Consider the following 72,089-nt stretch of genomic DNA (forward strand, 5'->3'; position numbering starts at 1 on the left):
TCCTCTAACTCACTGTTGCATTGGATGAGAGCCAGTTGCTCCTCAAGGCCGCGAACCTTGACCATGAGCGAGTCCACTAGCTTACATCGCTCGCAGATGAAGTCCGACTGGACACTAACGTCCAGAAGGGCAAACATGTTGCAAACGCAACACTGAGCCGGCCCCATAATTAACTAACTCACTATGACCCCGTACTCCCAGCCCAGTAAATTTACATAGCGTATTTAACTTTAAAGATTAAAGTTATTATTGGCAAAACCCTAATCCTAACTATGACAACCTTAACCCCTACCCAGCCCTAACCTTAACCATAAGTAATACGGGACTTTTGGTATTTTAGTTCATCAATTGCATGGACAGACTTTTTATAACATTGAGTTTTCCATTGTGGGAACTGGAAAAATGTCCTCACAAGGTCAAAGTAACAGGTTTTCTCTCTCTCTCTCTCTCTCTCACACACACACACACACACACACACACACACACACACACACACACAGTCTACTTAAAAGCTGAACTTACCTGTTAAATTACATTGGGACAGCTGACAGAATATTGATATTCTCAGAAACAGCACCTTAATCATTCTAGTAAAATGTCAAACAGTTTGGTGTCTGGGTGCTATGTGACCCAGATCATAACTGTAATACTCCTGTGTCCTGACATGCAGACACTCACAGCACGGCATCTGTGCAGGGGGCTGATGACAGCCATTGGCAGCTGATGATGGACACACTGCAGGCTGCAGCGAGCAGCTCGCCCACACAGCGATGGACCCGAGCAGCAGCTGGTGGCGTGTGCGGTGCCCGATATGAACCGGCACATGCAGCAGACACTTTTACAACATGTGGTTAGAGGTGAGACAACACAGATCACAGGCGTATCAAACCTTTGCAGTTCGTCCAGTTTGTGCAGCAACTGAGCATTTTCAAGTGACAGGAGCGCCCCCTGTTGCTTGGAGGACTGGGTGCGGTTGAGTAATGCTCCCTTTTCCACTCTCTGGTGCATATGTTAAGTATTGGTTAGGGGTCTGGTCGCAGTAACACAGGTAGGAAACTGAGTCAACTTTTTTTTTTTTTGAACTAATAGGTGTTAGTGAAACGCATGACGTAATATGCTACTGGAAAAACATTGATAAAGCAGATAAAACAACAGCAGCAAATGGACACACTCACTGCAGTGTTCTGTTTTCTTGCATGACCTCCTGCAGCAAGAGGACCCCTCTGTCGGAGGGTCAGTTTCAACCTTCCCTAGCAGCTCACTGCTGCCATCTACAGGTGGGAAGAGTCTTTAATTAATTAATTTATATAACAATCAATTCAGCTGCACAGTTTCACAAAAAAAATAAAAAATTTAAACATACAGCAGGCAGAAACGGGTACAGAAGATCTTCTGGCCGATTTTTCCACTGAGGAAAGATGTTGTCGAAGCAGCATGTTCTCCCTGCGCAGCAAACAGCAGTAAATAGTGGCATTACTCGTGATTTGTGTATTCAGATACCATCCTTCACCCCAAAATCTGCCGATATTATACTTTGCCTTTTTTTTTTCGAGAGTGAATAACAAAATAAAATAAATCACATAAGCAGGTTCAGCTAAGCTCATAATGACCTATCCCAGGAACCAAACCTGAGCAGTTGCCAACACACCGCGGGGCCAATTTAGACTCACCAGGCAACCTATCCTGCACTCTTTTGGATTGTGGGAGGAAACTGGAGCGCCTGGCAAAAACCCCCACGCACATGGGGAGAGTGTACAAACACCACACAGAGAGGACCCAGGACCAAACCCAGAACCTTCTTGTTGTGAGGCAGAAGCACTAACCACCATACTGCCCACGATCATTACATTGCATGTACAGTAATAATGCTGAGAGTTGCTTCTCCTTAATTACACTGCAGAGACGTAAACTGTGCCTTATTTGCCCTTAAGCTCATAATCTCTCGATTTTCCTTTGAGAAGAGGCTTGGTCAGGCACCTGACAACTTGTTGCAACAGTCTCCTACAGTATGTATTCCATACCTATTATATCAGCCATTAATGCCACATACGAGTATAATTCTGCATACACTGTTATGGTCCATATAAATAACTAGATAATTTTCAATAATTAAAAATAAGAACCATATAGTATATAGTGTTGGCATGGTGGCCTCCCATTTCCAGGTATACAGGCCACTCGAACCCCAGCCATGTTCTGTGTGTGTGTGTGTGTGCCTCTGTGCCTGTCTGTATAGACATTGCATGTCATGAATACATCACATTAGTGATGGATTTATACCAAAATTTTGACTTTGATACTGATACCAGCTTTGGGATCTTGCTATTAAAACTAAATCAATAATGTAAAATATTCCCATTTAAAAGTTATGTTGCCTTGAACTAAACAGGTTGATTTATCAATTGGGGTGGCATGGTGGTGCAGTGGTTAGCACTCTTGCCTCACACCTCTGGGACCCGGGTTCGAGTCTCCGCCTGGGTCACATGTGTGTGGAGTTTGCATGTTTTACCCATGGTGTCGTGGGGTTTCCTCCGGGTACTCTGGTTTCCCCGCATGGTCCAAAAACATGCTGAGGCTAATTGGAGTTGCTAGATTGCCCGAAGGAATGCATGTGAGAGTGAGTGTGCCCTGCAATGGGCTGGCCCCCCATCCCGGGTTGTTACCTGCCTCGTGCCCATTGCTTACGGGATAGGCTCCGGATCCCCCGCAACCCAGTAGGATAAGTTTGGGAAATGGATGGATAGATGGATATACAGACAAATTAAGTAGGTTTTTACATATATAATGACAGCATACAGTTTTTAAAAGATAGCAAAATTCTTCTTGTGTACATCCATCCATCACTTTTGTTATTCACAATGTTCAGAGATCGCATTATGAGGGCAACTTATGCTCCTCCCTCCACTCAAAGTCAGCTATTTTTGAAATAAGAGACAGAACATTTGAATTCACAGCTTGTCTTTTTGCTCCTTTCTCCACCTTGAAGCCCCTTTCTGGGTTAATTTGGTGATTTACATATCTTTTCAAGCATGTAAATGCACTGTCACAGAAATGGCACTTAAATGCTGCAAACTTGACATCTCAAAATGTTGAAAGAACAGTTGCTCATTACAATGAACTTACTTTGACATTGAGACATTGACATTCATGATCATGAAATAAAAAGCTTGCTGTCAGAGGTAGGGGAAGAAGATGTGTAATTGTATTTCAGACAGCTGTACAATTTTAAAATAGTGTCTATAGCAATGTTTACATATTCTTTAGTGTCAGGTTCGCCGCGGATGCTGGGGAGCGGGTGATCGCTTAGGCAGGCAGAGGGAGCACCTGCTCGGGAGCCGCGGGCAGAGGGAGCGCCTGCTCGGGAGCGGCGGGCAGAGGGAGCGCCTGCTCGGGAGCCGCGGGCAGAGGGAGCGCCTGCTCGGGAGCGGCGGGCAGAGGGAGCGCCTGCTCGGGAGCCGCGGGCAGAGGGAGCGCCTGCTCGGGAGCCGCGGGCAGAGGGAGCGCCTGCTCGGGAGCGGCGGGCAGAGGGAGCGCCTGCTCGGGAGCCGCGGGCAGAGGGAGCGCCTGCTCGGGAGCCGCGGGCAGAGGGAGCGCCTGCTCGGGAGCGGCGGGCAGAGGGAGCGCCTGCTCGGGAGCCGCGGGCAGAGGGAGCGCCTGCTCGGGCTGCGCTGGAGCCGCGGGCACAGGAGGCGGCGGCTCGAGCTTCGTAGCAGGGGGCGGGGCTCTCCGGATCTGGATCAGCCTCCTGAGGCCCTCTACTAATCTCTCCAGATTCTCCTGCAGAGAGGCGGGAGGTGATGCAGCGAAGTCACGCTGTAGCTGCGCAGCGAGCTGGTCCTCCTCTGGGAGCCTTGTATGGCCGGCTCGTCCATTACCCTCCAATAAAGTCCCTGGAGGGTGAAGTATCGATTTGCGAGGGCCGCGTGCGTAACTGGAACCACCAGCGGAGGCGCAGCGGTTGCAGCTGGCAGAGGAGAAGGGAGTGCCTCGGGCTGGGCGGCTGCAGGCGGCGGGACCTCCAGGTCCCGCACAGGAGAGACGGGCGTGGCCCCTTTAAGGGTGCGGGGCACCCGCGGGATAGCGTCCCGCACCACTCTGGCCCCTCTATTAGCCAGCCGCTCGGGCCGGAAGTAATACCGCTCGAGGGGTGGCTGCAGCTCCTCGGTGACCGGCTCCCGTTCATGGAGCAGGAGGAGTTCCTCCTCCTACTTGCTCCCAAAGCCTGGCGAGAGAGGAAGCTCCCAGGCTGATCGTCGGCTCATCGGGTCTCCTTCTCCTCTGCTTTCTCTTCTTGTGGTCCGTCATTCTGTCAGGATCGCCGGTTAACGGGTGCGGCGAACAGGTAGACAGACGGGCAGGAAACAGGCAAGGCAGGCAGGCAGGATACGGGGAAAAACGGGGATTTATTTCGGTAACGGGGACTTGGAAACATCTGACGCAGACTAACATCAGTGACAGACCAGGAACCAATGCAAGACACGGACTGAAATACACAAGGCTGGGCAAACATAATCAGACACAGCTGGGTACGATCAGGAAAGCACACGTGCGTGGCACACACGAGAATCGTACGAGCTGGGCGTGACAATTTAGTAAGTCTTGTCAGTTCTCCTTATGAGATATTCAGCTCGTGCGTTTTTGAAAAGCTTGATATTATATTAATGTTTGGATGAAGAAATAATTCACTGTAAAAATAAATGTTTTCAATCCAATATCAGATTGTGGCTTCAGAGTTTAAGGAAAACCTGGACAAAGCTGTTAAAAGATGTGAGAACCTCCTGATACTAGCTGGATGTCTGCAAAGCATCACTGTCAGCAATAAAAACGAACTGGTGCAAGACATCATTAATTGGTTTGTCCTTCAGCACAAGGACACACTTTGAAAGGTGTGTTCATCATTATGTATTATCCATGTTCAAAGTTTTTAGGCCATTCAAAATTAGTGGTTTTTTTCCCTATTTTATAGGTTCCAGGATGGTCTTTGTTGCCGTGGACTACTGGATGCTATCCAGAGCCATCCAGGCGTATTCAGAACAGTATTTACAAAGATCAACGAAAAGCTTGAGAGTATTGAACAGCTGTTTACAGAACAAAGGTCTGAGCGAGGGAGCGACACATACGAAAATGAAGCCATCTGCCATTGGAGAGACTATCTCTTGGATGCTAAGAGTAAGTATTCCTCAACCACAATTAGAACCAAACTTAGAAGGATGTGGAATTCTAAAGAATGATAATTCTTCATAATATCAGCACTCTATCCATCCATCCATCCATTTTCCAAACCGCTTATCCTACTGGATCGCGGGGGGCCCGGAGCCTATCCCGGAAACAATGGGCACGAGGCAGGGAACAACCCAGGATGGGGGGCCAGCCCATCGCAGGGCACACTCACACACCATTCACTCACACATGCACACCTATGGGTAATTTAGCAACTCCAATTAGCCTCAGCATGTTTTTGGACTGTGGGGGGAAACCCCACGACGACATGGGGAGAACATGCAAACTCCACACACATGTGACCCAGGCGGGGACTCGAACCCGGGTCCTATGGAATATTATTTAGTACTATATAACGTAGAATACAAGTATTATGATATTATTAAAAAGTATGCCAAATATCCATGATGTAATCATTACAATATAAACATTATAATGTAATCAACACAATGTAATCAACTGAGTATGTATTTGCACCTTTTGTTAGTCTGAGATTCTGTTAGTTACTTTATGTTAGTCCTGAATCTATGAATATTCACTTTTATTAGCATATATTTTATCACTATATTAAAGGACAAATATATTATCAACCTTTTAGTTAGACAATGTGTAAAAGGCTGAAACTGCCTAGGTTTACTACTGAAGGAAGGGATTCGCCTGAGTTCACCAGAAGTTCACGGCTGAGCATTTTTAAAAAACCAAGTGGAGCTGCTCACGCCACCATTATGTTCAGCCGAGAGACCAAACGGTAAAAGAAATGATGGACAAACTTATCACCTAGGGGTGTGGATTTAAGGGAAAAAACAATTATTGTGAATGGCTGAAGGAATGATGATGCTTAAGTGACGAGATATTGTTAAATGATAAGAACTTATAAAAATTTGTGTAAAACAGTACTGGACACACTTTTACGTGTCTAGCCTTGGTTGTAACTTCATTGTTGCAATAAAGACTGAATTCTGGATACTGCACAAGCGGACCTCTGACTTCTGATTTGGCGGAGAAGGAGAAATAACCACGACAGTCCCAGAGGTGTGAGGCGACAGTGCTAACCACTGCACCACCATGCCGCCCCCTATCAGCACTCTAACCACATATATTTAAGTACCATTCAGCCTTATTTACTTTATACATGAAGCCTGGCAAAAGCAGCCAGCCTTTACGGACACTGGAGGACATCCTTATTTTTGCCACCGGAAGTGAAAGCATTCCAGCTCTTGGCTGTAACCCTGCACCTACACTTGATTTTCTTCATCATTCTTCAAGGTTCCCTCAAGCCAGCACTTGTTCAAACATCTTAAAAATATCATGCCATGCCTCATATGAAGATTTCAAATGCGACATGGACTTTGGAATTAAGAATTCGCCTGGTTTTGGAATGGCTTGTTTACGCGTAGTTGATGTTGCATTGTATGAAATTTTTACAGTTTAAAACCCAGCAGTATTCTTCACTAACACTACTGGTTCACAGATTCAAGAAAGTTTTTAATAACTGAGGCTTTGTTATTGGTGCCAGCTTTTAGATACATGATTTTTCTGCTGTATCCACCAATTCTGTCACGCCCGGCTCGTCCGCTCCTCGTGTGTGCCACGCCCCCTCATTATCCACGTGTGCTTCCCTGATCTTGCCCAGCTGTGTCGCCCAGTCCCGTCTATTTCAGTCCATGTCTTGTCCGTCATGGATGTTAGTCGATGTCAGATGTTTCCTGGTCCCTGTACCGTGAATAAATTCCCGTTTTTCCCCGTATTCCGTCTGCTTGCCTGCTTCCTGCCCGTCTGCCTGCCCGTGCGATCACCCCCTTCACCGGCGATCACAACAAATTCCTCCTTGGATTATAATCCTCCACCTATTAAAAAATAAAGAAATCATTTAATATTTATATATTTTATATTAATTTTGTAACTATATTAAGATGATCTGGTCAAATTGAAGCAACAGTTTGATTTTCAGTAATAGAAATGTTCATAATATTTATGTAAATTGTTTATTACTAACTTGATTAACTTGTGATTGCCATCAATGTGCCAGAGTGCCCATGGCGATGGTACACTATAGCCTCCTCACTTGATGGTGTTAATTGTCAGGCCCCTTAAGAAAACACCAATGGGATTGACAGCCCTCATAACTTCCCTTAGCCTCTTTTTCTGCACCCTAAATTTTGAAAGACATAAAAAAGATTAATTGGTAATTCAAATTACTACAGACAGTAGTGAATGTACAGTATGTGCTGCAGTTACCTGCATACGTTCTGAGGCAAGCAAATATATATATATTTATAAAAAACTAAATTTGTTGTTTGATTATAGACAAATATGGTTGATGCTTAAGATTTATCTAAAACTTACCTCACTCCCATACTGCAAAGAAACCCTGACACTTTATTGTAGCCTGAATCTGGAAACTCTGTGATCACATTTGTCACCAGGTTATGCAGGTCTTCCTCAGATATTGATAAGTGCCATGGATTGAAAGTCCATGTTCTTCCATTCTTCTGTGGACAGTTCTTGTACTAATACCCAACATTTCTTCTATCTGTGGAACTGTGAAGTTATGGTCCAGGAAAAACTCCAACTGATCTTTGGTGACATTAATTTTAGGTTGACCTCTAGTACCTGTATGACTTGGTGTTACAACAAAACCTATGCAGACATTTTTGGGTTCACACTTCAAGAGCAGCTTTGCTCTTGACAGGTTTTCTAAAACTAAATCAGTTTCACGTTTCAGAAAACATCTGATTAGAGTAGTTTCTATCTGTTCTATTCTATAGTAAATAAAATCACTGTCGTCAAGAATTGGATTCTCAAGGTAGCGGACTGTGTTTTTAAGGACATCTGCAATACTGTCCAAATAATCTTGAGGAAGCCCTTGGAATCTGTAACAATATAGAACATATTATTAATTAACACCAGTATACCCCCACACTGCTTAATTACTGAATTTACATCTCCGATCACTAAATGCTGCCAAATTATGCCAAATAGATTTTCCTGCTATTATTGGGAAACTATTCATTGATATAGCTTATACCAACATTCCAGATTAACGGTGTGAAATGAACTTAAGAATGCAAATCCTTTTCCCAGGAACAAAAAGTAGACTAGGCCAATGGGTGAAGAAAACAAAGACAAATATAAACCTAATGTCAGTGTATTGTCATTGAGGTTTTGTACTCAGGCACCTCGCTGTAGACAAAAACAGAGACAGAAGTAAACACTGAGGCTCAGAGAAATAATCCTTATTCTTAGATGGACATCAACAGAGTTTGCCTTTCAGCGGGTACAGATTTATTCATACTTTATCCAGCAATGTAAAATATCTGAGCTGTGTCTTCAGGTGCACATTCATCCAGCTTCTAGCCACTCAACAACACACAAACACAGAACTAATACAACCTGCTAACGCCAATGGACACTATGGACACTCTCATGCACATCTACACTCACATCTGACCTCACATGGTCATGTTTACATCTGGACCCTTGCACAAAGTCACTTTAATAAGGCATCTTAAGGCACTTTTTTCATGCATACTTGCACACCATACTTCCTCCACCTAATTTCAATGTGAAAGAATTTCTATTGTACAGCACATTTCTATTTTTATTTCTATTATGTACAGTACACTTCTATTTTTATGTAAAGAATTCTCTTTTAGGTCACTGGCGGTCGTGTAAGCATTTCACTTCATATCGTACTGTGTACGACTGTGTATGTGACAAATAAAATTTGAATTTGAATTTATGCTTGTCAGGGTTTTGAGGTGCTGGAGTCCATCCCAAGAGGCACAGCACTGGAGGACAGGATGCAGGTCCACTTCTAGGCTATTAAAGGTACCACGCAGCCTGTGTACATGTCATTGGACTGCCAGAGGAAACCCACGCCACGGTCAGCAGAGGTGGAATTTTACCCCTTTTAACTTGACTGGTGAGGCAACAGTGTTACTGTTGCCTAGTTTATATACAGACGAAGATAGAGATGCTTTATTGTCATTGTAAGTACAATGAGATTTAGTTTGGAACACGCCAGCAGATGCACAGTAAACTTACATTTAAATAGAATCCGAGGCATAAAACAGAATCAGAAAATAAATGATGTACAGACACTGTACATGTATACAATCACACACACACACAATAAGGTGCTGGTAAGTTGGTGGGTGAGCAATTCACAGAAGTTGAGCTTATCAAGTGTTTTAAATGCACATAAATATGGATATTGCACATGTGGGGTATTGCATCAGAATGTTTGAGATCAGTGCTGTGAGTTCAGAAGTGTGATGGATGTGAGGTAAAAACTGTTCCTCAGCCAGTTTGTGTCTGCGTACAGGGTTCTGCAGCATCTACCAGATGGCAGAGGTGTAACAAGTTTGTGTCCAGGGTGGGTTGGGTCGAAATTGTATTGATTTTCTCAACTTTGTGGTATTTATGAGAGCATCGAACAGGATAGTGAAACCCAGCTCTGTAGTTACTGTGATACCACCCTAGGGGGCACTGTTGCACTGTTACCACTGTTACTGTATACAGAAAATTAAACTGCACTTGGAAGGAATGTTTTTATGGTTTTATATACTGCCACATGTCATTGCTAGCGGATGGGACAAAGACCTGCCGAGGTCACCCTTGACAAATATAGTGGCCTTCTGTTTTACAGGTAGATGGAGGCTTTCTGTTTAATAAATTGGGGGCAGTTCTTTGTTTTAGAGGCATGCAGGTAAAGGTTCTGTTTTAGAGGTAGATGGAGGCTCTCTGATTTATAGGAAGGCGGAGGCTGTTTTATAAATGGATGGAGGCTCTCTGATTTATAGGAAGGCGGAGGCTCTGTTTTATAAATGGATGGAGGCTCCCCGTTTTAGACGCAGGTTGAGGCTCTCTGTCTCAGAACCTGACTCTCTTTTACCTGACAGTCACGCTGGCTTCCATCTCACCAGGAAGCAGAGTGACAGAGTGACACCCACTATATAAGTGACCCACAATCGGAGCCCGATGCCAGGGTGACACAGCCAAATAGGGATGTGTCAGTAGAGGCAGAAATCAAATTAAAAATGAGCAAATTGTGTGCCGTGCGACACAGTGCTGCCGGCAAGCTTATGTTTCCGGTTTCATAGGAATTTTCATTTCTATTTATAAGCTTCATAATTATTTTGTGCTAGTCTAATACATCATACATAGACAGGTGCAGTAAAAGATGGTCTTAGAAACTCGATTAAGTGACAAACTTCTGATATTTGTTGATAAAAAAGTTTGTGAGAGAAAGCATTTTTTGTGCTTCCGGATCAAGGCGTCACTTAACTGTAATAAATCAACAAATATTTTAACCAGTAAGGTATAATTTAAAGCCGTATACGTAAATGTTAGTGAACACCTTAGTAACTGTTAATTAGGTAATACTTGCTGTTATATGTGTACAGTAGCTTTGTAGCTTGTGTAGCTGTACTTAGCTGTCCCAGTAAGATTACACAGTAAGACATGAATGTTCATGCGATGTTCCAGTGAAGTAAAAGGGCATCTTAATTTACGTAGCAAATTATTTTATACAAAATAACAGCTTTTTCTGAGTTAGCAAGGGCAGCCCGTCCCTGAGCAGTATGGGGTTAAGGGTGAAGTCATTTTGCCAGCAGTGAGAGTTGAACCAGCAACCTTCTGATCACAGGCATAGCATCTTGACCCACTGAGGTGCACAGCAGCACACCCCTCGACGGTCACCTTTCACACCAAGAGTTTGTGCTGTGACTTCATATCACTGGAGGAAAATTGTCCCTCTGTTCTCCTCACTCTGAGATCTGAGATGTACGGTAATCACATGAAGCTCACTGCCGCTGTCCTCCTGACCCACCATTAATCAGCACACATAAGAAATTAGAAAAAAATGAGGATTTGCCTTTAAAAGGCTTGTGATGAGATACTATTTGACGGACAGATAATTGACAATAATGACTTTCAATGTCTTTTTTATTGATTTTGAAGACAAAAAAAATCTAGAATTTAATGTATTACCTCTTGCTCTATTTTCACACTGTACTCTCTCATATTGGCACATTAGTGATACACACACAAACACTGTTTCCCGTTCCTTTTGAAGGTTACTTGATGTCTTCCTACGATTCATGAGAACCTGTCGGATAAGTTGACGGTCATCTCTGCCATTAGAATGTCGCTTCCGCCCTTTACCTGGCTGGTTTCTGGTCGTTCCCAGTGTCTCCTCAAATTGTTCCTGGGTACTGCTGTCTCAGAAATTTTGAACCTGGAAGCAACCTACTGCTCAGCGTAGCCAAATCACACAGATGTTACAGCACGTTCTTCGCCACTGCAACAGAAAGGAAAGTCCACTCACCTCTCTCGTGGCCCTTCTTGCCTTCAGAGTCAGTATTGAGTGATATGTCTGCTGTCTGAGGTTGGCCTTTTTGGGTTGCTGAGTAGTAAATACTTTGGAGGGCAGGGGGTGGTTTTTGTGTGTGGGGGTGGGGGAGCATACACATGATTCTGCAGTTTGAGTATGCTTCCCATCACAACGCCAACACTGTAATAAAGCTTACTGCCGTTACACTGCATTGATGTGATTGAGGAGCAGGGCGCCAGTGGGCATGGGGGAATTTATTTTTATCTGGCATTATTTGAAAATGAACCGCTGGCTTTAACTCAAAGCCCAGGGTTCCCTCGGAAAGTTCACAGAAAGCACAGTGTCTTTGTTGAGAGTTCAAGTCTAAGACTGGGTCTGTTTTAAGGACTAGTAACTCAGGATTTTTTTGGCCATTGTACCATTTTGGGTATGAACTGCTTTCCAATCACAGCTTGCTTTATATATGTATTTAGAACCCTGTTAAAAGTAAGACACTGAATTTATCACTGTTAAGTACTTGCTTACCTTTCACCAGTGATGCACATTTCTATCAATTAAATGAATGTTAGATTTAACAGACAATTTCATAAAAAGCGACATTTTTGAGAAAGCAGGGCCAAACAGTGCCTGGAGTAACGGTGGGTTAAGGGCCTTACGGAGGGGCCCAGTAGTGACATTGAACAGGTGACCTTCCCATCATAGACATAGCATCCAAACTCAATGAGCCAAACAGCGCCCCCACTGGATTGCTATGTGTTTTGCAGCTCAGGTGATTTTTTTTCCTACATGTTGATTTAAATGTGGCTGGTATTACTACACCATGAAGCTTCTCCTCTTCCTCAACACCCTCTTCATGGCATCAGGATGCTGGTTACCCATGGAGACCCTAGAAGTTTGGATCAGGAAGGAGGCAAAGGGCCAAGCATCCTATGGCATATGCAAATCACTGCAAATCACTGCGTGCAGTGTGCAGAGGTTAGGTGACACATACCATCCTGTAGCTCAGAGATGGAGGAAGGGAGACAGCTGTTTGGTCCTGGAGAGGAAATACATAAAACCTCACAGGAAGCAGGAGTATTTATCAGGGTCGCACAGCCTCATTCTGCCCTCATAGACATGTCTATCTACCTGCCTGTCTGTCTGCCTGCCTGTCTATCTGCCTTCCTGTCTCTCTATTTCTCTACCTGCTTGCCTGCCTGCCTCTTCATCTGTCTGTCTATCTATCTGCTTGCCAGTCAGTCTGTCTGTGTACCTGCCTGCCTGTTACACTGTGGACACCTGCTGCATTCACAGCCAGAGCGCAAATACCAGAGTAAACGACTTTAATATCTAAGAATGTTCCTTGCTGATCATGACTATTGACACAACATTGGATAGTGAAGTTGACTGAAGGGTAACAGCTTCCCGCTGTTACCCTTCAGTTACCAATAAGGGTACACTCACTCAGTGTGGTCTTTTCCAGTGCAGACCTCCTCACGTCGACCTCCAAGAGACGAGCTCATGTCTTTACCACTGAATTAGCTTCAGCCCCCAGGCCTGTTTCATAAAACATTTACATTTTCACTTACAGCACATATGTCCCCGTTATATAATTTCCATTTTTCCATTTTCATTTAGTCTACATGTATATATCATTAATCATTACTCCATCCGGGAATTTTACATGTCATATACTAACATACACTGTACATATGCGCATCAAAATATTTTTTTCACCAGCTTCTGGGAAAAACAAAATATATAAAAAGATAGATTATCATAACTAAGACTGAAATAACAAAAAACCCATAAAATATTACAGTAAAACGAAAGTGATGACGATGATGATGATGATGAAAACCCTTTATTGCTGTTGCAATATACCATGTCACTAGTCACGAGTACCAGCGAAAAACAGGCCATCAACCGACCATACATGTACACAAACATCACAGTAGGGGGTAGACAGGTCGGGAGACAGGGGCAAACAGAGAGAAGAAAAGAAACAGAATAACCCATTGCTTCCGGGATAGGCTCCGGACCTCCCGCGACCCAGTAGGATAAGCGGTTTGGAAAATGGATGGATGGATGGATGGAATGTGTATACATAATATTTAGTGTAGTAACTGCTTCTGGCCAACAGGGGGCCACAGGCAAACGTGTGATTTGAGTGGTGACAAACGCTGCTGCTACAGGTCATGGTCGGGCTCCTGCAATCATCCATCCATCCATGCATGGAGGAGAGCACCAACTTTTATGGAGGAATAAGAATCATTTCCTCTCTGCCCGCTTGACTGGGCTTGATAACTGGTCACTAGAACTGGCATTGAGGAGGTACCACGGCTCATCTGACATGCCCCTGCACCCTTCTGTGCCATCTGTGCAAGGCTGCGTTTTTTTATAACCTCTATGCAATATTTCTGAAGCCTAACCAAACCCCACTTCTTCCTTCCTACCACGGAATACAGTGCAGCACTACAGACTGGACTAGAGTCTATCAGGTAACACAGGGCACAAAGCTGGGTTCACCCGGGACCATCATGGGGCAAACCACCCTCCAGGCACTTTGGAGATACCCATCAGCCTCACTGTATGTCTTTGGCCTGTAGGTGGAATCTAGAACTGCCAGATCCGTGCGTGAGAGAGAGAACATGCAAACTAGGAACACACAGGTCAGAAACAGGAACCAAGGTTCCTAAAATAAACTGGAGAAATGGCTCAGTGATTTCTTCCATCAGTAACTGGCATGCTGTATAGACAGTTCTCTGTATCGAAACTCAACCATAATCTGCGCCAAACATCCAGAAATATCCGCACTAATCACATCTCTTGTTTGCATCACTGACTGAGCTTGCAGAAGAGACCGTTGGAACGTACCAACTCCAATGAGGAACATAAAGTAAGCTTCAGTTGTTAGTATGGCTATGGACTAGCTTCAAGTAGTTGCAACTTTTCCTCCTTAAAAGTAATATTACTGGTCCTCACGCTGTGGGTGTCTTCAGGGAAGGATCTAAATCTATATTTTCTGGGGGTGCCACTGAATGTCCATAGCTGGACAAATAATCATGCAAAAGCATTTATTTCCTATTATGAAATTGCTCAGGTTTGTTTTATTAATGTATTTACGAAAATGAAATTGTGCAACTTTTAAAAGAATAAGGGCATCATACATACATGTGGTAGTAAATATTCAGTGATTCTCATTTAGCATTTTGAGTCCCAGCTGTGAGCCTCAGAGCCCCATGTGTCTCAGGGTAAAACAGATGCTATAAATCCTTTGGCTGTACAGCTGTCATGTTCTATTTGTGAGAATAATGTGTACAAAGAAGAGTGGAGTCAAAATCAACAAGCATGCAATGACATTAAACACCCAGATTACCTGCTAATCGCATACAGAAATGCCTCAAATTTAACCAAGGACGACATGTTCCAGGTCATTTTTCTGTCTGAGGAAATGCATGTAGACGCATACACAGTACTGAAGAAAAGTCGTAGGCAGTCAAAGAAAATGTTTAAAGCTATTTATGTGGCTAGAAAGTGTAGTAAAATGCTCAGAAAAAAAAGTAAAACAAAAACTAACAAGAATTTTTTCTGTTCTCCAAAAAGTTACTGATATCTTGTTGGATGGCTAAATGGACACCACTTCAGTTCCTAAACCTCTATGAAGTTAAATTTTACCAGACAATTAAACGTTTGCGCCAGTACCTGTCCGAACCTGTCCTGTGTGTCTTGTGTCCTTTTGATCAGCAGGTGTCGCTCAGTGGGTTGAGTACATGGCTTAGAGGCTAAACCCCTCCAGTCATGAGTTCACCTCAAAGTTTTATTGGTTTTTGGTTTCCTTAGTATCTTTTGTCTCTCTTTGTGTCCCTGTTTAAGGTGTAACCTGCTTGTCTAACTTTGTTCTGCTTAGACTCTTATTCCAAGTCTTCTCTAGCGTTATTAACCCTTAGTGTTTAAGGTTTCTTACTTTCGGTCCTTGTTACGCCGTCTGCTTCTTGTTGTCCTGTGCTGATTGGTTATTTTAGTTGTTCCACATTGTTATGCCCTGGTACAGTGGAGATAAAAAATTTACACATCCCTGTTAACATGCCAGGTTTTCATGATGTAAAAAAAAAAAAAATTGACCACAAGTCATTTCAAAACTTTTTCCACTTTTAACGTGACCTAAAATCTATACAATTCAACCGAAAAACAAAAATGTGTTTGGGGGGAAAAAATTTTAAACAAGAAAAGTACATAAGCTAGCTAAGTGCGCACACCCATAAACTAATATTATGTTGGAGCACCTTTTGATTTAATTACAGCATTCAGGCTTTTTGGGGACACACCTGCCATCAGTTAAGTGACTGATTAACCCCAAATAAAGCTCAGCTGTCCAGGTAGGTTCTCTCATGACCTTTACTCAGTTGTATCTTACACCAAAAGTCATATTTCACAGAAAGCTTAAAAAAAAAACATGAAAAGGATCATATTGCAGAAAGGTGTGTCAGCAGGAAGGGCAAGTTTCCACGGCCTTAGATACCATGAAACACACCGCAGAGTCACCAAGAACTGGACGTCCCTCCAAGATTGATAAAAAGACAAGAACTGGTCAATATATGTTTTGGTCCTTTCACTCAATCATACTGTTTAATGAAATACTGAAATAAAATTATATACATTTATAAAGAACAAACCGTATCATTCAAAATATCTTGCGTTATCAGAATGAAGCACGTACTGTAATTGAAGGGACATTTGGATACTGAAACCAACTGTGCAACACAGAGACGGCTGTGCTTCAGGTACCACCAGACTTGTCTTTGAAATATTCCTGCACACACACACTATATTATATATACATACATATAAATACACACATACATAGATACTGTAATAGCTTGGATTCAACCACGAGAGGGCAGTAGTAGCATATAGTTATGGCAGCACAGGCGGGAAGTCGAAGGCGGCAACACAGTGAAGTTGAGTGTGTGTGCGTTAGACCCGGAGCTGAAGTTAATAAATATTGAACCTCATCATCCCCTAATGTGTCTCGGCGCACACACATACATATACACAGACGAGGTATAACAGAGGAAGCAGGATTATAAAACACACAGCAACATGAACACACAATGACCGAGTAAACAACTGAGCAGAGGCAGGCAGTTAAACAAGCCAACTGGGCTAATAAGAGGATCAAAGTGTGGGACATCAGACAATCGACCAATCACAGAGGGTGCAGGACAACGAGCAACGATTGGAACAATTACCAGGCACTGACCCTAGAAAACACAAACCACTAACTCTGAAGACTACACTGGGATAACAAGGAACAAAAATAAATGGAGCTAGACGAGAACAGCGGCCTGTACTACGAAGCGGAGTTACTGGCTTATCGGGGTATCTTGTCGAACTTGAGGTAGTCTGGGCAAAATGTAAGTGAACGAATATGAAGTCCATTTAAACTGCGGTACCTTAAATCCGACAAGTTACAGAAACTGCAGCTTGTGCAGTACATCTTAATGAAAGACTTCCAATTTCAGAGGGAATTAAACTGAAAATTGTAGTGACGTATCTTCAAATAATATCTGAGAAATCAAATACACAGCTCAGATTCCAAATTTAATTTAAAAGAACAAATTTCAGACATAAGGAATACATTTATGGAGCCTTCAATTTAGCAGCGCCCTCTAGTGGATTCGGTCGAAACGGCATCCCCTTTTAAGGAGGCACGGATCCTGCGAAGAAGCTGGAGAATTAGAAGACAACTTCAGCCTTGTCGCGGTATAACAAAACTTTGGTTGATAAGGTTGAGTTGACACTGCAGGTTCATTTCATACAAGTTTAATATATTTTCCCTAAGAAAGCACCCTGGAATAGTACTAATGAGGTAATCAACGCACATTGTAAATTCTTTTACGTTATAACAGTAACACAATCTTTCGGCTATTGTGGCATTGCTCATCCCAAAAATCAATGACATACGCACCAGGCATTTTAAAGAACGTATGCATACAAATAAAAAGCTGTGATACTACAAGCTGGGGAGGCGGGATCCTGCACCCGATCAGCGAAAATCTAATTTACGGTTAGATTATTCAAATTGCGTCTCATTTTTAGGCTCTCCTCAATCCTGATTGTGAAGCTTTCCTGCAGTGTTGTATTTACAGAGAACACCACATTCTTTCATTCCGCAGTCAAGCTGTCCCTTAAGCAACGTCTTATGGGATTGTTCTGGAAGCACGCCTAGAAAAGTACACACGTGTTCTCGTTGTAAGGTTTACCTTTGAAGTCTTCGCAAGATGCTAAGAGTCACCGTTACCACCCACCCAATAGACTGTAATGTCACAGCAATTTCCTTACGCTGCCACCGCCTCTTTTAACCGGTCAGGTCGTCCCCCCCAGATTCCTCACAAAAACCCACACAGAACACGGTAACAAATACACTTTCCTTTATTCTTTACTAAATATACTGTTCATAAAAGATACCAGGTTTAAGTGAATGCAGGCAGGAATACGAGTTATGCTATCTAACCTACGGAGCACCAAGCCAGCAGCTAGCGCCACCCACCATCATGCAGTGTTGCACACCCCCCAAAAGGTCTAAAGCAGGGATAGGTTAGACTTTAACATACCTCGTTATTATGCATAAATAAATGCTCAATACATAAAACACTCCCAATAAGCCACCCACTTTCCACGCTAAACCATAGTAAATATACCTCCCTAATCCCCCCTCTCTCTCTCTCTCTCTCTCTCTCACACACACACACACTCACAGGATCTAAGATTAAAACAACCACCGAACTTCCCTCTGTCCAGTAGCCGCCAAGACCATCCCGTATGTCCGTAGATCAGTCTGTGGGTATCTGCGTCCCAAAAGCCCACCGAAAACGCACACAAAGTCTTTCCACACGTCCCTCGCTGGTCACTCCATCCGAAAGTCAATCCAACATGGCACAAAACATCCTTTCTTGTCAACTGAGCATCCAACACCGTCCCTGCCTCACGAAACAACCCCGCCGTCTCTCTCCCCTTCTTGCTTCTAAACAAGGTCCTCTACCCTTAAAACTTCCTCCAGGTGTCATTCAATCAAAATCAAGTCCAGCTAATCCTCTGAACCGCTAAACAGCCACCTGATGACATTTTCTCAATCACATGTCATCACAAGACTATGGGTGCGTTGGACTAACGACTTGGACTTAGGTCTGTGTGCAGCTGACGGGACGTGGAGCGCCATCTGCCGGCGGCTGCAGGGGTGGAGTATAAACTACTGCTCGAAGTGTGCGAGACCTGACTGCGATAGCAGCACTGCCAGAAGGGTGTAGATGAATCTATACAAATAACACCTGCATGCACATTAAATTTACAATAACCAAGTCCTGGTACAAACTCTCAGCAGTGAAAAAAATTTACTATTGTATATAATGGCCCTGTATAAAAAGAGAGTTGCCAGGAAAAAGATCAAATACATTTATTCCAAGGATTAAGAGTTTATTGTCATGTACAAAATACATTGCAATTCGTACTTGAATGCCTTCCTCACAGACTAGACGATTAAACAAATAAAGCAGCACAACATTACAGTAACTAACAATAAATAAACCACTAACTTACGTGTACTATTAGAGCATTTATTTCATTTATTTAAACTTTATTTTTCCAGGTAAATTACCTGAAAGCCCGTTTTCACTGCTTTTTTTTACTCAAAGGAAAAGCCTATAGGAAAAATCTAAAACCTTTTAATTATACATGTACTTTATTTCTTTTTCCAAAGGTGATAAAACATTTGTCACAAAATACGCTCCGTGCATACATATGAACTAGTCCCTTAAAGTCCCTTTAAACATCGGTGTTACAAATTTTAACACAATTTTACAGAGCACCATGCAATACGTCTGCTCCATGTACCATTCATGAAAAGAATGGTATTTTAACTCAAATGAATTTACTAAACATCACATATATTGTTTTCTTACATTCAATGTTAGTTTTGTTTCTTTAGCAATGATTTGTCCCCGGCAATGAGCGTCTGTGATGACAGAAAGTTTCATAAATGCATAATTGTGTTAAATTAGAGTACAGGGCTAATAAGAAATATTTCTGAGCTAGTTATTAAGTGAACCACCTTAACTTTGGACATATAATGATAATAAAAATAATACTTAAAATTATTAGTATAATAATTATTATTATTATAGTAGTAGTATAAAAATATTGAAATGGGACCACGTCATTCAAAGGCAAACTAATATTGCAGGGGACTGCCCACAGATCCAAGTGAAAAATTTAATGGGGACCCACTGCCGCAAAAAAAAAAAATATTAAAGCCCTTTCTGTCCTGGTTCCTAGTTCTTAAGTACATATGTGCTTATCTGTAGTGGAGGTTCCTTAACTTAAGAATTAGAAAATCCCTTGTTAACTTTGTCTGCAAACCCTATTTTTAATTAAATGACTCACATCTGTACTGTCCTTCAGGGCTCTGTTAACCGGTGACTGGAAGGATTCAGGAAAACGGGACTACCACTTCCCAGGCGTTTCCCCAGATACGATGCAGCAGATCATAGAGTACGCCTACGCGTACTCTGTGCTCGTCATGACTGACAACGTGGAGAACCTCCTGGCGGCCGCCGATCAGCTGAACATCCTGGGCATTGTGCAGCTCTGTAGCTCATTGGATTCTGGCCCGCTAGTACGGAAATTGGGGAACCCTGTCCTACACTATCCATTGCACATTCTTCTATGTTTGTGTCACGGTGAACTTTATCTGTAAATCTCCTACCTTGTGCCATGTGCTTCCTGTGGTCGGCTCCAGCTTCACTACGACCCTGTACTTTCTGGATCTCCATCTCAATCATGTACATCATGACACTCATCACTTTTGAATTGGTTTTCTTAGATATATATCTGTGGCGGCTACAATGGAGCTGATACACATGCTACTGTGGAGTGCTATGACCCACTCACTGGCGAATGGACCATAATCGCTCTCATGAGCACTCGCCCACGTGGCCTTAGGGTCGCTGCTTATCACGGGAAAATTTATGTGGTGAGTGACTCCTTTCTTGCACCTTGAACCATAGGTGACAAGTTTCAAGTTTTACCTATCTGTCTTTGCTACTGTCATGGATTGTGATTCCCTTAAACCAAACAAAATGTTCACTGTCAGAATAACTCACTGTGAAGGCTTATCTGAATGCATGTACAAAATATATACCACCCTCTTTAGCCTCCCTGCATTCATTTCTGGGTTATAAACGAATATGTTGGGGGACTCTGCTACAAGCTCGGGTAGTAAAGTTTCGATTTCTGATCACAGTTTTATATTCTCCAGTTCCAGACATAATTGTTGTTTTTGTCAGAGTCTGTTTAACTACAAATGGCATTTTTAGTAATAATAATAATAAAAGCAAAATATATGAGCATAAGGAGTCTTTTTTGAAGGCTCATGATTTTCCCCTAATTCTGCTGGTTTTCCCTCCACCCTAATCCCTGTCTTTGGTACAGTTAGGTTCACGTGTCTTTAACACAAATGAGTTATAAGCTTGTGAGACAATGGAAGCCTGCTTTCATAGGACTAAAATTCCTGAAAAGTTTGTGACTTTGGTAAAGCTGATATTTGCTTATCCTTTTGGTACCTGAGTGATCACTTGCTTTTGGTGTCTCCCCGGTGGGCGGTTCCAACGGGTCACATTACCTGCAGAGCGTCCAGGCCTATGACCCTGCGATGAACCACTGGCGTGCTGTGGCCCCCATGTTCACGGCACGAGGCCGTTTTGGCATCGCAGTGGTGGATGACCTCCTGTTTGTGATGGGCGGCTCTGATGACGTCTGGGTTACAACCAAGGTGGAGTGTTACGATGCGGGGACAGGCAGCTGGTTTAGCGCCCAGGACATGAGCAGAGCCAACAGAGACTTCAGCTGCTGCGTAGTGCCTGCGCACCCCCGCATCGTACAGCACGCTGCACCTCGGTAGTCCCATGGCCACCCAGGAGGAGATAAACCCACCTGCCTGGTGGGTAACCTCAAGTACACCCCCCCTCAAATTCTTTCCCTAAAATGTATAGTGCTTACAGAACACTGGGATACTTTCTTAGTTTTCTAAGAATGCTGCAATGTAACCACACAAAGGAAACATGTTCAGTCTAATAATTATGTGGGAGCTCATGCATATGCAACAGTGTCTCTATAGCTATTTGGTGAATGCTGGGCTGGGAGGCGGGAAGAGACTACTTGTCTGTCACCAGGAGTCCGAGTATCAGATGATGGACATTTGTTCCTGTCATTTTCTGCTGTTCTTTTCTGAGACCATGATACCAATAGACACTGCTGCACTTTACCATACAGAGACATCTGGAAGCTGGGGAGGGCATCTGTGCTCCTTCAGCCACAGACAGACTGAGGCAGACGACAGGCAGGAGGACTGGAATAACAACAATTTAATTTGTTTTTCATTGATCATTGTTGACACACCACGAAATGTGAACAACGAAACAACATTAAACAATATCGCTGGATGATTAAAATATAAAATATATATATAATCAGCTGTGCTATGGAATTTGTGTGTGTGTTTTTTAGCTAAAGGGTTAAACAAACACTTAATTATATTCATCATACCATATATGAGTAACCCAGCCTTTGATCAGTTCCTTCACTCTATTGTTACAGATTTTCAGAAAACTACATCAGGATTATTGTTGTGTTTTGCATTTCATGTAAGATATAAAATTGAATCTGTATGTATGAAGTCAACCACCACACAGCGAATCTCCTCGGGATCCTGGCCGGCGATCCCCCAGGCAAATACACGGTCCAGTTCTACCAATCCATCGGCCATCCATCTGCCACAGCTACAGTAGGTGTTACATGTACGTGGGCGTCCCCTTGGCCTGGTCCAGCCGCTTGGGTCCTCAGCAATGAGGATCCTGCGACCCGGATCACCCTCAGGGAAACGCGCCACATGGCCGTAGTGCCCTAACTGACAATCCCTCACAATGCAGGTAATGTGCCCCCATTACCTGGAGATGCATGGCTTCATTGATCAAACTATCAATCCTCACTCAAGTTGGCACATTTGGTCTGAACAAATAAAATTTGCAGGTGGGGGACGAGATTGATCGTGTAACCCAAAAACACGGAAGAAACAAACACAAAAGCACCAGACTCTCGGGTTGGGGGATGGGTGTTGATATTGGAGTGCAAAATTAACACAGATGGAAGACGGACAAGTACTTTTGATTTGTGTCCTATTCTCATGAATCGGCAAAAAAATATATATATTTTTTTGCACTCCCATGCTGCCCCGACATCATGCCAGCGCATTTTTGGGATTTCATGGGCACTGACTGGTTTTATATTGCCCTATTGTGGGGAGTGAGGGTGCCCTCCATTTGTGGGGTGTGCCTGCTGCCTGCCACACAGGGAGGAGAGGGGAGGGGCGGAGAGGAGAGAGGATGGGCGGGGCGGCGGGGGATTCTCCGGCTGGCTGGAGTGGCGTCAAATAACCAGCACGCAAAATAAAGCAAAATAAAAACAAAGAAACAAACACAAAAGCACCAGACTCTCGGGCTGGGGGATGGGTGTTGATATTGGAGTGCAAAATTAACACAGATGGAAGATGGACAAGTACTTTTGATTTGTGTCCTATTCTCAGTGTATGACGAATTATAATGGCTGTTTGTTAGCCGTTTGCATACTATCTTATGCGAAAACCGGACGACAGAATTCTGTTGTAGTCTAGCTGACTTAGCAAAAAAAATCCCTTACACTATAAGGCTGCATTATTTAGGAAAGTCACCTTAGTGTAATTACAGAGTAATGCATTGCTTCCAAACAGCGATGTTGTGATAGACTATTCAATTAAATGCTTGTTATACATATAATTCTGAATATTTGATAAATTGGGCAAAATCATATGTTTGTTTTAAACATGAAAATGATGCATGCATGTATCAGAGTTTTATAGTGGGTTTCTATTCAGGGGCACTTCTGAAACATTTTGGAGCACCCTCTGCCACTGCCACCGCCCAAGATGAGGAGCCGTCCACCTCCTCAGCCACATATGTGTCTCCACAAATGTCTGATCCCGAGGATGAAGAGCCAATAGCAGCCACTTCAGGTGTGATTGTGCGTTGCCTGAGTGTGTGTGTGGCAAAATATTTTGCAAAGACTGTTCCGCCACCATGAATGCTGTGTATTCAAAATAACTTGTGTATGCTAATGCAAATGTATGCTCATAGAAATGCCTGGAGCTGAACCCCCTGAGGATAAGCCCATGCCTACAGAACCTGCAAACTGGCCTTCAGATATCACTGACAGCATTCGAATACCGCTGGTTTTGCAAAGGACCAAGTAAGGTAGCACCTGACTTTGTTTTTCCTAGAAATGAGGGTGATGGAAGAAGTTGCCACCAGCAGTATTTTAAGAAAACACTAGTTAGCGGTGAAAAGATGCCTAAAAGCTGGCTAGTATATTCTGAGAAAAACAACAGCCTTTTTTGCTTTTTTTTGTTTTCTAAAAGACACATCCGTTTAACAAGTTCTGGGCTGATAGATTGGAAGCATGCCAGTTCTCTTCTCACCTCACGTGACAATAGTCCTGAACACCATAACTCCATGAAAGCAAGGAAAGAGCTGGTAGTGAGGATTAAAAATGGTGAAACAATTAACAAACAAGAGATGGCACTTCTGCAGGCTGAGAAAATAAGATGGAGAGCGGCGCTGACTCGTCTCACTGCTATCATTCAGTCTCTCGCAATCAGAAATTAAGCACTAAGGGGACACACAGAAACATTGTTTTCTCCATCAAATGGCAATTTTCTAAAAGAAGTTGAACTCATGGCAAGGTTTGATCCCATAATGCAAGAGCATATTAACCGTGTCCAGAAAGGCACTTGCAGTCAGTCATTGAGGAGGAGGTGGGATCAGACAGATTCAGCATTTGTACAGTGGTGTGGTGTGACATCCTGAACCAAACCCACCATGTGAGCAAGCTCATGCAGTCTCCCAACATGCATGTGGATGTAGCGGGCAATCTCCTCAAAAAGACAGAGAGAGGTCTCCGCAAGTACAGGGCAACAGGCTTTGCATCTGCACAAATGTCAGCCAAGGATATGTGTGAGGACATGAACGTAGAGGCTGTTCTACAGCAGAAAAGACAGAGATCTACAAAGCGGCACTTCTCTCACAAATCATTTGATGAGCCATTGAGTGATGACTTAAAGAAGCTGGAGGTGACCTTTTTTAATTACTGCTTTTCACACTCTTGGCATTCTCCCGATGAGCTTCAAGAGGTAGTCACCTGAAATGGTTTTCCAACAGTCTTGAAGGAGTTCCCAGAGGTGTTTAGCAAGTGTGCAAAGCAGTAATCAGAGCAAAGGGTGGCTATTTTGAAGAAACTAGAATATAAAACATGTTTTCAGTTATGCCACTTTTTTTTGTTAAGTACGTAACTCCACATGTGTTCATTCATAGTTTTGATGCCTTCAGTGAGAATCTACCAATGTAAATGGTCATGAAAATAAAGACAACACAATGAATGAGAAGGTGTGTCCAAACTTTTGGCCTGTACTGTATATGTTAGTTATTATGTTTGTTTGTGTGTGTATATATCTATATCCAGTTAAATTCAGTATGGTTCGGACAACAGTTTTTTTTACGATAAAATATGTTAATGTACAATCCTTAATATGTCTTGTGTGTGTGTGGGTGGGTAAAAATAATTAATTTACTTTGGGATTTTAGATACAGTAAGATATTATACACAGACCTAAATAATTACATAAACACAGTCGTTGCTGTTTCAGTTCTCTCCTACCATTTATATTGTCACAGTGAACTATATCCTAAGATGTACTTGTACAACGTTTGTATATAGTATAGCATGAAAAATAATAATAATAAAAAAAACTCAGCCAGAGTAGAATTGTTTATATATATATAAATATATAAAACACTCGTGCGCTCTTGCGTTTTGTACACCCAAAATGACGATTCCACCATACACTGCAGCTAGGCTATATCGAGTGTGATGTTAGCTGCAAAAGACGCAAGCTGATCCCAACTTCACTTTGCTACACGTCCACTGTAAAAGCAGGGCCACAAATAAAACACCACCTACGTCTCTGTGCTCAATTCAAACGGAAAATGTCGCCAAATCCATTCGCCATTTCACTATGTGCTGGCTAGTCATGGCGCGAGCATTAGCGACGGACGCGAACAGCTTCAGCTTATCTTGCCACAATTCAGCTCGACTGTTTAAACTTCAGCCAAACACAACATTCTGTGTTAAGTGAGAATTCTAACGAGAAATAATAATTACTTACATCGTTCAATGGGTGCCCTCGGAATATCTGTCCTGCCGCTACTCCCATCCACTTCTAACTTAACTCGTCCATCTGTGTGGGGGTGCGCAAGAACGATGGGTGCCGTGAAGCTGCAGGAAAACAAACTTAAAAACCTGCACGGAAATATATTAAACTAAAGTTAGTCGGCAGAAGTCAGGAATTACAAAAAAAAAACAAAAAAAAAAAACGATTTCTCAAGAAAAGATCATAAAACAGGAAAATGGTCAATAGCTCATGGAGTGATATTGCACACTGTACCTTGATTGTAACATAACTGCTCTATAATATATAATCGATTATATGCAATAGTGTTCAGGATTTGGGTGAAGTGTACTGTACACAGCACAATAATCATTGTGATAATTCCACACTTGCTGCAATATGTTTTCATGACTGTATTGGGGATATTTGCGGTCCGAAAAATACGTCCGTCTTGTGCTAAATGTGGACCAAAACAGACGGACTACGCAGCCCAATTTTCAAGGACCATTTTTGTTCTAAATAAAGGCCACAACGGGCCGACCAGATTTAGCCCATAAAATAATGTCCTGTGGACATTTGTTGCTCAGTGGCTTATGTTTAAGGTGGAAACTAGGGAATAAGATACGAACTTTAGCCTCGTTCCTGACAGTCATGTAAAGGACCTTTTTTGTTTTTCATTTTTAGAAACGTAGCCGAGGAGAAAAAATATGAAAACATTTTTTTATTAATTAAGGAACTATTTTATTTATTTCGGGAATTCGTGATTTGACAATTCACACATAATACAAAACGTAAATGCTAAGATAAGCACGGTATACATTTTCCAAAAGTGATGTTAAAAACATTTAACTTGTTCTTCTTGTACAGCTGATTGCGCATAGAAAATATTTTCCCCCCCAATCAATTTCGAATCTCAAATATAGATTTAAAAATAAACGTTACGGTATCTTAGAACACTGTGACGCAAAAGTGCGGTTTTTGCGTATTAGAACACGTCATTTCGAGTGGTATAAAAAGGAGAAAGAGACGAGACATCCACATTTTTGAATAATGATGGCACACGACATGGAGCGAGTACTGATGTCCCCGGCTTTCGAAGTGTTCAACAAGCTTCGGCTCGCAGGACAGCTTTGTGACGTGGTCCTCATCGCAGACGGTGTTCAGTTCAACGCCCATAGAGTGATTCTGTGTGGCTGTAGCTCCTACTTCCAGTAAGTTGCTGTGGCTCATATATGACGATGCCAAAACAGCAAGGAGTCCGTTTTTTTCTCTCGTTAGCAATGACTTCTCCTTGGCAATAAGGCTCTAGGATGACAGAAAGTTTATATTAATATATATTATATTAAATTATGTTAATGTAGGTCAGTGCTGATCAGAAATATTTTTAAGTATACAGTACCACCTTAACGTTTAACATATAATAATAATAATAATAATAATAATGGTATAAATATATAAAAAGGGGACCATGTCCATCAGGCAAAAACAAAGTATTCCGGGGCACTTGCCCACCAGCCCAAGTGAAAAATATTATAGAGGGAGCTAATGTTGGAAAAATAAGAGTTAAAGCCCCTGGTCCCTAGTTCTTAGATGCCTATGTGATCATCTGTAGCGGGGCGTCCTTATCTCTGGTTTATTTCCATTTGGGGGTCCCTGGTTCAGAAGATTTAGAAAACCCCTTATTTAACTTTGCCTGCAAAACCCATATTTATTAGCTGAGTCACTTCTGGATTGTTTTCAGGGCTCTGTTCACCACCGGCTGGAGTGATTCAGGAAAGCGGGAGTACCAACTCCCAGGCATTTCCCCTGAAACATTGAGGCAGGTCATCGAGTACGCCTACACGTACTCTGTGGTCATCACATCTGACAATGTGGAGAACCTCCTGGCAGCTGCTGATTATCTCAGTGTCCTGGGCATCGTGCAGCGCTGCTGTGACTTCCTGCATGAGCATCTCTGCCTTGACAACTGTGTTGGGCTTGTCAAAATCGGAGATGTCTACTGCCTCAAGGAGCTGCACCAGTCTGCATTGAAATTCCTCCTGAAGAACTTCAAGGAGGTTGCCATCAACTCAAACGAGTTCCTAGAACTCACGCTCGAAGAACTTTGTGACATCATGGAGCGGGATGAACTGAATGTCAGAGAAGAGGATGTGGTGTTTCACGCCATCCTCCGGTGGATCGAGCACGATCCTGCCACCCGAGAGGCCCACATTTCAGTTCTGTTGCCCAAGGTGAGTATAGTTATACTATGTTCTCATTGACTTGTGTATATAACAATAGAATGCTCATTGAGTGAAGTCCTTATTACTGTAGCTAGAGACTGAACCTCCATTTTCATGTCCCATGAGTCTACAACCAAGGCTTCCAGGTATTACACCTGGGAGGAGAGTGTAACAAATAATGGAAAACAACACACTCAAATGTCTTACATGAAATAAGTGTTAGCTGACACATCTGAGACTTTCTATGTAAATGGCTACAGCTAAAGAAATTAAAATTTGCACTTCCTGCTGTATCCTTAATGTTAGGAATTGCTCATCTCCAGAGATTCACAGAAAGCACTAAGGAACTCATGGGAATTCTCTCATTCTTGTTTCCTGTGTAGGTTCGCATGGCTCGTATGGATCCAGAATATTTCATGAAGATCGTCAAAAAAAACGATCTAGTGAAGGCCAATGCGGCGTGCAGGCGAATTATCAGTGATGTCATGAAGGTCATCTATGATCTTGATGATGAAAGTCCACTCTCTGACTTTGAGAACCCGCTGATCCGCCCACGCTTGCCCTCTGACGTTTTGCTGGCTGTCGGTGGATGGAACATGGGCACTACTAACTGCATTGATGCGTATGACACACGGGCCGACCGCTGGGTGGATATCACGCAGGAGGAGCAGAGCAACTTAGCTGGTCATGGCATGGTGTACCATAATGGATTTGTGTACTGCATTGGGGGGTTTGATGGCCAACACTTCATTAATTCCGTGCGCAGATATGACCCGATAACACGAGAATGGCAGCAGATGGCCCCCATGCACTGGCATCGCTGTAATGTTAGTGTGGTTGTGCTCGATGGGTTCATCTACGCCATGGGTGGCCATATTGTTTTCAGGCCCCTCAATAAAGTAGAGCGGTACAACCCAGTAACCAACGAATGGACCCAGATCGAGCCCATGAATGAGAGGAGAAGCGATGCCAGTGCCACCACCCTGAATGGCAAGGTAGGGTAATGGGAGGGCGTCTGACTGTGTTTACCCTCATCTTCCCCTTGAAATTGAGTATTTTACACAGTCATGAGTTCTCTTTCTCTTCAGATTACTGAGTTTTTTTGGATAATTCATTTAGTTCATTTGGATAAATGCATTATTGGTCTCCATTAGGGGCATATTGGGTAGTGCTGTGGTGTCATATCCAAGACTTGTGAGATAGATGAAATGGTGTTCCCATGTCAGGTTTCCTTTATTCTGTTCCTAGGGGAGCAGAATTGAAAACTCTTTGCAGATTTCCCTTTTCAAACAGCCATACTAAACCTGAAAATTAGCTGATTATGGTGTGTTTGAGAAGGGAAATCTGCAAACTGTGTTCCGCCAGGACCGGAACTGGGGAACCCTGTCATACACTATGCATAGCACATACTTTTATTTTTGAGTCACAATGAACTTCATCTGTAACCTCCAAACCCCAGTCATATACAGTATAACGGTGTTCACAGTTAAATTGTTTTTCATAGATATACATCTGTGGGGGCCACAGTGGAACAGAGAGCCTTTCTACAGTGGAGTGCTTTGACCCACTCACTAACGAATGGAGCTTGATCACTCCAATGAGCACTCCCCGTCACAGCCTTGGAGTCACGGCGTATAAAGGGAAGATCTATGCGGTGAGTGATTCCTTTCTGTGTCAAATCTCACATTTTACCTGTAAGACTCATGGTTTTTTTGTCTTTGCTGCTGTGTCTTTCATTGTGATGCATTTAAACCAAACATAACAGTTAAATGCCAGAAATACCTGCTGCAAAGGCTTATCTTAATACACATAAAAACATATATGCTACCCTCTTTAGCCTCCCTGCATTCATTTCTGGGTTATAAATGGATCTGCTGGGGGTCTCTGCTACTAGCTCGGGCTGTAAAGTTTAGATTTTTTATTAATTATTTTCTCTAGTTCTAGATATAATTGGTCAGATTGTTGTTTTTTTCAGTGTCTGATTAGCTTCAAGTGTTCGTTTTAAGTAATAACAATAAAAAAGCAAAATATATTAGCATAAGGAGTCATTTTTGATGGCTCACAGTTTTCACCGAATCATACAAGTTTTCTGTTGCCCAAATCCATGTTTTCATTGCATATAGGTTGACATGTGTATATAAGCTTGTGTCATTTATAGACAATGGGAGGTTCTAAGGAGCCTGCTTTCATAGGGTGAAAATTGCTTAAGAGTTCATGACTTTGGGAAAGTTGATGTTTGCCCATCCTTTTGGCAAGCAAGTGATAATGAATCTTTGGCATCTCTCAGGTGGGCGGTATCAACAGGTCTGATCACCTGCAGACCATGGAGGTCTATGACCCTACCACAAACCGCTGGCATGCTGTGGCCCCCATGTCCACACCGCGCAGTGAATTTGGCATCGCAGTGGTGGACGACCTCCTATTTGTGATGGGCGGCCACGATGGGTTTAGGGTAACTAACAAGGTGGAGTGTTATGATGCGGGGACAGGCAGCTGGTTTCGTGCGCAGGACATGAGCAGACCCAGAAAACACTTCAGCTGCTGCGTAGTGCCTGCGCACCCCCGCATCATACAATACGCTTCACCTCGTTAGTCCCTGATGGCCACCAAGGAGGAAACCCATCTGCCCACAACAGCATGCCCAGTACGTAACCTCATTTACACCCCCCACCCCGAAGTCATTTTCCATGGCCTCGCTAAACTCCTCCCACACCTGAGTTTTTGCCTCGACGACCGCCGAAGCCGCATTCCATCATTTCATCACCGCTGTCCACCAGCAGGTTCGGGGAATGCCGCCACAACAGGCACCGACCACCTTACGACCACAGCTCCAGTCAGCCGCCTCCACAACGGAGGCATGGAACAAGGCCCATTCGGACTCAATGTCCCCTGCGTCCTCCAGGACATGGGAGAAGCTCTGCTGGAGGTCGGAGTTGAATCTTCTCCTGACATTGCATACTTAAAATAAAGTTTTCTCTTTTTCATATTATCTAGTTTGTGAAAGCGTCATAAATTTCCCATTTTGGATAAACGTTGTTCTCGTTTGACGGTTCTCTTCAGAAATTCCGCTGCAACCATCGGTGATTGCTAATTAAGCACTAAGGTTTTTCGTAATCAATTGAAATACTGGTTTAGTGCAGCCCCTTCCCCTGGGACCTACAGTAAACATAACTGGCAACTTGAATTTGGAGAAGGGATGTTACCTCTGCATTGATTACAGTATGTACTGTACACAATATTATTATATTGTGGGTATCAGAGTTTGCGGGTGCGGACGGGCAGGCTGGCAGGAAGGAGGCAGGGAAGGACGAAGCAGGGAGGTAGAATACGGGGAAAACTGGGGTTTTATTAGGGGGAAGACGGCTATGGGCAGAACGGGACATGACAACAGCACTAACATCAATGACGGACATCGGACAGGGCAAGATGTGGACTGATATAGACAAAAGACATGGCAAAACGACAAGGTACAGCTAGGCATGATAGGGGAAGAACACGTGGATAATCAGGGGGCGTGGCACACAACGATCGTATGAGCCGGGCATGACAGTGGGTCTGTGTTCATAGTGGGGTACTGTAGGGTTCAATTTTAGGACCAGTACTGTTCCTAATTTACATTAATGATATTGACAGCAATACATACAGTAAACTGGCTACATTTGCAGACGACACCAGGGTGGGTGGCGTAGCAGATATTGATCTAGCAGCGGAGAGGCTACAACGGGATCTGGATTTAATTAGCGACTGCGCTGATACCTGTCAGATGAAATTTAACATACAGTAGATACATGTAAGATAATCATGCAGAGAGCAGAAATATAAAGTACTTGTATTTTATGGGTTCCACTGAAATAAAGGTAGCTGATTATGAGAAAGATCTCGATGTGTATCTTGATGCTTCTATGTCCCACTTTCGCCAGTGTGGGGAAGCAATAAAAAAGGCCAATAGGATGTTGGGTTACAAGTCTAGGTGTGTGGAGTTTAAGACAAGGGAAGTGATGCTACGATTATACACTGCTCAAAAAAATTTAAGGAACACTTTTTAATTAGAGTATAGCATCAAGTCTTTTAAACTTCTGGGATATTGATCTGGTCAGTTAAGTAGCGGAGGGGGTGATTAATCAGTTTCAGCTGCTTTGGTGTTAATGAAATTATGAACAGGTGAACTAGAGGGGTAACAATGGGACGACCCCCAAAACAGGAATGGTTTAACAGGTGGAGGCCACTGGCATTTTTTCTGACGGTTTTTTCACTAGTTTTGCATTTGGCGACGGTCAGTGTCACTACTGGTAGCATGAGGCGATACCTGGACCCTACAGAGGTTGCACAGGTAGTCCAACTCCTCCAGGATGGCACATCAATACGTGCCATTGCCAGAAAGTTTGCTGTGTCTCCCAGCACAGTCTCAAGGGTATGGAGGAGATCCCAGGAGACAGGCAGTTACTCTAGGAGAGGTGGACAGGATCATAGAAGGTCCTTAACCCATCAGCAGGACCGGGATCTGCTCCTTTGTGCAAGGAGGAACAGGATGAACACTGCTGGAGCCCTACAAAATGACCTTCATCAAGCCACTGGTGTGAATGTTTCTGATTGTTTGGACTTCATGAGGTTGGCTTGAGGGTCCAACATCCTCTAATGGGCCCTGTGCTCACTGCCCAGCACCATGGAGCTCGATTGGCATTTGCCATAGAATCATACCTGTCAAGTATCCCGTTTTGGCCGGGAAAGTCCCGTAATTTACCCTTCTTTCCCGCCGTCCTCCCGTATTAGTATTTTCCCGTAAATGTCCCGTATTTTAACCTGCGTTATTAAAAAAAAAAAGCGTTACCCCCCCCAAAATCTGAGCTCTGTCACTAGCCTCGCGATAACTACCACCTGCAGTAGCCTACTACGCGGGAAAAAAACATGGGAAAAAAAGAAGAAAACAGACAGATGATGGACGCCAGGACAGAGAAGGAAGGCACTCCTGCCAAAAAACCAAAACCCTCGTGTAAATACCGCGATCAATGGGACAACGAATTAATTTTTCTGAAGAAGAGCAGGGTGGGGGGCAGTCACGCGTTTTGTAAAATGTGTAACTGCGACTTTAGCATCGCACACGGGGGAAGGAATGATGTTGCCAGCATGACAAATCCGCCAAGCACAAGCGCGGGCTAAAGGCACAAAAACATGCCCAGGCGATGTCAGCATTCGTGACGAGAAATGCCACTGAGGCAGACCAGGTCACAAGTGCAGAGGTAAAAATGGCAATACTGTGTGCCAAAAACAACATTCCTTTCTCCTTCCATGATGACTTCAACAAGTGTGTAGCTGACATGTTCCCGGACTCTGCTATTGCACGAAAATACTCAACAGGAAAAACGAAGGCTCCTTTGTTTCCTGTCTGCCATTATTGGACAAACTGATCACCTGGATTAATTAGTTTGTCCAATAATGGCAGACAGGAAACAAAGGAGCTGCCTTTGAAGTTCAGGAAGTAGTGCAGCTGTGCATAAAGCCAGTTGTAGTTTATAAGTGGTTGACAAGTGGTGATTAGCTTTCTTGTCGCCTGTCTTAAAATGTAAGGGATACTGCAGCTTGGTTGGGGTGGTGGGACTGCTCGCGGCGGGCGCCGGAAAATTTCCCTTATTTTCAAATCCAAAACTTGACAGGTATGATAAGCACCCATTCTTAAAGCCAAATTGCCATAATATGTGAACTTTTCGTAGTTACTTGGCGTTTAGATGCACTGAAAAATGTTCCTATGTCCATTTTCCTTTTCTCTGTCATTTTATCTAGTTTATGACACTGTAAGGCAAGGCGAGTTTATTTATGCTGTAGCCATTTTATACACAATGGTAATTAAAAGTGCTTTACATAAAGAAAGTAAAACTATCATAAAATAATCACAACAATAAAAACAAGGAATTAAAAAAGGTTTAAATTTGTATTTAAAATTAATTAAGACACTTAAGAACAGAATAGAAACTGATTATACAAAAAAATACAGTGGGGTCAGTTCGGACGTAGCACAGTGCTCATTTAGTAAATGCACAGCTAAACAATATGCTAACTGTGGCCGTTAATGTTAAGTTAATATTATGCCAAGTCCATCCATCCATCCATTTTCCAAACCGCTTATCCTATCGGGTCGCGGGGGGTCCGGAGCCTATCCCGGAAGCAATGGGCACGAGGCTGGGAACAACCCAGGATGGGGGGCCAGCCCATCGCAGGGCACACTCACACACCATTCACTCACACAGGCACACCTATGGGCAATTTAGCGACTCCAATTAGCCTCAGCATGTTTTTGGACTGTGGGGGGAAACCGGAGTACCCGGAGGAAACCCCACGATGACATGGGGAGAACATGCAAACTCCACACACATGTGACCCAGGCGGAGACTCGAACCTGGGTCCCAGAGGTGTGAGGCAACAGTGCTAACCACTGCACCACCATGCCGCCCCATTATGCCAAGTCGTCACAAATAAAACCATGCATTGGAAACGGCTCTGGCGCGTTAGTTGCAGTGCACTATGGAACAAGTTATTGTAAACAAGCGAACGTTAACTAAATAAGTAATATTTTAATCGCTAATATATCTGATTCATGGAAAATTACATCGGTAATCAGCATTTTTGCCGAAACTAATTTATGAATGAGTCTGCATTAACTACATTAAAGATAATCGCTTTATTTAAATTAAATAAAATACTCTAATTATTGGAGTTCAACATTAATAGAGCCGCAGCCACACACCTGACTCGTGTGTGTAGAGTAGGTGAGATGAACTGGGAAAGCAGGCAGCGGGCCAAACCACTGTGAGGAAGGGGGGGGGCGCAACTGTTTCTAAAGGCATTGTTTGCGTTTGTTTTATTTTCTACCTAAACAATTATTTTAGGTATACATACATATATTTTTCACAATAGAGAGTGCGTTTTTTAAAATAATTTATTGGGGGGGGGGGGGGCATGTTCCCTCCGTCCCCCCCCGCGATTTACGCCCATGATTATAATGAATAATTGTGGGGTTTATTGCTTCCGTAGGATAAGCGGTTTGGAAAATGGATGAATGGATGGATGGATGGATTATAATGAATAATTGTGGGGTTTATTGCTTTCGGGATAGGCTCCGGACACCCCGAGACCCAGTAAGATAAGCGGTTTGGAAAATGGAAATGGAAATTGTGGGGTTTATAGAAAAAAACTGTGCTAGCGATTATAACTAACATGGAATAGGAAACAACAGCCCTCCACAAGTGAAAACCCAGATGAATGCTACTGAGAACTGTGTTAACACTGATAAAACTAAGAGTATTTTTTTAGTTCTGTGCAACATTGTTTTTTTAAAAATGTAATAGTCTTGAAGCATTTACCTTATTACGAAAGCAATGCCCCAAATTACTTAAACATTTTAAGTAAACATTTTACCATCCATTACCGTAAGGGTTCCCAGCCCCCGGTCAGTGTACCGGTACCGTCCGCGCTCAGCGCTCAGTGCTCAGGGGGGGGGCGGGCGGTGCCTACCGTCCCGTTTATTACGGGTTCGCGCCGTATTAAAAAGAAAACTGTCTGTATTGTTTAGTGCCGGATTTCCGTTCGCATAACCAATCTCCCACCGTTCCGCATATTTTATCGTGGACACCCCGGCAAATTACACCGCCGTTTTAGGGATCAGTGACAGTTTTTGAAGTTTGGGAAGATTTTACTAACCAAATAGCTGTCTATCATCATCACTTCGATATAAGAACACCTCCAATAAAAATAAAGACCACAAGTTTTAATGACATTAAAAACATGCAATAATTTTATCGACATGTACTACATTAGTATAGTATAAAAGAGAAAATAATCAAAGTTGCATAATATAATTTGAAGAATAAAAGGAAATTTTGGAGAGCTAACAAACTGCTCACCTCAGTGCCATTTTCATGCGTAGAGTTTGCTGTGCTGCAAACGGTAAAGAATATTTACGTTGTTTCTATGGAAACTACTCCCACTGTCCGCTTAACATTAGTGTAATAGTACGTACGTTGAAACTGGCTAATGAGTTGTATTACGCTACGTGCGTATTACGTCATAACTCTTGCGTAGAGTCAATTTTTCCGGGGAATGTCGAAGACGTACTATGTAGTTCAGATGTAGAAAGTTCTACTTTTCTTTTAAATGTTAAAGAAAGTTTCATAAAAACAAATTGTATAGCGAATGTTCAGTACAATAGGAAGCGTTATTTTGTTCAAGCAAATGGAGCCGAGGCATAATATTTAAAGGAATGTTATTCAAAGGTAATAAGCTTCCACCACACTGCAGCTTAAATACACGCGTAATGAGGCAAAATACCGCTTTCTTAAATTAATTACATGATACGTGAATGTCCTGCTTTGTCTTCCAATAAGGTAAGCTCGGTGGCTATAAACACTCATACATTTAGCTGATACAAATTAATTTTGTACTTTGGAAAAAAAAGTAGCTGATTTTGGCTTGTTGAGGCTTCCACATATGACAAACCACAAGATGGCACTGCCTGAGCATGCTTTTAGAAATGTACTGGAGTGCCACTAGCAGGCAAGCAAGTTACTTTGCAACTTCTAGAGCACAGCAATGGTGTTTGACATTCTGTTAGCTATATACGCAGGGATGGATATAACTGGTAAGCAAGTACGCATTCACCTTCAAAAGCGATATGTGCAGCAATCGGTTGTTGTAACAGTGTGAATTCGTACGTACTTTATGTGCATTTGCGGCGATATGACAAGAAATTACCGTGCATTTTAACCTCTATTTTCCTTACTTCTTTATATTACGTTTTCTCTGCTTTATTTCAGTCAGTCTAACATATTGCGCCACAGCCTTCAACCCGAATTTTCATAGCAGACTTCAGTTAGGAGTACGCCTTAGTAATGATTAACCTGGGACTCACCAGGGAGGCGTGGGGGGATACTATTGTAAATTGCTTAGTTTTAACTATAACAGCCTTAATAATCCTATCAAACACAGTGAAATACTGCAATACCTTTATCGCTGAAGGTCTCGTATGATGCTCTTTCAAGAAACTCATTTTAAACCATCAGACGACAGGTGTGGATGGACAGATTACATCTATCATTCTACAATCTTTCTGCTGTAGAGCAAGGGATGTAACAATATTGTTGCATACATCTATTCCCTTTGTTCTTTGCATATCTGATGTGGATTCCCGATCCAAATGGGAGATCTGTCATAATTACTAGTTTATTGTTCATTACGCCTGTACTATTGGTTAACGCATGTGCTCCTAATTGTGATGATATTTTCTTTAAGCGTCTGTTCTCACTGGTACCTGATACCTCTAAATATCACCTTATCTTGGGGAGTGATTTAAATTGTCGCTTTAATCCGAAATTGGATCATCCATCCCCCAAGTTAGCTCTGCCTTCAAAATCTGTCGAAACGATCAATTCTTTTACCAACAAATTTAATGTGTCAGGTGTTTTCACAATTTTTTAATCCCACTCGAAAAGAGTATAGTTTTTTTCTCTGAGATTCATCACACGTTTACCCAAATTGACTATTTCTTAGTTGATAAGACTTCTTGCTCAATATCTGAGTAGCTATGATAAAATAGCTTTCTCAGATCATGTTCCAGTCTCCTCGAAAATTTTGTTAGAACATGGTGTCCTTGACGGTTCAACACTCAGTTGCTTTCCTTGTTGATTTTATTTCACAACAAATTGCCAATTTTCTTTCTTTAAATATATCTCCAGATGTATTTGTTTCCATATCGCTGGAAACCTTGCAGACTGATACCAGTGGGCAGATTATCTGATATGTAAGCAATGATAGAGAGCTGTGGAAGGAGAAGATGGCATATTTAACACAGCGTGAAGCAGATCTTGACAATTGATATGTTTCTCCCCATCTGATGATGTTTATAAGGAGCATCTAACGATACAAGCAGAGTTTGAATTTCTAGTGTCTCAACATACTGCTGAACTACTGATGCAAACAAGGTCTCATTATTACGAGCAAATCCTCTAGAAATGAATAATGCATTCAAGTTTTTCTCCTCTCACTTGTTGTCTAGAGTTCAATAGTTTCTTTAGGGATTTAGCCATTCCTTCATAGGAATGTGTGGCTGTGAATGATTTAGATGTCACTATCACTCTCACTGTAACTGAACTGACCACCATGGCGGCTGCTTCGCAAAGTGGTTAATGTCCCAGACCCGATGGCTTTCCTTCAGAGTTCTATAAAAAGTTATGGCCCCAGTTGTCCTCTCTCCTATTGGACATGTTCAACAACCTGAACCTCTTGCCCAAGCTAATATTTCTCATGCTAAAAAAGGGGAAAGATCCTCATTCTTACACCTCCTTTCACCTAAAGGCTTATTGAATACGGACTAAGATCCTGTCCAAAGCACTGGCCCTTCAGGCTTGTTTGACCAGATTGAGGTCCTTGTCAGAATTTTGTTGGTGGTTCCAGTGTCCTCATGTGAAGCTGAGAGGAGCTTCAGTGCATTGCGCAGACTAAAGACGTGGCTAAGGGCTACTATGGGCCAAGACAGACTTCACAGTCTGTTAGTCTGCAATATGCAGAAAGACGAGCTGGACAACTTTAACATAAACAACATATGCCAAGAGTTTGTGGGGCCCAGTTATACCAGGAAAAACACATTTGGTACTTTTGTTTAGTGTCTATTCATTAATGTAAGTTTGCTTTAAATTGCAGATGTTTTTTTTTTTTGCATAGAACAGTTACTGTAAATCGATAATTTAATTGTTGATTTTGATACAAAACATTACTTATTTTATATCTTTCACAATAATAGTCATGTTTAAATTTTATTGTATGTTGATGGCTTGACCGTAAACAACATAACAAAAAATGTAATAAATAGTTTTGAAGAAAAATCTGCTTTGTCATTGAACCTGAGAAAAACTTTGAAAATAAACATAATGACACAGTCTCCATGCTACAATAATAATGACAGAAATAAAGTTTTTCACTGTGGGGACAAATCTTCATAAGTACAATTAGACTGTATTATTTGTGTCCCCTTCAAAAATTGCTTATGAGAAATTTTATATCTATTGTCCCCCCCCTACTGTTAAATAAAATTTATGCCCATGATTATAATAATTATAGCAACTGTATTTTGTGTATGGTTGAAGATCTGTCTGGTCTTTATTCATTTAATTATCACTGTAAATAGCTGGTTAGCTATCTATCATTTACTCCTCAGAAAGCAAATTCAGACAGCGGTTGCCTGGATCAACACCCAGTACTGGGATGCCTGGAACCTGTGTGACGAGGTGATCGACTGGGGAGTCGGTGTGGAGGAGTGCTCACGAGCGACACCCCCACTGTCCAGGTTGGGGGGGATAAGGAGGGATTGGGAAGGGCTACTTGGGAAAATGTGGAGGTATCAGAAAGGGGCCTCCAATGGTGAGATGGAGGGGGCGGAGGCTGGTATGAATGTAATGCATATGGTAAATGGAGGTGAGGAGAATGGATGTGAGGTAGGAGTGAATGTGGAGGAGGTTAAGGGAGAAGGAGAGAAAAGTAGAGGGAATGCTTTGGGATCTATTGTGTCACAAGGAGGCAGATCATGGCTGGAAACCATTCAGGAAGAAGGATGTGAGGAAGAAGAAGAAACTGAGGTGGCGTTTCAGGAGGCACAAGACGCTGAAGTTGCCCAGTTGGACAGATGGTGTCCATGTGGCTGGTGTAAGGTGGGGTAGGAGGCTTCTGAACCATGTGTTAGGCCTAGTGCACTTATGGATTGTGCTTGTTTGTTGTAATGAAATAAGCTTATAAACTAAACATAATATATTTTAAAGGTACGTGTTTATATCAGTATCTACATGTAAAGGGAGCAGACACAGGAAAAAGGTATTGAAGACCCTTGATATGATATTGCTGTTTTTGTTTTAGATTCCAAAGTTAACCCTTTATTTAATTTATCCCTTTTCCCCAAGTAGAATAATGCATGTACTTGTAATCTGTATTATTTTGCTTTGGAGTCGGAAGTTCCAAAATCACCAGGCAAGTTATTCGATTGTATGTGTTTTAACTACTAGAAAGATGTAAATGAGAAGCCTTAAGATTTATTTAAAATTAATTTATTGTTTTTTTGTAAATTAAAAACAGGAACCCTCATGGACCAAGACTTGAGGGCATTTGTACAATCCACCTGTACAACTTTAACTGGTTCTGCAGCCTTTTTCTCCCCACAGCCTCTGCTTGTTCCCTTCTTCTCTTTCTGTCTTCCCTCCAGGAGAGCTCCTCAGGCATCTCCAGCCTGTAATTCCTGGGAAATGCCACCTGCCACCCATCCTTGGAAGCGTCGCCCAGTCTCAGGATCTCATACATCACCATTCATCAGTCACAGCGCTTGCAGACATCTGGATAAAAGGAAAAGCCCATTTTTTTTAAAACTTACACGTTAAATTTTCCTCTAATTACCATTTTATTCTTTTAAATTTCATTATGTTTATTTACATTTAGTATGGATTAAGGCACAGTCAGCCTGGATTAAGGCATCCCCAGCCTGGCATCAGACTCTCCGGACAATGCCAGCCCAGAGGGGGCTGACCTGGAGGACATTCCCCCGGAGGACATGGAGTGGGAGCCTCCAGGTCTTGACCTGAGTCCCACTCCGTGGTGTCAGCCCCGTGGCCAAAGTTTCCCCAGCCGAGGAGGCTATCGCCGCGACAACGGCAGGGTCAACGGAAATCCAGTCGTGGGCTGAGGTCCAGGAGGAAAAAACGAGGTTATGCTACCCAGACCTGCCTCCTGATCCAAGCTTGGTCCAAGATGGTCTTTCAGGTTATCCCATTCAATGATTCCCAAAAGGAACCACCTCCGGTCTCCTCATGGCGCTGGTACTGGCCTGTGTTTTTGTTTTGCAGGGTCCCTGGTTTGGTCCAGTTCCTGTCCTGCCTGCCCCTCGACACCCTCCGACTCTGCCAACCCCTCGCCGTCTACCGATGCTGTTCTTCCCTCGGCTGCCGCAGACGAGTAGAGCTTCTACAGACCCAGACAGGATTCCAAAGGCCCCCCTGGCCGTGACCCTTCTGCGGCACCCCGGAGCCCATCAGAGGCCCTGAACTGTTCACTTTACCTCCCATGCTACCTAGTGTCTTGCCCCTCCTAATACCTCAGTCTTTGGTCTGTAGTCTTGCTTCCCCGTGGCTCTCCCTGGTTTCACCTCTTAGCCTGATTTCACTGTTCCAGCCCCCACTCCAGTCACTCTTGCTTCCCGCTTTAGGTTCCCCTCTCCTGGCCATATTATTGTTGCACTGGTTCCATTGCTTGCCTGTCTTGTCTGGTTGTGTCCTGCCTTGTCTGTCCCTGTGCCATCTTTGGTCCTTTTGATGCCCAATCCCTCCCTTTTGTCTCCTTCTACTGTGTCCTTTGTTCCCACTTACCCACTGACACCCACTGTCTGTCTTTTGGTCCATAGTCAGCATCCCTGTTGGATTACCTGGCCTGTCATGAGTTGTGTCCTGGGGGTTAGTCTCCCCTGTTGTCCTTGGTTTTGCCCTGGTCTGTGTGTCCCCTTAATGATGCCCTTGTACCCGGAGGGCACAGGATTGGGAGGGGGGCGTTTACTGTCATGTCTTGCCCATTTAGTCAACCTTCCTCCCCTTCTGTCAGTCACTATCAGCTTCCTTGTGTTTTCCCATTCCTTAGTCTGGTAAAGTGCCCAGTCTTATCTTCTCCAGTTGTGTCCTTGTCTGTTTGCGTCTCTGTGCCCAAACCTGCCTGTCAATAAAACTCCCCACGAAGGGGATTCTGCCCTACAGCTTGCATTTGGGTCCTACTTCCCACCGGTGACGTGACAGAGGAATACATGCTTAGTGCCAGGCAGAAATCTTTGATTTTGCATCCATATGGTGACTTGGTGAAGTTAGCTGATAGTTCTCTTGATTCCAAAGACATATGATTCTTGTCTGTGCATTATGCATATCCAAAGTTAAGAGCTTCAGATTAATAGGTGCGAAAAACGCATTTTGCGTTTGTCGAGTTCGAAGGGTTAACTCACTGAATATTTATGTTACGCCAAACATGACTCATTGTCGTTTTGGACAGTAAGCACTTTATGTAATTCATCCATTGCTCCTTTTCCTTATGGTATACAGCCGCTTTATACATGTGGAGACTCACACACATTTTTCACATTCCAGTACTTTCACACATTTTACTGTCATTGTACATCTCTTCTGATGTCACATTTATTTATTTGTTTATTTATTTATAACCTGGTAACTGCACACTGCACAAATACAAATAAATGATGAATTACCAAAACCTTAAATACTGTACAGAAGGATAAACTCAATTATTGCTGAAAAAGTCTACACAGATATAAAAATATAATATTCCCATCAAAATCACACATGCACAGCCAAAAGTGTAGGCAGTAACTATATACTGCTTTGCCAAACAGGTACAGGTATCAGACACACAGAACATCAACTTGTTTAGTATACTCTTTGTTTATTAGAAAACTGGATACATCATCCAGCAGAAGGAAAAATAGGCCGACCATTTAAGACAGAGAATACATTCAGCAAACTGAATGTGACCTTCACTGCCAGACATGCAGCCTGTTAAAAGGTGCAGTGTTATACTGTACATAATATTTTAATTAAGGATATTCAAAGTTAATATAGTGTACTTTAGTGAACCTTTGTTACCTTCCTCGCACAAATATGTGAATTCTTCCCATACTGAATGAAATAACCCTTTATGCCCTCACCGATGTGAATTGGTACAAATTTCCACAGCTTTCTCACCATAGCCAGCCATTTTCTCCATAATCATAATCAATTCCAACTCCTGCTATTATTTCTTTCACTGCAGACAGAATGACGTGGCCTTTCATCCACTTCAGTCTCATTCATTCTGCAATATGGGTGCTTGTGGTTATTAAGCAAGCAAATGATCCATCTTCTTCTGCAGTATCAGCACTTAAAGGAGAAAGTCAGTCTGTGAGAATAGCTGACTGCAGTGACTGTCCTTCCGTGCAATCAATGTGTGCAGGGAGTAAGACCAGAGTACAGACGCACAAAGCTTATATTTCTTGCTTTTACCAAAAACAAGCTGAAAAATAAATATGTCCAGCTCTTGCCTGAGAACCGCTGCGATGTTTCTATTTCAAATACAAGCTCGAAGCCATCCATCCATCCTATCTAACCGGGGGTCCGGCGTCGGCTGTCAGAGGGCTGAAACGGCAGACGCTGTCGGTAATCCAGGTCGGCTGATCGTAGATGGCAGTAAGCGCGCCAGGCATGACTTGGAGCCAAGGAGGCGAAGCAGAGATCAGTACACAGGAAGACAGGAACACAAGGAGGGGAAAAACGCTTGCACGCTGCATAAACCATGAAGATCTCGCGTCTGGCCAGAAATAAGAGACTGAGAAGGGGAAGGTTGACCACAGATGGGAGGGGCGGGGTTCCAAAGCGGAACCACACCTCCTCAGGCACTTCCATCTCCTGCCAACATTCCTCTGTCCTTTATTTCCCTTCACACTGCACTCCTATCATGCTCCACAACCACAAACCTCTGAAATCTCCTACACTCTCTGCACTCGACTGACTCCTTACCAGCTTCTCTCCTGCTGCTGCCTGCACTCCTCCATGTTCTGTCGGCACCCAAACCACCTGCTTTGCTCGCCCCATCATTTCTCCCAGATCCAGCGTGGGCTGATTAAAAGCCACTGCTAAGGGGGGCTCCTCCTCTGGTGTGTTGTACCATTCTCCCACTACTCCCATCCTCCGTATCTGAATGGCTACTCCCTCAGGGCCTAATATTATCCAGTCTGCCGTCATGCGCATCCCGTCTTTCTCTCGGCAAGGCAGCGGATCTATCAGCCGATCCCACTCATCCCTCACTCCAGGATCACTGAAATCTCCCATCGCAACTAACAACTGTATTTATCCTATTTCCAATTTAGCACATTGCTATATTGTTCCTGTATAAATGGTCTCCACTGTTCTAGGATTTCCCAAACCTTTCCAATAACTTCTTCTAATCCGTATAAGCTATACTATCCCTGCTGGACAACAACCTTTGTTGCAGAAGGGTGAACTGTCCACTGAGTACCTCTACTCCCCCTTCGTACATTTTATGTCTATCTGCAGCTGACACAAAGCATCTCTGCCTAACAAATTCACTGGGATATGCTCTGATGTTAGTTTAGACATATTTACATTTTTGGCCCCTATCTGAACATCTACTAAACAAGATTCTGGAACATGCAGGTTGGACAGGTGTGTCCAGGCTGATCACAGCTCCAGCACACCAGCTGAATCAGCCTGTTCCCCAGTCTCTCCGTGTTCTAGGATCATCAAATTTGTGAGTAAATGGGTGCCCTCTGAGGAAACCCCCATCCATTGTATATACTCACTCTGTTCTAATTAGGGACCAGAGGCCAATTAGAGGCCTTGTTTTTTTGGCGGTGACTAACTCAATTTCTTCGTCAGCTCCCTCTCATGCTCTTCAGCAGAGTCCTCCTCCTCTCTGTACAAGTCAATAGCGTGGATCAGCTGCTCCTCAGGAATAGTAATAAGCCCCACCACTTGCCTTAGCCTGCTTCTCACTGGCTTTGGGAGCGTGTCCTGCAGTGCCCTCCGGTACAGACCTCTAAACAGCGAATCCTGCAGGTCCTGCTCTGCCTCAGTGCTCCACCGCTTTTCTTGGGCTTGCAGATAGGCAGCTGGGCTCTCCCCCTCCTTTACGGGCTCCACCTTCATTTCAGCCACACTCAGTCACGGAGTCCCTGTCACCACTGCCAGCATTCTCTCCATTCCGTCTACCCCCAGGACACAAGCCTGAACCGCTTTTATGTCCCCCATCACCAAGAGCCGTCCCATAGTTTCCTCCTCAAATACTTTCATCCATTTTCCAGCTCCGTCTGCCAGGACTGTTCTGCCCATGACACATACTGTGTCTGTGCTCCTTTCACCACCAGGGGGAGCATCAGAGTGTCCCTATCGGGAGTCTCACAGCACCTCCTTCTTCCCACTGTTCTATGATCTGCATTATCCTCCTCTACTCCTTCCTCACTATCCGTTTCTATCTCCTTCTCCTGAAACTGACTCCATCCTCTACATGGAGGGTTAGGACTGTCCATCAGATGCATCAGCCCTTCTGCAGCCCTACCACTTGCTCCGCACCCCACCTTTATATCCCCCCCTTTTTTCTTAAACCCACATGCCTGGCCTTCTATTATTATATCACTCCCTCGCAGTCCTTCCTTCACGGTCTGCCGCCGCAGGTCGCTCACTTCCCTGTACCCATATAAACAACTTTCTTCATCCTTCTGTTTCTTCCCCTCTGAACTTTATCTTGCCCTCTATTACTGGAAAGTGGCCCTTAAATATCAGAGGTGGCCCTTCTACTAACAGATACAGTCCGTGATACTGAGGAAGTCGTAACTCCTCCTGCTCTGTTTCACCTTTGACTCCTGCCTGATTCTCACTCATCACTCTCTCATCACTTTCTGCTCTTTTCTCCAGGCCTCTCCCTTTGCCATAACCTCAGAACCTCCAGTTGCTCACTCCTTTTCTTGTTACACCTTTCTGTGTTCTTATTAGCCTTATGATACTTTATCAGAGTCTCCATCTCCTCACACACTGCCACATCCAGAAATATAGCAGAAATATAAAGTACAGATATTTTATGGGTTCCACTGAAATAAAGGTAGCTGATTATAAGAAAGATCTCAGTGTGTATGTTGATGCTTCCATGTCCCACTCTCGCCAGTGTGGGGAAGCAATAAAAAAGTTAAATAGAATGTTGGGTTACATCTCTAGCTGTGTGGAGTTTAAGTCAAAGGAAGTGATGCTATGATTATATAATTCCTTGGTAAGACCCCACCTAGAATATTGTGTGTAGGTTTGGTCACCATACCTTAAGAAGGACATTGCTGCCTTGGAAAAGGTGCAACGTAGGGCTACGAGAATGATACCTGGTTTTAGAGGAATGTCTTATGAGGACAGATTAGTTGAGCTGAATCTGTTCAGCCTCGAGGAAAGGAGACTAAGTGGGGGCATGATCCAGGTATATAAGATTCTAACAGGTCTGGATGGCGAGTGACATGACATACTAGAACTCGTGGCCACAAGTGGAATTTAGCGGGAGAACATTTTAAAACGAATTTGAGGAAGCACTTCTTTACACAGCTTGTAGTTAGAGTATGGAATAGTCTTCCTACTAGTGTAGCGCAAGCTAAAACCCTGGGTTCCTTTAAATCAGAGCTAGATAAGATTTTACCAACTCTAAGCTGTTAGGTAAGTTTTCCCCAAAAGTGCTTGATGGGCCGGATGGCTTCCTCTCGTTTGTAAATTTCTTATGTTCTTAAGGTTACTTTTCCTATAGAACAAGTCTATACATTGTCCTTTTAATAAACAAACTAAATAGCCTTATGCTATTTATCTTATTTACACAAAAGCTTGTCATTTTTGTCTCTACACGGTCGCACATTTACAATTCTCCTCTGCTCTCTGTATTGCGCATGGCGGACTTCCGCCCCGATGCAGACAGGTGAGCACACTCCCACCAGCGGACAGAGAGCGCGCGTCGGAAAATTTGTCACGTCAACCATCTGAAAAGCAGACAAAAATATCTGCTGTGCAATATATCTACGTATGACTCCTCAGATTTCCAGCCCAGTCAAAAGTTTCACTAATTATCTACTTCTTCCCTTGCATGTTTAGTCCTATACTGAACTCCCTGATCGCTACACCTTACTGTTGCTTTAAGTTTAAGATTCGTCCAAATTTTACAGTAACCTACCCACACTTATACTACAGAGAATGTCTTTTGCATTAAAGCTCGCAAATATAAAATTTCGATTCCACAGTTATGGCTTTAGATACCTAGGGATCCTTGGTATATCATACTTATACAAAACTATTTATAGTAAATTACTATGTGAAATAAAGAATTATCTCCAAAGATGGGAAAATCCTCCCTCTATCCTTATTGGGGAGATTGGAGAGCATTAGAATGAACATACCACCTAGGCTTCTCTTTATGTTCCAGTCCCTGCCCATAGGGGTCCCTATATCCACATTCAAAACGCTCAATAAATGGTTATCCAAATTTACCTGGCAAAACAAAAGACCCAGGATTGAACTGAAAAGACTGTTAAACCCAAAAGAGAACGCGGGTCCTGACTTGCCTAATTAAAAAAATTATTACTTGGCAGCCCAACTTATATCAGTAGTGGTATGGATAACCCAGGACAGGGAGGCTCAGTGGGTGGGAATGGAACAGAGTATCTGCCCAAATCTGCCGCTGGACATAGCAATTATTTTTAATCAAGATACACAGAAAGTAAATAAAATCAATAACATTTGGATAGGAAACACTCTGAAAAGTGAGAGAGAGGCTGGGACGCCCTTCATCAATATCAAGATCAATGAAAATTGCACAGAATGTTGATTTTTCTACCATCTAAATTAGATACAGGGTTTAAGACATGGGGAGAAAAGAGGTTTAACCAGTTGGATCAGTTGTGTGATGGAGGAGATCTAATGTCCTTCGAACATCTTAGAAACAAATGTGGCCTCCCAGTGCCCAACTGTTTTAGATACCTACAGTCAACAAGTATATTGTTTATATTAACAATTAAAGGATTGGTTAAAAAGAACATTATATCATATATTTATAAAATATTACAAAAAGAGTCAACAGTGTTGATATCAAAGAAAAATGAGAACTAGAGATGAATACTATCATTAACGATGAAGATTGGACTCATTCATGTAAAGAAGGACACAGAATAACAAACAGTCCTACAAGGAGGAAATTTCATTGGAAAGTTAAGATGAGATACTTTAAGACTCCCCTTCTCACCTCTACGTTTGGCAACACCTCTAATCGGGGGTTTATTGGAGGGGTTGTGACCTGGTAGGAGACCACACCCATATTTTTTGGGATTGTCCAAAACTGTCAGAGTACTGGCAAAATATACAGGAAGAGATAAAAAAAATGTTTGAACATAAAATTACCACTTGAACCAGCTCATTTCATACTAGGAATTATGCCACAGAATATAGTGCATGAAAATAAGGTTGTATTACTGAGAGTTCTTCTTGTAATTGCCAGGAGGATGATAACGATCTCCTGGCTAAAACCCCAGCCACCCACGACAGTACAATGGAAAGAAAGTGTATAATATGGAATTTATAACTGAAAAATTGTTAACGAGAACAGAGTGTTTTGTGGAAGAAATTTCTCGAAGTCCGATGTTTAAGTGTTTGACAGAATTTTATTATTCGATGAGCTCACAGGGAACAGACACTCAGCAATCATGCGTCTTGTGTTCTGCTCCCCGAGCAACAAATTCATACATCTTTTATGGCCTAAAATGCGACAGTCATCTGACAAATCAAGGACAAATCGGATTTTTGGACGTTCCAGTTACTTCTGCCTTTCAAGGTCCAGGCAGTTCAAAGAAAGTTTGGCCATCTGGAGATACCAGTTTCTTCTACGTTTTCAAGGTCCACCTATCAGCTTAGAACAAGTCTATCTATTTGGGACTTTTCCTTTTGCTATATTATTCTAGGACTCGTTGTTCTCTTTTTCTACATTTTATATTATCCAATACCATGCATTCATTTTATAATATCTTCTGCAACAGCTTACTTCTCAGGTCATGCCTTTGCTTTGACCTGGGCCTCTTGCTGAACAAGCAATATATGGCAAACATGTTAGTTCCTCTATAGAAAATAGAAATTTCTTACTTAAGCAGATTTGCATTCTTGTTTCATACATTCAATTAATGACAAGTAAATTACATTGTTTCAACCACTATGTTTAAATCAACAACACATTGTAAACTCAATTGTTAATTACTGATTAGGTAATGCATTTTGCATAATCATCTATATTCCATTATTGATTACTGATTAGCATAATCAAGAATTTTCTATCACAGTTTCTTTATTAAAAGGTTTCCAATCTGTAATTTTCTTTTTTCAACAAGACTTTTGCACAGTACTGTATATCTTAGAACATAAGAAATTTACAAATGAGAGGAGCCCATTCGGCCCATCAAGCTCGTTTGGGAAGAACTTAACTAATAGCTCAGCGTTGTTAAAATCTTATCCAGCTCTGATTTAACCATCTCTCTCAATATAATATTGGGATCATTTATTCTCTTCAGAGGCCTCCATAGAATAATGCATCCATCCCCTCACTTATGTTTAGACAGACGTATCCTAAGGCACCAGGGCAACAACAGTCAGAATAACAACAGAATCATCAATTTCACAGCTAGTTTTAAAAATTGCTTTAATGCAGCGTGATTACAGAAAAAAAGATAAGCAAATTAGGTAATATTAACAAAATTATTAAAACATGTAGAGTAATAGACATATTTGTCTTTCAGACATAATGTGCTTTTTTAAGAGCAGAAGGGATACATTAAATCAGGATTATATTTTGTTTTTAATGATATATATATATTATTTTTTTAAATTTACATCATTATAAATGAGAACTATAAGTGATTGCTAATTACTGTTAACTAATTTCCTGTATGATCTTTCTCCCCTTCAGTCTTAAAAATAATTATATGTCAGGGGGCCAATCAGTGGAGGCACACGGACACGGTGGCCGGTTATCCTATTTGTTCAGTGCCAGCCCAACAAGTAGAGTATTCAGAACCATGGACAGTGACCAGTGTTACTGTAACATCTGGTTCCTTCACTGGCTCTATATAGTTTTCTAGAAATAACTAAATGCCTCTGTTGTACAAATTTCCAGCCATAGACTTGCTTCCTATATGACGAGAAGATTTTATTTTTACTCAGACTAAGAAGCTATAGCTAATCAGCTCTGCATGCGATCTCCCCTTTACTGCTCGAGCAGGGCTCATGCACATCAACAAATGTCAAGGCAGCAAGTGCATACAAACAACTTCTCAGGACAGTTATAGGGCCTTCAGGAGGAGTCAAACTGCTGCCTCATCCAGAGATACCATTGTCTAAGACTTGCACTAAACCATTCTAAGCACTTGGGCGTATTTAGTGTCAGAATCCATCCCTGACTTGTCCTGTTCTCTCTTGTTTGTTCCCATTTGGCCAGCACATGTCACTGGTCATCCTATTCTCTCCTCTGTCTTGTAGCTCCTTAGCTCATAGTGTGTTTGCCTGCTGCTCGGGCTGCCATGTGGCTTAGTTTGACATGTGATCAAAATTTAGAGTAAACTAATACATGAAAGCTTGCCTTAAAAAAAGATCAATGGCAGAACAGGGGCTCTGAACGCAGTCTGCATTAATAAGGAATTAACCATTTGTCTCAATATAAAATTGGAATAATTATTCTCTTCAGAGGCCTCCATAGAATAATGCATCCATCCCCTCACTCATGTGTATAGAGGCATATCCTAAGGCTCCGGCAACATCTTTCAGATCAACAAAAGCATCAACAATTTCACAGCTAGATTCAAAACATACTTTAATGTACAGTGATTGCAGTAAATGAAAAATAAATTAGGCAATATTAATTCAATTATTGAAATGTGCAGATTAATAGTCAGAAAAGGTTTTATAATTTTACATCATGATAAATGAGAACTATGCGTGATTACTAATTACTGTTACCTAATTTCCTGTCTCGACTTTTCCCCCCTCATTGTTAAAGGTAATTATATGGTAATTATATTTTCTGCACTTGAACCGAATTTCAAAATAAATGACACCTAGGTGACCCAGGTTCGAGTCTCTGCCTGGGTCACATGTGTGTGGAGTTTGCATGTTCTCTCCATGTCGTCGTGGGGTTTTCTCCGGGTACTCCGGTTTCCCCCCCACAGTCCAAAAACATGCTGAGGCTAATTGGAGTTGCTAAATTGCCCCTAGGTGTGCATGTGTGAGTGAATGGTGTGTGAGTGTGCCCTGCAATGGGCTGGCCCCCCAATCCAGGGTTGTTCCCTGCCTCTTGCCCATTGCTTCTGGGATAGGCTCCGGACCCCCCGCGACCCAGTATGATAAGCGGTTTGGAAAATGGATGGATGGATAAACCTGGGACTATTAAAAGAAGGTGATGCTGCCTGAACCACCAACCAAGGCTGGGAGGAAAGGGAGGAACACTAGTCAAATGAAGGAAGAAAAGGCCACAGTATTTCATGGTCACGAATACAAAAGTCAGGGAGTGTTATGAAGAAGGCACCACACTTAAGACCATTGGTTTTATGCAGTGAATTACACCAGAGAGAGTTTTTGCATTTTAGCTGTGTTATGTAACATTCCTCAGACTTCATTTTAATGTTTTCTTCAACACAACAAAGTCCCACGGTAACAAAAGCGCTGAAGGCCTGGATCGTTATTTGCAATGTGGGGAGTGCAGACCAGCTGGGGTGGGGGATCGTGCTCAGTCACGGTAAAAGGCAAACGGGTAAATTGTGAATACGCCCTTAATCTAACTACAGTTTAACGTTGTTCCACATACCAATATCACTACGTATCGGTATCGCAAAACAAAATTTAAAATGTTAAGATTCTGTCATTCTGAAAATCTGAGTATTTAAGACATTATGTTCCATAGCAATTTGTGGAGATAAATACCCTCGGACAGTAGCGTTCATTTCACAATTAAGTCTCTTTAAGTCATTGTTTTTTGTTAAGCAGGATGAATGTGTGATTTTTAATTAATAAACCTTTAAGGGTTATATGCTTATGCTGTTGTATACTGTTCTCGGTGTTCTAATTATAGAATAATATATAGAATAATTATAAAAGAGCTATAATTATTATGATGTTATTATTTAATTGTGTGGGCCGTGTTGCTTGATTACATTTGACTCCTCGGCACGTGGGACGCTGCCGGTTTGAAAGACGCGGCTTCACTTGTTTTCTGCACCAAGGTGGGTTGCCATTCTGCTCCCATTTTATCGGATAATTTATCTTATTGTTTAGTATTTTTTCAAATTTGCATGTATATTAAAATATGTTTGATGAGTAAAGTCAGTATATTGCTTTTAAATAAAGTGATTTTGTTCCGGGCTACTATGTTAATTATGTTTAAATTTTATGCGCAAAGTGTAGTTGACATTTAACTTTTCCGCGTGCGCTTTCCTGCGTTTAAGTACATTATTGCGCTTGCTAGTGAGTAAATTAGTTCATTTCTTTTAAATAAAGTGAACATTGTTGTGGGGTGCTGTGTTGGTTAAATTTAAATTTCATGTGCAAGTCGGCTAGTTTCCTGTGCCGCAAAGTCTAGGTGATATTTCACTTTTCCGCGTGCGCTTTCATGTTGCATTCTACTGCGGATGCGGGTGGTTGCGCTCGGTGCTGCCTACAGCAATGATATTCCAGCAGACCAGGAGAGGGCAGATGTATTGCAAGAAACACAAATAAAAGTAGTGAAGCAAGTCCTATAAAGTTTGTTTGGTGACTAAAATCAGTATATTGCCATTTAGTAAAATTTTAAATTGTTCCAGGCTTCTGTTTTGATTATATCTAAATTTTATGTGAAAGTTAACTAGTTTCCTATGCTATAATGCAATTGTTCATTGCGGAGGTGTCAGTGCAGAACTGTATTCCATGTGCCAGGAGTGACTGACAGCTCCATTGTATTGCCTGTATGTTGTTTTTCCTCATTCAGATACAGATGAATTGCAAAAGCTGTCAGCTGGAGCAACGCTGAACAGGAGAAGCGGTTTCAGAAAATGGATGAATATCCCCAGAGGTGTGAGTTAACAGTTTTAACCACTGCATCACTGTACCATGCCCATGTATAGGATATGTAGAAGAACCTGTTGCAGTTATCTGGTGTGTGTGTTTTTGACTTTCCCTGCCGGCCCCTGGAGGTTTGGGCTTCCCCTTTGAGTCTGGTGCCTCCCAAGGTTTCTTCCTTCCAGGGAGTTTTTTCTTGCCACTGTCGCCTATGGCTTACTCACTGGGGGCTTTGGGTGGGGATGCTGTAAAGCGCTTTCACACAATGTAATGTTGTGATAACGTGATATACTTTGTTGTGTAATTTTATATTTACTCACGCAAATAAAAAATTGTTTGATAACAAAAAACACTTGTTTCATTCTTTTTCCCTGCAAACATATCAGTCACTTCCCTCCTGCTCCTGCATTCAAAAATGAAAGTTTGTCCTGCACTGCACTTTATTGCTGTGGGTTCCACAGGAATGCAGACCTCTACTTTGGTGTAATCCTGCTGTTGTTGTAGATGGTCTGCTCGCACGCTTTCACATTGTGCACAAGCAGTTCTGTTTCTGTATCTCTGTAGAGAAGCATTCTTTTCTTCTGCCTGGCAAATCCATCATTATAATAGCAATCCACCTAGCGCACCTAGCTCTTAAAGAAAATGTTTGAAAAAATTAGTTCATAGCATGTTTACACCATAAAAACAGCAGTGACTGAGTACAACCCTTGTGGACCAGGCGCCTGGCTTTGACTATTTTTCTGCCATTAAACTAGCAAACGTGGGTTGGCCATGACGTAAAATAACTTGTGCCTTTGTTAAAAAAAAGTCTTGTGTGTTGTAAAGTGAGGTATGAAACGGATACCAGGCCGCTTCAGTGAGGGTCAGCGTAAGTTTTATTAATGTGATTTTGCGGTTTAAACTGTTTCATTGGAATCAATCCAACCAGCAGCATGAAGACTGCAAGCCAAAGAAGTGGGACAATGCATGAGAAGAACAACTCAGTCAATCCTCCCGTCTCCTCTCTCCTCAGGCGATTGATGGACTCTGAGCATGAGACATGTACAAAAGATGAGGACTCTTCTCCACTATTCAAATGGAAATTGTTCTTAATCTTTTATTTATACCTTTTGCTTATACCGTAAGATTTAGGAACACACTGAAAAAGATCAACTTTAATACATTTGAAGGTTGAAGTTATTGGAATTTGTTACGGCTGATTTAGTGGAATATGATTTTGGACCAAACTGTCAAAAAATGTGGAATGAAAATGCAGTTTAATGGTTGAATCCGTGGCTTGCCTAACTTGTTATAAATTGCACACACATCCAGCATTAAAGTGACAGGGAGGTATTAGACCAGAGTTGTTGCATTACATTAACACAGACCAGCAAAAAATATAACATTATTCTAACATTAATGTAATGTTGTTCTGAATAGATTTCCATGTCCAGTCCTGATTTCAAATTGGGCCTTTAAGCCTAGAATATGGTCAGTTTTAAAAATACTTGACTTTGTTGCAACTCTGACTAAGTTGAATTCCATCAAGTGGTTAACGGGTGTGAAGATTATCCTGAAATTTTCAAGTTAATGTCATTCCAGTTAATGTGAGTTTGTTCTGTGTGGGTCTCTGTCTCAGGCTGTCATTTTCGTCTTAGTCTCATTTAAACCACTTAACAATATGCATAGATTGCATAGCTGCAAATGTAAAATACAAAAATTAACTTGGAAAGCATTCTACAACAACATTCAGTACTGTGGAGTATTAGTATTTATTGCCAATTCCAGTTGCTAGGTAACTTCTATATTTTGAATAGAATACAAGATAATATTTTAAACTAGATTACAGTTAATTGTTATTTTTCTGTTTAAAAAAGACAATTGCTGTAATTTACATAGGACAAAACCTGTAAAAGACATTTTGTAATTATTTTCTAAATGAAATGATGCTTTGTTACTCCCCTTGGGGAAATTCTCTTTTCACCTACCCCATCTTGCTCTGCTTGACACACGGGCACAGACAAAGGTAACAGCAAACCTGGCAGCAAAGGGCAGCCACCTGTAGGGACACCCATGGAGCTGGGGGTTTTACAGTGATTAACAGCAATTTTGCAATACTTTTCTGGCAGCTTTTTTTTTTTGCTAGGAATTTACAGTAAATTCCACAGTCAGTTCTACACTAGAAGAGACATCATTCCTAAGCGCAGCAGGGACTGCTTCCGGACACAGTATCAAATGCGACTTCCAGAGTCACTTGAGTAAGCTGGAGATGATTCATCCCCGGGTAAGAGAGCCTGCAGTAGGCAGTCTACCAAAAGAGGGCCTTTCCTGTTCCCTTGGTGAATTAGAACACCAGTGGAGAGAGCTCTCCTGTTGCAGTTTTACAGAGATGAACAACATAGAGAACTTTGGATTGAGGTTTTGCAGTAAGAGGGTGCTGAAGGAAAAAGGAGTTTCAAAGACATTGGACTGCCTGTACTGCCGATTTTGTCTCTGCCCATTTCAGATGTCCAGATGTTTACTAATGTGACATTCCTTAAATACAACCACCGAAACAGAACCGTTGTAAATTTGTTGCCAAGTTTGGTAGATGTACAACTTGGACTGCAAAGAGATGGACTGATGCAGAGGCGGAGCTGAGGATAGGCCTGGGTGGGATTGACAGCTGGACCTACCCAGTCAGATTAATGAAATGACATTTTTTATATATAAATTACCGGCTTCTAACTCTGTTCCTATACATCACTGTTGGCAAGTACGACAGAATGTGTGAGCTCCCTCTAGTGGTGCTCTAGGTAGAACACCACAGTCGTGGGTGTATTATTGTTGCAGTCACCATGTTGTAAATATATAAGCCAATTTAAGAAAATTTGGGGTAATGAGCTTCATTCAGACCCTCCCAAATTTAATACAAGTCCATCCATCAGCCACTTTACCGTATTTCAATGCTGCAGGAGGATGCTCACATGAAAAAAATAAGACTAATTCATTTCTTTATCCAAAACTATTTCTTTCCTCATTCATTAAAACGAAAAGAGCTTTAACTTGTGCATGCATTGCTTCATTTTAAGCAGCATTATGGAGTGTCGTTGAACATAAATTTTTCTATGAAGGGTCTGATTTTCTGCATCTTTTACTCCTGGTTTGGGCTATAAAATTGGAAGGAGTTGCCAAACCTGACTGTGCAGGGTCTGCGCTGTTCTCATCTGTGGACAGTGTGTGGGTTTGTGGGTCAGGCATAAATTTGGGGGGGGGAGGGGGGCTCCCTCTAGCATTAAAATAGGGAGATATCCACTAAAATAATTCTTCATATTCAAAAAAGTACAGATAAAATGAATCAATCTCAACAGTTCATTTAAAATGTTTTCACCCCAAGCACACCTATCCTTACTGAAAATGGTTTAGTCTAAAGTCCTGCTCTGGGGTACGTTTCCTATACCACAATGCACATTGGCAAAAGACAAATATATGTCAGGAAAATATATAGCAAGAGATCAAAGAAAATTGATACATTCTGTGGGCCATGTCTGCTGCCGCATGGCAGAGGGTGTGAGGGGGAAGTGCAGGGACGATGTCAGCATCACCAAAAGGAGGGCTACAGCTCTTTGGAGGGAGCCGGTGAGGAGGGCTGGGGGGAGCCAGTCTGCATCCTCTCACTCCTGGGGAGGACCGAGTATTGGCCATCCTAGATCTGAGAGGCACTTGAGGGAATCCCGGGGTGCATAAATCTCTGTAGTCTACCCACCTCCAAGACATCTATGCTTTCTACTCCCCAGCCACTTCCTCTTGGCCCACCAACATTTGGCCCCCTGTAGTGTGATCACCAGGGTTCCTCAATATGTGGCACCTCCACACCTGGCCCCTCTATACCAGCCATCCCTTGTCTGGGCCCCTCTACAGCAGGCCCCCTCTGACGTGGCCCTCAGTCCCTCAGGGCGACACTGTCCCCTGAGTCCCCAGAATCCCTTTCAGTCTGGGAGATCACCTAACCCACCCATCCTGCTGCCTAATGCTGGTGTCGTGCTGTAAACTGTCCCCCTGCCACGGAATGTAATCTCTCATTTTAAAGGCAATGTCGCTTCGCTTCTCCTGCGCGGCAGCAGCGTCCGCTCGCTGTAACATCGGTAGTCTTGTTTAAGCAGACTAAAAACTCACATTTCTTGTTTATTATGATATTTTACAGTCAAAGTTAAGATTAACATCCTCCTGTAATACGTCGCAAATGTGACACTTACTACTATTTCATTTAAACGTGACAATAATGCATTTCTTTTCGACGCTCGTTCGTGCAAATACAGTCGCCTTCAGTCTCAAGAAGCGATTCATCTACTTGAGTAATATTTTTAATACTTTGTTGAATTAATTCTGCCTCAATTTCTTTGCTATTCTGTCTTCTTTTCATAACTATAATGCGGCGATTAGCTTCATACTGGGCACCGACACACCTGGAAATGACGTAACATCGAACCAAATGCCAAAAGTAATCAGAAGTCAGCAGCCTGTCCAGAATGCACAGATAACAAGCTACACTGCAAGTCGTCCAGCCACGACGTCACCCAGCCACTCGTCTACCATCTAAAATACAGATAAATTACATGTGCTCCGTATTTCTGCAGTTGATATTATTTTGAACTGGACCATAAAGAAAATATTCTTGGCCTGGAGGGAGGAGTGCTGGGCTATTTTATAGGAGGCTACTCTTTCTTAATAACCCCATTTTTAATTCTGAACAATAAGCTTAATAGGATGGGGCGACATGCTGGTGCAGTGGTTAGCACTGTTGCCTCACACCTCTGCGACCCGGGTTCAAGTCTCCGCCGGGGTCAGATGTGTGTGGAGTTTGCATGTTCTCCCCATGTCGTCGTGTGGTTTCCTCTGGGTTTTCCGGTTCTCCCCCACAGTCTAAAAACATGCTGAGACTAATTGGAGTTGCTAAATTGCCTGTAAGTGTGCATGTGTGAGTGAATGGTGTGTGAGTGTGCCCTGCAATGGGCTTCCCCCCATTCAGGGTTGTTCCCTGCCTCGTGCCCATTGCTTCTGGGATGGGCTCCCGACCCCCGTGACCCAGAAGGATAAGAGGTTTGGAAAACGGATAAAACTGAAGAGCGATTTAAAATAGGTGATTGTCCAGTAAGAGGATTTAACTTTAGCTACAGTGTTTTTTGTTATACAGGTATATTTGGTTTTACAAAAACAACATTTACTTCTACACTATACGTAAGGAATAATTGACGACGGACCGTTGAATTATTAGAAAATAATGCACACCCGAGGTGGTAATGCCGTTACACCTCGGGTGTGCATTATTTTCTAATAATTCAACGGTCCGGAGTCAATTATTCCACTTATACTACGGTTGCCACACCTCAAGACATCGATCAGATGATATATTTCAAGGGATTCGTCCAGTTTATCTACTTAAATCGCTATTGTGAGTAGGATTATTTCTTCCGCATCTCATCCAACGACTCTTTTGCTAGTTCCAAAACGTCATTTTAAAGCTGGCAATGGAGGCTTGAGCCGTTGATAGCAGACTAATGCAGTTAATAATGAAGTTATTAGAAAGAGAGCGAGAGAGACAGAGACACAGGGAAAGAGAAACAGAGAGAGAGAGAGAGAGAGAGCTTGTATGAATTAGGCTACCTCTGTGTGTCCCTCAACAGTGTTCTGAAGCACCGTCTCTAAACTGTAAGTCTGCTTCAAGATGCAGCGCTGTTATTACCTCGCTAGTGAGAAATGTCATGTGTAGCCTTTAAGTTGGTACACTAGGCTAACTAATACTGCTGCAGCCCAATTGTTGAAAGTTTCATATTCACCGTGAATATTAAAATTTACTTTCGGAAAATCGTCTGTCATGTTGTTGTTTTTGTTAGTCCTGTGTGCTGTATAGGTACTGTATGCTAATTTCCGTTATTACAGTTAACTATGCGAAGTGATATGGAACTGTAATGCGGTCAAGAGAGCTACCTGGAACTACGTTCAGCGTGCGTTTATCTGAAAATAATTGCACACCTCAGAACGTTCGTCAGCCAATCAGATTCAAGCATTCAACGGTCCCGTAGTATACGGTCAATTAAAGTACCTTCTGCATCCTGGAGATGGTCATTACCTTCTGGAGAGTCTATTTCCTCAGCAACTCTCTTGTTGCTACCTTCTGGAGACAGATGAATGCTGAAAAGATCTTCCATCTGGTCAGCAGTAATTGTGATTGGCTCAAAGCAGAACAGGTGGCGCAGAATGTAGACAGTGTTTATAACTCACTTATTAATTATCAATGTGTTACTGGTTACTTTATTAGTTTATATTCAAAGAAATAATAGCAACTTGATCCATGTTGGTCAAAGGATAAAATTCTGATCCTAACTAACGTACATGTAAACAGAACACAGAATACCTCTGAAATGGACCCTGACCCCTGTGGATGACCTGAAACGTGACAATGTCATGTTCCAGCAGATTCCCGTCTCTTATTGACCGGATAGGCCTCAGACAACCTGCATTGGCCATGAAGTCAAGCAGAGGTGTCTTTCACTTCTCAAGGTCCTCCAGAGTTGTACTTTCAGGTACCTGCCATCAAAATGGACTGTTATTGAGGCTACTTGAATTGTAACTTTTTAGTAAGAACCCACACACCCATATCATGTTTGAAGCCTTTCAATTGCAGCATTAAAATTAGGCAGCATTCGGCAGGTAAAGGAGCAATATTTGCTGGCAGGCACATGGGACGATTAATCTGCGCAGTAGGGACAACATGAAGAGAGGAAAATTTGCTGTAAAAAAACTCAATTTGTTCGCCATAATATCTTGCTGACCTCCTTCCCAGGGCTTAAACTGCCCACAATGCTTTTCCACCCTCTATGCATATTTAGTATTTCCCTGATATATCAGACGCTGATATGGGCAGTACGGTATGCGCTCCGTCTGGTTAGATGTGGGCCTGCACTTTCTTAGGGGCCTGCCCCTCCTGACACAGACTCTTCCAGAATCTCATACTCCTCTCCATTTCCCATTCTTCACACTGTTTATTAGTGTATGGGAACGGGACAACCCTAACTGAAGGGTCAGGACTTGCACACAACACACACCCCTCCTGCCCTAATGAAGTGGCGGTATACTTAGCCCATTTATACCACCAATTTCCAAGTGTACGTTTTGCTAACCCATCCAGGTCTACTTCATCCTGGGCATCCTTCTAAAATTTGCTCACTCTCCTCACTCCCATATCTCCCCCCATTTCTCTCCGCTTTCGCTCACTGTAATCTGAGAGGTTATTCAGCATCAAAGGACCAGGCTGAGTCAGTGAAGTCAGTTGTCCTGTGCTCACCTGACCTGTGGTCCTGCTGTGCACCCAGACCTGAAGGGCCTGATAAATCATTAGCATCACTAACATCGTTGCTGTCAGCCCTACCAGAACCCACAGTTTCGTGTCCTGTCTGGAGTGGCTGGTCTGCTTGCGATGCTCCCTCTTGGCCCTCACTCTGCTCTGATCCTGACTCCACCCCAAGCTGTGGAGCTCCTCTGGGAGCTCCATCAGGGCCATCTGAGTCAAGGGCAGCTGCATCCTCTGTGTAGTTTTCAGTGACTCTGTCTTTCGTGCGGTACTCTAGTGCAGTGGTTCAAATGGTACCACGTATTACTCCCTTCTACCTGCACCGCTGTTGCTGTGGCTCGTGTCACCTTGAAGGGTCCCTTTCGTCGGGGCTCGTGCCACTTTCACCGGAACACTCGCAGGTAGACTTTATCTCCGGGAAAGATGACTGGCTCCTCCTGGTCTGTGTCTTCTTTCTGTGCTTTCTCCTTTTCCTGTTTGGAAATAGTTTTGTGTATTTTGGTTAAAGTCCTCATGTACAACTTTAATTCATCCCCCAGCTGATCTAGGCTGGGTCCCTTATACGCCCCCTCAAGTCGATCCAGGCATAGGTCTCCCAGTCAGCATTTCATGCGGAGACAAATGCATCACCTGTGCGTTTCCATCCGATATGCCATCAAGGCTGTTGACAGGGCATCCACCCAGTTCATTTTCATGGTGGTGCAAATCTTATTCAGCTTCTGCTTAAGTGTGCCATTCACTCTCTCCACCATACCCTGCAACTGAGGGTGATACACACATGCCAACTTTTGTTTTATTCTCAGCTGTTAAACCACTAACTTTTAACTTTCCCCACAAAGGCAGCTCCATTATCAGAGCTTATTTCAGTTGGTATCCCAAACCTCGGACTCTCTGATCAGGAATTTCACCACTGTCATCGCCCCTATGTCCTTGGACGGTATTGTCTCCACCCATCTGCTGAACCTGTCCACAATCACAAGCATATATCGCTTTCCATATGCTGTTTTTCCCATGTCCACATAGTCCATCACCAAGTGTCTGAACGGTCCCTCAGGCACTGGAATGTGCCCTACTGGGGCCGTGATTGCTTTGCGTACATTGTTCTTAATGCACACCTCATATTCACATTCTGACAACCTTGCATCCATCATTGCTTGCAGCTTGTTGTGTAATTTTCCTTAACTCCTCCCCCCGTGCGCAATGGTCAAGACCATGCGCATCCGTTATCAAAATGTTCACCAGAGACAGAGGTGCAGCCAAAAGTCCCTCATGGTTGCGATACAGACCATTAGCATCCTTAGAGGCCCCCCTTTTTAGCCACACTGAGGCCTCATAGGGGCCCGCCCGCTCCTGCAGGGCCACCAGATCAGAAACCTGCTCTGTAGTCACCATAGGTAAAAGATCAGCAGTACTCACCTGCGCAGCCGCCCTGGCTGCCGCATCAGAGGCTGCATTTCCTTGAATAACAAAATCACGACCTTTGCGGTGGGCCTGACACTTAACAATAGCCAAACGCTTGGGACGCATCATTGTGTGTAGCAACTCCAAAATCTGATTATAATGCTGAATGGGGGAGCCGTCACTTTTGCGAAAGCCCCTTTGCTTCCAGACTGCTCCAAAGAGATGGCATACACCGTGTGCATATGCAGAGTCTGTGTAGATAGTAACTGTCTTATGTTGTCCTCGCCGGCACGCTGTAGTCAAAGCCTTTATCTCCGCTAATTGACCAGAACAGGGTTGTGCTCTGAAACGAGAGTGTGAAAATCATCACCCTGTGCCTGGACTACAGCAAACCCAGCCTTCAAGGCATCCCCATCTCTCCAACATGAGCCATCCACAAACAAAACCATCTCGCTATTTTCAATGGGAGAGCTCTCCAAGTCTGCTCTCAGTTTAGTGTAAACCAAAGACTCTGCCACACACTCATGTGGCTGCCCCTCATCCTCCAGGGGAATGCTGTCTGCAGGGTTTACTGTAGTGCAGCACTTTATTGTCACATCCGGGTAAGAGAGAAATGCAAAGTACGCTAGCTGCCTTGCTGGGGTCAACACAAATTTGCCTTTGTCAATAAGGTCCACCATCTTATGTGAAGTATAAAGTGTTTTTGCATTCTAGCTGTGTTACAGTATGTAACACAGCCTTCAACTTTTTTCCCCACACAATGCAGGACATGCAGGGGTGCCAAACAAAACAGTGGAGCTGCAGTGTAGCCAATTATTTCTTTCAGTAGTTTTAAAATCATTTCTGAGGCTGTGTGTTAGAGATGGAGGTGAGCAACACTGAGGCATCTCAGGGAACCATGTTGCCCATATTAAAAAACACACACGCATGCAACTCAGGCAATCCAGCATTTCTTATTTCAGTTATATATGACACTGCATGGGGGCGGCATGGTGGTGTAGTGGTTAGCACTGTTGCCTCACACCTCTGGGACCCGGGTTCGTGTCTCCGCCTGGATCACATGTGTGCGGAGTTTGCATGTTCTCCCCATGTCGTCGTGGGGTTTCCTCCAGGTACTCCGGTTTCCCCCCACAGTCCAAAAACATGCTGAGACTAATTGGAGTCGCTAAATTAACCATAGGTGTGCATGTGTGAGTGAGCCCTGCGATGGGCTGGCCCCCCATCCTGGGTTGTTCCCTGCCTCCGGACCCCCCGTGACCCAATAGGATAAGCGGTTTGAAAAATGGATAGATGACACTGCATGTTGTCGTTTTACATGTTCACTACAAGTCAGTGTTTTTTTCATTGTATGATTAATGCCACATTCATACCAAAAAACACACTAGACATACTGTACAAGGCAATCAAGGGAAAAACCTTCTCAGAATACAAAGTGAATGTATCAACCGAAGAAGGATGTTTCCTTTTCAGAATATTCATTTTTTTACCATGTGGAACCACTGTCCATGATTCAATTGAGTGCATTCAAAGAATGATACATCAAGACTAATAGTGACAAAATATTCATTTAATATGCATTGTACATGAATGTAGGACTTAGATGTTGATGAATTTCTCATCAGTGAAGGGCATATACACTCAGGGAAAAAAAAGTTGAAAACCCAGAACTATCCAATTTAGATGTAATTTGGTACACGTGCAGACCAGTGATGGATATGTAAATGATTAGAATTGCAAGGAGTTGGCATGTTTAATTACCAGACACAGGATGCCTCGTAGTCACATTAGACAGTGTTAACAGCACTTGACGGAGTTTGATAGGGTTGCATTGCGGGTTTGCATGAAGCCAGGTGGTCATATGGTGCAACTGCATGTGGGCCATGCGGATATCACAGTCGCCTGATATTGAAACCAATGGGCACGTGAGGCATCCACACACGTCGTGAAGTTTCTGGTCATCCAAGACAGACCACGCCAAGGAAGGATCGTTGGATTGTGCTCCAAGCATCACAGATCCCCATGACACCTGCGCCTGATATATGGACACAGCTACTGGACTCTCTACAACACCCTATATCATCGTGTCGCGATGACTGGCATCAGCTGGACTATAGGTTAACCGTCCCATGCATAGGCTGCCGTTCACAATAGCACAGAAACTGTTGCGATTGGAGTGGTGTAGTCACTGGGAGGCATGGACTGATGACGACTGGCGTCCTACCATGTTCAGCAATACATCTCAGTTCTGCAGTACCACAGATGACCGTCGTGTGCGTATGGTGGCGCCGCAGGGAGAAGAGCAATCCTGCCAACGCTGTGGAGTGACACACCACACTCTGACGGCACAGTGGTACACCAGTGACATCCTAGTGGTATCCGGGCCCAGGGGTGTGCTATACCCTACTGACATGGGACCAGCAGTGTGGCCATACCGCCAACTCCGTTTGATCTGATATCATAATCATCGAGATACTGTCACATGCCCTTTCATCACATGCAGATTTCATTTTCACAACTTAGTCTGTTGTGCTTCACTTTTTTGCCACCGAGTTTGTGTTCTGACACCAAGTTGATGGGAATTGATTATTTGAGCGTCATCTAAAGAGCTTATATTACTTTAGATGGTATTTAGACTCACATGGTATTTTGAAAAGATTCCCATATGCGCTGATTAGCTGGGGTTGATCCGAGCAGCTGTGCACTTTTCTCCTGTAACACAAAAGTTTGCTTTTAGGACAGAAAACAAGGTTAAGACCATATTATGTGGTTTGCATCTATCAAAATAAAACCAAAGTCACTGTTACCAAAAGAGTAACCATGTGTTGTCAAATTCCCTAACATTTTGCTTCATCTTACTTTGGATGTCCATGGTTAGGAGAGAAGCAGAAATCTGCTCAACCATTAGAAAGACTTTACTCGATACAGGGAGTGAGATCTTGTTGCAGGTGACAAGGCAGGATAGAGTGTATTTAGAAAAATAATGAAGAGGGAATGTGAGTGTGAGCTATTGTGGCATCTGTGTATAACCCAATATGGCGGCATCCTTCTGAATATAAATAACATAGCCAGCTTAATTAGCTTAGTCAAGTGTAATTGAACTAAGAAAAACTTAGCAATATACGTTCCCTGCTTGGTGTGATAAATACAGCAGCAGCTGCTGGTGGACGGGCTACAAACAGACATCAAGAAGAAATCCCACCTCACAACCATTTACTGTACCAAACCCCTTAATGTAACTTGTAAAGATGTAGGTATTGGAGTATTCACATATTCATTTGCAGTGTCCACTTCCTGTCCAGTAAATTTGGCAGGACGAAATTTGAATAACCTATAGGTCTGACTCATGTATGCGGCTGAAGGAATAAAGGTAGAATGGGTGGAGAATCCTGGGCTGAGCTGCATGGTGGCCTGGGGGACAATCATGAAAACACAGACCCTGTGATATCCTCAAAACCCACAACTAAAAGGGGAGTCAGGAACCACTTGACCCGTTAAGCCACATGGTGGCCCTATGAGCAGGCAAACACACTACGGGCTAAGGGGTAGAAGACAGAGGAGAGAATAGGATGGCCAGTGACATGTGAACAGGACAAGGCAGGGATGGATTCTGACACAGGTGCCATACTACTTTGTTTAAATATGCCCAAGTGCTCAGAATGTTTTAGTGCAAGTCTTAGACAATGGTATCTCTGAATGAGGCAGCAGTTTGGTTCCTCCTGAAGGCCCTATAACTGTCCTGAGAAGTTGTTTGTATGCACTTACTGCCTTGACACTTGTTGATGTACATGTGCTCTGCTCGAGCAGTAAAGGGGAGATCACATGCAGAGATGATTTTCTGTAGCCTCTCAGTCCGAGTAAAAATAAAATATCCTTGTCATATAGGAACCAAGTCTCTGGCTGGAAATTTCTACAACAGAGCCAATTAGTCATCTCTATAAATATATACAGATGTAGCCGCTTGAATTTTCCCCAGTTTCCATGATGGGACCTTGGCTGGTCCTTGGCTGATCCTTGGCTGGCCCCTGCTGGGTTCTGGGTGGGACCTTGACTGTAATGAGATCCCCCACTATGATGTAATGAATAAGTGGGCCGGCTCTTGCTGACACCCACTGTTCGAGAAATATGTACTTTTACTATTGTCATTTTGCTAGATGCCATTTCTTAGACATAACACCCTGCAGCAGCTTGATCTTAATTTAGCAATCACCCTTCTTAAGAACTGTCGCTTGAATATTTCCACCCCATACATGGTGATAAACAATGTTAAATGTTATTTGCATATCCTGTTTGTGTACCTCAGTAAAAGATACTGCGAGGGGAGTTCCTCTTTCGAAGTTGGCTGAGTTCGACTGAGAGGCTGACACCTCGAAGTCAGGACCGGACTTCCCTTGCAGCAAGTAAAAAGTCATCACAGCTGTCTGTGTTGTTCTGTGTTCAGAGATTGGTTGGTTTTCAGCGTATATTTAGGGGAAAAAACCCAACACCCAACAGAACAAAAACAACACAGTAACACAGAGGTGTAGCTAAAAATTCTGGGCCCCTGACAGAAGGTCACCTTGCGCCCCTCTGTCGAATTTTACATACTGTGAAAGAGATTTGTTGAGCCATCTTCTAATCCAGTGCAATCCAGCTTTATTTGAAAAGCACTTTAAACAATCATATGGACCAAAGTGCTGCACAGAGGAATAAATAAAAACATTCACATACTTAAAAACGAAGTAAAATAAATTTAATAAAAACCAGAACACAAATTAAATGAGAGTAAAAGGCCATTAATAAAATAAAAACAAAAAATTACATTAATTAATAAAGAAAAGGCTAAGATTAAAATAAAATTTACTATTAAAGTCAACATCTCACAACATGCCAAAGGCCAAAGAGAAAGGATGAGTTTTAAGAAGAGATTTAAAAACGGACAGAGAAGAGGCCTCCCTAATGTGAAAAGGCAAGTCATTCCACATTTTAGGAGCTGCGACTGCAAAAGCTCGATCCCCTCTAAGCTCACGCTGAGTCTTAGGAACCGTCAGGAGCAGCTGATCAGCTGACCTGAGAGAGCGGGTGGGGGTGTAAGGGTGAAGCAGCTCACAGAGGTCAGGTGGAGCAAGACCCTTGAGGGCTTTAAAAGCAAATAACATAATTTTAAAATGAATCCTAAAATGTACGGGCAGCCAGTGGAGTGAGGCTAAAATGGGGGAGACATGCTCATATTTCCATGTGCGACAGCATTTTGAACCTTCTGGAGGTGAACAATAGTGGAGCCTCTAACCCCAACATAGAGGGCGTTACAGTGGTCCAGACTAGTAGTGACAAAAGAGTGGATTACTGTCTCAAAGTGCTGCCTAGAAAGAATTGGCTTTATTTTGGCCAACTGCTTCAATTGTAAAAAGCTTGACTTGACAACTGACCTTATCTGAGTGTAAGAGCAAAGGAAACTGAATCCACTACTGTATGTTCTGTCCTGTACATTTTTATTACAGTTTTTCTCAATTGCTTTGGCTCAGTTCTCAAATGATTTTTTTATTTCCCAAAACATTAAGTTCAGATCTCTGAACAATTCGCATCTTTTTCACATCAGATTGGAATTTCTTATTGATTTGAGCAAATTGCAAATGTTTTGGCACATGTGTGCAAAGAGTACATACAACTGTCTGCAGTTTGGACAACAAATAATTGCAAATGGCTTGTTGCTCAAAACTGATGACTCGATTCTCACTTACACTGTCAAACACTTCAGAACTTCTCAGACATTTTTTATTGTGTAAGCCATCACATTCAAAACGATCTATTCAATTATCATAATTAGTATACATGAATGTATATTCTAAAATATATCTAACATTGACATTGTTTGTAATGTCTGCTACATTGGCACATGCCCTGTAATTGCAATCGCAATCTAATTGCAAAGTACCTCTAATATGACTCAACCATTTAACCAATCAACTTTGGGAGTATATATATGTAGATTGCCCACAGCACAATCACTGCTGTAGAATGTTTTGAGAATGGAGGACGTTCACAACGCTGAACTGCAGCAACATGCTCGTGGAAGAGCAATTGGAAGGCGTGTAAGAATACGTGGTGGTGGTAGAGGAAGAAATAATCGAGGAAGAGGTGGAAATAGAAGAGTCAGAGTCTCTGATGAAATCAGAGCCACACTTGTGGATCATGTCATAAATCATGGTTTTACAATGGAAGAGGCTGGTCGAAGAGTACAGCCTAATGTAAACAGGTCCACAGTGTCATCAATTGTGCAAACCTTTCGTAGGGGAAACAGGTACATATGTATTTTTTTGTTTTACAGTATGTAAAGTATTTTTACAGTATAAACAACAATATCCATCCATCCATCCATCATCTCCTGCTTGATCCTGGGTCGGGTCGCGGGGGCAGCAGCCTCAGCAGGGAGACCCAGACTTCCCTCTCCCCGGCCACTTCGTCTAGCTCCTCTGGGGGGACCCCGAGGCGTTCCCAGGCCAGCCGAGAGACATAGTCTCTCCAGCGTGTCCTGGGTCTTCCCCGGGGCCTCCTCCCAGTGGGACATGCCCGGAATACCTCCCCAGGGAGGCGTCCCGGAGGCATCCTGATCAGATGCCCGAGCCACCTCATCTGGCTCCTCTCGATGCGGAGGAGCAGCGGCTCTACTCTGAGTCCCTCCCGAATGACTGAGCTCCTCACCCTATCTCTAAGGGAGAGCCCAGCCACCCTGCGGAGGAAACTCATTTCGGCCGCTTGTACCCGCGATCTCGTTCTTTCGGTCACAACCCAAAGCTCATGACCATAGGTGAGGGTAGGAACGTAGATCGACTGGTAAATCGAGAGCTTCGCCTTTTGGCTCAGCTCTCTCTTCACCATGACAGACCGATGCAGCGCCCGCATGACTGCCGACGCCGCACCGATCCGCCTGTCGATCTCCCGCTCCATCGTTCCCCCACTCGTGAACAAGATCCCGAGATACTTAAACTCCTCCACTTGGGGGAGGACCCCATCCCCAACCCGGAGAGAGCACTCTACCCTTTTCCGGCTGAGAACCATGGTCTCGGATTTGGAGGTGCTGATTCTCATCCCAGCCGCTTCGCACTCGGCTGCGAACTGCTCCAGCGAGAGCTGAAGGTCACGGCTCGATGAGGCCAACAGAACCACATCATCTGCAAAAAGCAGAGACCTAATCCTGAGGTCACCGAACCGGACGCCCTCAACGCCCTGGCTGCGCCTAGAAATTCTGTCCATAAAAACTATGAACAGAATCGGTGACAAAGGGCAGCCCTGACGGAGTCCAACCCTCACCGGGAACGAGTCCGACTTATTGCCGCCCATGCGGACCAAACTCTGGCACCGGTCATACAGGGACTGAACCGCCCTTAAAAGGGAGCCCGGTACCCCATACTCCCGGAGCACTCCCCACAGGACCCCCCGAGGGACACGGTCGAATGCCTTCTCCAAGTCCACAAAACACATGTAGACTGGTCGGGCAAACTCCCATGAACCCTCCAGAACCCTGCTGAGAGTATAGAGCTGGTCCACTGTTCCACGGCCAGGGCGAAAACCACACTGCTCCTCCTGAATCCGAGGTTCGACAATCCGGCGGACCCTCCTTTCCAGGACCCCCGAATAGACCTTACCAGGGAGGCTGAGGAGTGTGATCCCCCTGTAGTTGGAGCACACCCTCCGGTCCCCCTTCTTAAAGAGGGGGACCACCACCCCGGTCTGCCAGTCCAGAGGTACTGCCCCCGATGTCCACGCGATGCTGCAGATGCGTGTCAACCAGGACAGCCCCGCAGCATCCAGAGCCTTGAGGAACTCTGGGCGAATCTCGTCCACCCCCGGGGCCCGGCCACCGAGGAGCTTTTTGACCACCTCAGCGACCTCCACCCCCGAGATAGGCGAGTCCACCCCCAAGTCCCCACACTCTGCTTCCATATTGGAAGGCGTGTCGGTGGGATTGAGGAGGTCTTCGAAGTACTCCCTCCACCGACCCAAAACGTCCCGAGCTGAGGTCAGCAGCGCACCATCCCCACCATAAATAGTGTTGATGCTGCACCGCTTTCCCGCCCGGAGCCGCCGGATGGTGGACCAGAATCTCCTCGAAGCCGTCCGGAAGTCGTTCTCCATGGCCTCACCAAACTCCTCCCACACCCGAGTTTTTGCCTCAGCGACCGCCAAAGCCGCATTCCGCTTGGCCTGCCGGTAGCCGTCAGCTGCATCTGGAGTCCCACAGGCCAGAAAGGCCCGATAAGACTCCTTCTTCAGCTTGACGGCATCCCTTACCACCGGTGTCCACCAGCGGGTTCGGGGATTACCGCCGCGACAGGCACCGACCACCTTGCGGCCGCAGCTCCGGTCAGCCGCCTCCACAATGGAGGCACGGAACATGGCCCATTCGGACTCAATGTCCCCCGCCTCCCCCGGGATATGGGAGAAGTTCTGCTGGAGGTAGGAGTTGAAACTCTCCCTGACAGGGGATTCCGCCAGACGTTCCCAGCAGACCCTCACTATACGCTTGGGCCTGCCAGGCCTGGCCGGCTTCCTCCCCCACCAGCGGAGCCAACCCACCACCAGGTAGTGATCGGTTGACAGCTCCGCCCCTCTCTTCACCCGAGTGTCCAAAACATGCGGCCGCAAGTCCGACGACACGACTACAAAGTCGATCATCGAACTGCGGCCTAGGGTGTCCTGGTGCCAAGTGCACATATGGACACCCTTATGCTTGAACATGGTGTTCATTATGGACAGTCCGTGACGAGCACAGAAGTCCAATAACAAAACACCGCTCGGGTTCAGATCGGGGGGGCCGTTCCTCCCAATCACGCCCCTCCAGGTCTCACTGTCGCTGCCCACGTGAGCATTGAAGTCCCCCAGCAGAACAAGGGAGTCCCCAGGAGGAGCGCTCTCCAACACCCCTTCCAAGGACTCCAAAAAGGGTGGGTATTCCGAACTGCTGTTTGGCGCATAAGCGCAAACAACAGTCAGGACCCGTCCCCCCACCCGAAGGCGGAGGGAGGCTACCCTCTCGTCCACTGCGGTAAACCCCAATGTACAGGCGCCCAGCCTGGGGGCAATAAGTATGCCCACGCCCGCTCGGCGCCTCTCCCCGCGGGCAACTCCAGAGTGGAAAAGATAAACAACAATATTGTAAAGGTAAATGCAAGTCTATTTGTTCATTCTATAGAACTGCACGACAACCTCGCGCTGGTGGCAGAGCAGCAGTATTTAACCAACTGCAAGAACAAGAAATTTGCAACATGGTCATAGCCAACAATTCCATCAGGCTAAGAGAGATCCAAAGTGCAATCATAAATGACAATGAGGTCTTTGCAAATATTAATTCTGTCAGCATTTCCACCAGTTTTAGAAAGACATCAGATGACTATGAAACAGCTCTATAAGGTGCCATTTGAGAGGAACAGTGAAAGAGTCAAGGCATCGCGGTACCAGTATGTCCAGGTAAACCACTGGTGTGCACTTAGTGAGTTTTCCTGTATTTCTAAGATGCCTGTATTACTTTACTGTAAGTTTCAGAAACCCATAAGAAAATACGTTTACTGTTACATTTTTTCCTGTGTTCCTTCATAGAGAATCATGGAGTTAGAACTACATGAAACGACCCACATTCTTGTTTTTGTGGACGAGGCTGGGTTTAATCTGTCCAAAGGCCGGAGACGTGGTCGCAATCTCATTGGACACCGAGCCACAATTGACACACCAGGCCAACGTGGGGCCAATATTACAATGTGTGCTGCCATTTCAGAGAACGGTGTGAGCACACATATTCCACACATTGGGCCCTATAATACCCAACTTCTCCTGGCCTTCCTAAATGCACTTTACAGAGACCTGATTCTAGAACAAGAAAGAGGTTTGGTTAGACCACATTTGCCTAATTATGTTGTTGTCTGGGATAATGTCAGCTTCCACCGAACCAACAGCGTTAGTGACTGGTTTGCTGCACATGAAAGGATAACAGTGGAATTCCTTCCACCATACTCTCCGTTCCTAAATCCAATAGAAGAGTTTTTTTCAGCATGGAGGTGGAAAGTGTATGATCATAGACCACAAAATCAGATGTCTTTGTTGGATGCCATGAATGCTGCATGTGAGGACATCACAGCTGACCATTGCAGGGGATGGGTGCGGCATTCAAGGAGATTTTTTCCACGGTGTGTGGCAATGGAAAACATCAGATGTGATGTTGATGAAAATCTTTGGCCTGACCAACGTGAGCGACAATATGTCCACCAAGAATATATATATATATATTTTTCCCCATGAATGTTATTTGTTGTTTTTATGTATTTGTGGTAATACACAAATATGAAATGTAAAGTGAAATCTTGTTACTCTTGTCAGTTACTTTACATGTACAGTAATACACTTGTATTGTGTATATACACGTGAAGTACAAAAATAAACACTGTACAAATACAAATGTTCATAGATTTTTTCATTTCTTTTCTACATACTATTGACTTTTCTCAACAAATATGAGATTTTTGTTTAAACCCTTAATTTTCATGGTTGACTGTTGTGGTGAAAAAACAACTAAACATTTTGACCAGTGTGGCTCACACAATGACAAAAATACTTTAGATTTTGGTGGCCTTGGCCAAATTATTGACACAAAAACTAGGTTTTGAAGCATGAATTAAATGTTTTGGGTGAG

General features: G+C 43.4%; 1 protein-coding gene and 2 long non-coding RNA genes across 7 annotated transcripts; 2 read left to right on the top strand and 1 right to left on the bottom strand.

The window, feature by feature from the left end:
• Window positions 1-12,042: 12,042 nt before the first annotated feature.
• Window positions 12,043-36,016, bottom strand: LOC125722361 (uncharacterized). Its single transcript, XR_007386333.1, has 6 exons — window positions 35,965-36,016; window positions 26,124-27,152; window positions 25,845-25,978; window positions 15,504-15,581; window positions 13,001-13,093; window positions 12,043-12,593 (listed from the first exon to the last, which is right to left on the bottom strand). It is a non-coding gene; the product is annotated as an uncharacterized LOC125722361 (long non-coding RNA).
• LOC125722341 (kelch-like protein 10) lies at window positions 26,913-31,058 on the top strand. Of its 4 annotated transcripts, none has more exons than XR_007386313.1 (6): window positions 26,913-27,058; window positions 27,589-28,078; window positions 28,453-29,064; window positions 29,574-29,723; window positions 30,357-30,713; window positions 30,847-31,058. XR_007386313.1 is itself a non-coding variant. In XM_048998489.1 (5 exons), the coding sequence occupies exons 1-5, from the start codon at window positions 26,913-26,915 to the stop codon at window positions 30,660-30,662; spliced, it is 1,704 nt and encodes a 567-aa protein (XP_048854446.1). In that variant the 3' UTR covers window positions 30,663-31,058. The 4 variants fall into 4 exon arrangements, 2 of the variants coding, with proteins under 2 accessions (XP_048854446.1, XP_048854447.1); XR_007386314.1 differs by having other exon boundaries at window positions 30,850-31,058; XM_048998489.1 differs by having other exon boundaries at window positions 30,357-31,058.
• Window positions 36,017-36,143: 127 nt separating the features above from the next.
• On the top strand, window positions 36,144-41,834 carry LOC125722354 (uncharacterized). 2 transcript variants are annotated; one of them, XR_007386318.1, is made up of 2 exons: window positions 36,144-36,444; window positions 39,270-41,834. It is a non-coding gene; the product is annotated as an uncharacterized LOC125722354 (long non-coding RNA). The 2 variants fall into 2 exon arrangements; XR_007386317.1 differs by having other exon boundaries at window positions 36,144-36,333.
• Window positions 41,835-72,089: the final 30,255 nt, after the last annotated feature.

This window comes from Brienomyrus brachyistius, unplaced genomic scaffold, assembly GCF_023856365.1.
Source record: "Brienomyrus brachyistius isolate T26 unplaced genomic scaffold, BBRACH_0.4 scaffold38, whole genome shotgun sequence".
Lineage (NCBI taxonomy): Eukaryota > Metazoa > Chordata > Actinopteri > Osteoglossiformes > Mormyridae > Brienomyrus > Brienomyrus brachyistius.

Excerpts from the sequence above, each read along its gene's own strand:
- LOC125722341 (XM_048998489.1), top strand. The coding sequence starts at position 26,913 with ATGGAGCGAGTACTGATGTCCCCGGCTTTCGAAGTGTTCAACAAGCTT. Across the intron at positions 28,079-28,452 it reads TTTCAGTTCTGTTGCCCAAG|GTTCGCATGGCTCGTATGGA; the intron begins GTGAGTATAGTT and ends TTTCCTGTGTAG. Across the intron at positions 29,724-30,356 it reads ATAAAGGGAAGATCTATGCG|GTGGGCGGTATCAACAGGTC; the intron begins GTGAGTGATTCC and ends GGCATCTCTCAG.